We start from the raw sequence: 56,478 nt of genomic DNA, 5'->3' as shown, positions 1-56,478 counted from the left end.
TCTACTTGCTAATGTCTCTATAAATCCAAGCCAAATTCAGGGTAAAGTCCACTGCTGTTTGTAACTTACATGTGTGTTTGTGTGAGAAACATCACCACGCACGAGATATGACTGAGGGTGGTACATCCTGGAGAACTGGTTTGGTTGGAATCATTTAACAACTGCCAGATTAGTCCAGCACTATCAGGGTACAGCTTCTGGGGATGATGAGAAACTGTCCAGAAAGGCCAGTATCAACATCTTGTTTCTTGATTTTTTCAACATGTAGAAAAACTATAGCCAATTTTTTTAGGTAATGTACATTAATGTATGCTGTGACGTGCCACAATGTCTATATTTTTCCTTCCTCTTCCTCTACGACTGTTGAATTAAATGCATTTTGGTGGAACTGCAGAACCTAATTGAAGATTAAAAGTCAAAAATCGGCTCTAACACTGACAAGTAAGATTATCTACCAAATGAAACCGAACAACAGACACATCGACTCATGTTTGTTTGTGTTTTTTAATCTAGTTCTGTCATGTACATTTTTTTTTGTCCTACAACATCTTTGGAGTAATTTTCATCTTGTAATTTCTTTTACACTGTTTGTTTCTTGTGTCATTTATGGAGCTTTCGTTCTTTTACACTACATGTTTTCATCTTGTTACAACTATAATATCATTTTCAGCATGTCATGTGTTTTACAACTCTTCCATGGAACACCTTTCTCTTATTTTCATTAGGAAAGTATTTCACATATCACATTATAGTTAGGTGTGACCCTAAGTCTTGGAAAGGTAGAACTAGCTTGATCAGAATATAGAAATACATTTTATGTAGTAGTGAGTATGTAAAATGTGTTGACTGCAGTTCGTTCTAACATATTTACTGCATGGTATATCATGTGGTTGGAACAGCTGGCGTTGAGAAAGAGAAGCTCAAACATTTGTAATTAAGCAACTCCTAAGTTGAACAAGCATAAAATGGGACACGGATTCCATTGCAACACTGTCTACATCCAGTGAGGTCTGGTTGATGACTCATAATAGGACTTAAGGATGTACATAATCCTCAATGCAGTGTAGCTTGACTAATCCTACATCAACCAATTCATCACTTTGACATATTGCTTCATTAATTCAACACCGGTGTTGCATCTTCTACATGCAATGTTGGTCAAATCCTCATCTGTATTAATGTGAATGTCATTCTTGTGCCACACCCCTTCATGGTAAACATTACATCCGTGAAAAGGTAACGGATGGCAGACAGTCCCTGAAAGTTTAAGACAAGTGCTGAAGGTGCAGAAGGGCTTTTGATCTCAGCTATCCTCACACCTAAACATCTGTAAATACATAAAAAGTCACATGAACAAACCATTTCTATTGTTTCCCTGTACATTATGTGTATTTCTGCATAAAAATGCTGTGGTATCTGCAGATTGTCTTTTTGGCTGACTGCTTTTGAATCCCATGTTTTCCTACACTCCAATGAGCAACAACAATCTTGTAGATGTGCACGGTGTTGTTAACCCCACAAACGTAATAAAACTGTGCTGCTTTTACCGTAGTAATCCCACAAATGTAATAACTTCCCCACAAATGTAATAACAGTTGCCTACCACAAACATAATAATTATTACTTTTGTTGGGATTTATTACATTTGCGGGACAGTAAAAATCTTGGTTTCCAGAATTGTAATAACTTCCCACAAATGTAATAAATTAGTACATCACATACATTTAAGTAACGCATGCATGAATATTCATTCATCTTTCCTTTTCTTCCCATTTATTTTTGTTCTTTGGATACTTGACTTTCTAGAATGATCAAATGTTGCAGTTACACCGCATGGTGCTAACTCCAGATTAATAGGTGTTCAACTGCAAATACAAGTGGAGTAACACAACAGAATGGCCAAAAATGTTGTAAAGGTTTTTATTATAAAAGCTTCAGTATGAATTGGCTATTATTTATTCCCATTAAGTATAGTAGAAACCTATGTTTGAACCATGTGATTAAAATGTCTGGATATGATTATGATAACAATGGAGAGGGTAGGAGCACACTGTGGGAAAATGAAGAATTACATTTGTGGTAGGAGACTGTTATTACATTGTGGGAAAGTTATTACATTTGTGGGATTATTATGTTAAAAGTTAAAATTTTTTTTTATTACGTTTGCGGTTTATTACATTTATGGGAGTTATTATGTTTGTGGGGTTAACATGGTGTCTTAAAAATGATTGTCTTAACCATCGCTTTTATAAAGAGCAGGAAGGAAGAGGAGACTGGCTTAATCAGAGGGTGTGAAACTGTAAGTACCTTCTTTGTTCCAGTATTCATTCATTAAAGTTAATCATTTAATACCTGAAATATTTTTCGGGAGAAAAATTTTATGGTTGTTCTTTGAGTTATATATTAGTCACATATGTTAATATGTGACTTATTTTCTGTTCAGGGAAAATCTGGAAGCATTTGCTGCCAGATTCCCTCACCTAAGGCCATAAATAAACCACAACCAACCCAAATCTTCTGGTGACCCTTGTGTCTAACCACAGACCCATAGCATTCATATTTGTATATCAGCAACCCCTCAAACAATTCTCTCTTCTAAATATTTTATAGATATAATAGGCTGAAAGAGTTATTGTTACCACTGGTAATTATGTGTTCACGGTCTTGATTTTGAATTTAACTTGAAGAATGAAAATAAATTGCATTTCAGTACATGGTTATTATATATTACACTCATTATAATAACAATTGTATGCCTCTTATATGCATTACACAGAAGAACCCACACACTGTATTTGGACAAACTCAGTTAAGTCAGTACTGAAGTGCAGGCAGTCAAGATGAAAAGCTCCTCAAGTTTAATATCATTGTGGTTACTGATCATACCACGCAGTGACTTCTCATATTGATCAGCATTAGCACATAAGTACTTTAATATAAGCATATCAAATGTCAACGGTCCTATTACATTGTGAGTCTGTTCTTACTTTAACTGCCTCGAATGCTCTGACAGACTGAAAAGGCTCAAAGTAATGTAAGTTACATAACAAATGTGCAATTATTTTGGCATTGGTGATTAACCTGGCAGTGTTTACATTAAGATTCTACTCACAAAAGATAATTCATGGGAACAAAGGTAAACCTGCAGTGATGAAGTTTACCACTTGAGGTCAGCAGATATAACAGTTCTCTTCACCAGATCACATCAAAATAAACATGTTTGCATCTTTGTCCATAAAGTTACTGTAATGCCAAACCGCCATCTAGCTCCATTTTCATCTTCACTGATGTTTGGGAAAGATAAGTGACGCAAAGGACTAGTGTCATGGACATTTAGAAGCCTTCCGATCTCTTGGTGGTCTGTAATATGTTCTTCTGCTTTATTTGTGTTTCATAGTCAGTACTGGCTTTTGTTGATTATACTCCTATAAAAAGGATCTAACATCTGTGTTTGTATCATTCTTTCCAGCCTTCAGTCTGATTTAGGTGTTGGGTTATAATTGTCTTCCTTTTTTATCATTTTATTGTTTCAGGTTATTATCTCACACTGCTTTATGTTTGCGGGGCTTATGAAGACAGTTTTCAAAAAAGAGAGTTCATCATATGTGTCTCTGATTAACTCTGATAATGCTGATATTTTATGTTGACCAAAAAATGCAAGCTTGAAAAAAAAAAAGTCTCCACCCAGATAAGTTCAGATCTTCAATTGGATGATTACTGCACTGATTATTGTGTTTCAGGTGGAAACATGTTATTAAACCCTAACTAATGCAGTGTGTTGAACATGGTTGTGGAAAAGATATTACTCCGTCAAGGGTCAAATTATTGACCTGCACTTAGTAGTGTCAGGAGGTGGCTGACCCCACTAAACTTGGGTTAAAGGCTGTCCAATACATTATTAAAACCTGAAAGGAAAGGAAAGGATGATGGTGAACTATCATCTTTGAAGGAAAAAAGTTTGTCAGGCAAAAAAAAAAAAAATCTTCAAATTTTAGAAATATATATCCATTTTGGCAAAATCAAACTGTAAAAAAAAATAACTGTAGAACTCAATACTGAAACTATGAGCATTTCTATATGCATATGGCAAGGAGAATGGAGGGACTGGGACTAAAGAGCTGCGTATCCGTAAGAAAACCACTTATGAGTGAAGCTAAAGGATTCAGTTTACTAGAGAGCAGAATGATTGGACTGTGTTTCTGTGGAAAAAGGTCATGTGGTCTGATGAGACTGACCCTGTTCCAGAGTGGGAAGAATAGTGGATGAAGTGATTACCCATCATGCCTAGTGCCTACAGTACAAGCCTGAGGTGTTATAGCGTAATGCTTCAGTCAGACAGGTCTACAGGGTGGGGAAGCAAAATTTACAATATTTTGAGGCAGGGATTGAAAGACAGTGTATGACCAATTAGTTTATTGAAAGTTATGAGAATTTATTTGCTACAAGAAAATTGACATAATAGAAAATGTTTTTATTCTATGTGTCCTCCTTCTTTCTCAGTAACTGCCTTCACACGCTTCCTGAAACTTGCGCAAGTGTTCCACAAATATTCGGGTGACAACTTCTCCCATTCTTCTTTAATAGTGTCTTCCAGACTTTCTCGTAATAGTTTTGCTCATAGTCATTCTCTTCTTTACATTATAAACAGTCTTTACGGACACTCCAACTATTTTTGAAATCTCCTTTGGTGTGACGAGTGCATTCAGCAAATCACACACTCTTTGACGTTTGCTTTCCTGTTTACTCATATGGGCAAAAGTTTCTGAAAAGGTATGGATAATAGTGTTAGGTATGATTATGACAACAATATATGTTTGGTTTCAAAACAACTGATGTAGTGCCTGCTGAGAAAAAACAACTAAATGTTCATTGTAAATTTTGCTTCCCCACGCTGTATGTTCAGCAACATCATGTTTGTATAAAAAAAAGATCAGCCTTTACCTGAAACTACTGAATGACCAGGGTTGAACAACAATGGATTTTTTTTTCTTCCCCGATGACACAGGCATATTCCAAAACAAAACCAGGATTCCTCAGGCTCAAACTGTGACAGGGTGGTTCAGGGAGACATCAGTTTCACACATGGATTGGCCTCCGCAGACTCAGGCCTGAACCCCACTGAGAATGTGATGGGATGTGATGGAGAAAACCCTTCCATCATGAACACAGGATCCTGGAGAAATGCAACTCAAATGCAATAAATGTTATTATGCTTATTGCTATTAAGTTTACTGAGATTTTTGTAATAAAATCTGAAGGTGTCCCAACAAAATACACTGTTGCCCATAAAGTTGGATGAAAATGAAATGATTGTGACAATTTGAGTCGTTCTTGATAGATAAAGTGTAACTGGGGCTCAGTATGTACTCAGTGCACCTGGTCAACAGTGGTCACTGATGTGTATAAATAGGAATAAAAGGAGGAATGTGTCTGAAAACAAAGTTATTACAACTTTATGGGTGACAGTGTGTAAAAGTAAGCTGTGTTTTCAATCCTCTCTTCAATACTTATCCTAAAGTAAATATAGCTTTATATGCAGGAAACAGTTCAAAGTGTAAACTGTTTCCTACATATAAATCTTTCACAAGAACCTTATCTGGAACATCTGTGACCTTTCTGGCTTTGGAGGAGCATGAGTCATTCAATGCTTTTAATGAATTACTCAGTCATAGGGATACCTGATGTTATTCGTGAAATGGCTTTGTCACAATGGGATACTATATAATATGCTTTTACTTTTAATTTTTACTTGAGTATTATTATTATTATTGTTATTATTTTTGAAGAGCATCTGGAACCATGTAGTTTAACATCCAGAAACCAAAGAATCCAGAGCAAAAAACGGTAAAACTTCAGTAATACGCTCTTGTCTTCGTTTTCAAAGTTCTGGTTAAAACTCAACTGCGTTTCAGATGAAGTGCAACTGTTTATAGTCTTTCTTTGATGTGCACCGTAACAATAAACAGTTCTACTGGAAAGACAAGGATGAGTGGGAGTTCATGCTCATTTTGGGAAACAAAAGCTTTAATATTTGGGTGTGCCTTGGTGATTCCTTTTATGTGGCTTTTTGTGAAGGTCATTTATATCATACCTTATATTCCTGTTGTTTCTGTGGCACATAAGGACATATATAATACATAACATATGTCCTTATATACATATACAACTACTCCATATTACAGTAGGGTTCATAGTTTGAGAGACATGAGCTATAATGTTCAACCCTCGCCCTAACCACTGTGTACAAACATAAGTCACACTCATACTATTAGTGAAAAAAAATCAATGTTCATGCTAATCATTAACATGTAACAGGCTGTAATAATTCAACACACACAAAAAAAATTACTTTGCGTGTGGGATATTTTAAAATAATTAATTTTTTCTGCATTTCTCATTTCAAACCATGGTGTCATCATTAAAAAAAACCCTGATATTTAAAGAGTTAAAATAATTTTTAAAAAATTGTATTTGATATCAACAACTAGGTCAGATATAGTTGAAAAAAATCTCAATGAATGTGGAATATAATATTAATGCATAACGTCTTTTAGAGCTTGCTTTTAAAAAACACATTTTATGTGCTTAGCTTCAGGAGTGTGACTAATATTACAACTGACCCCAAGGGTCAAAGGCTGAAACCAGAAACCAGATGGATACTTGTGGTTTAAAATGATATTCCAGATAACTAAAGGTAGGACATTCATGCCAATTATAATCATACCAATGTGTACAAATATATTTATCTTATGTCAGTAAACAACTGCCCCATATTATAATAGGATTCATAGTTGGAGAGGCAGCAGTAATGTTCAATGAAAGTAACAACAGTCTTTGGTTTATATCTCTAAAAAAAAAACCTAAAGCTTTCAATATGTATAGTGGCCCTTGAGCAGTATGTTAATAAACAATATAGGAACAAAAATATTGAAGTTGTCATTATTTATGTATTCATGCTATTACTTTATTGGTGTGATCTGCTGGAGATCAGATTGGGCTGTATATGGTCCCTGAAAACCTTGACTGTTAGTAAGTTCAGTGTAATTTATCCTGTAGGCCAGATTGGACCCTTTAGCAGGCCAGTTTTTGCCCGTGGACCGTATGTTAGACACCCCTACCATAGAGTATACATCAGGAGTCTCAAACAAAACCGGCCAGCTAAAAGGTCCAATCTGGCCTGTGGATGAATTTGCGAAGTGCAAAAATTACACTGAAGATATGTATTAACAATCAAGGGTATGAAACTCATTTTAGTTCAGGTTCCACATACAGACCAATATGATCTAAAGTAAAATAAGAGCATAATAACCTATAAACAATGACAACTCCATTTTTCTAGGTTCAACTGAACCTCGAAGACCTACCAAGAAGAACAATGACCTAGGCAAATGAGAAATTGAATGAGAAATTTTTCTCTAGTTCCAAACTCCAAATATTTAACAATATTATACTTGTTACATGTACAAACAATAATTTGAGGCATAATATTGTTAAAACTGCACTTATCTTTCTTACAAATTTCAGTTTTTTCAGGTAATTCACATGTTTTTTTTTCTTTTGTTTTTTTTTGTTAAAGAATAGATTATAAATGTAAATATTGTCATAATTTAATGCTTTAAGAGAAAAAGTTGTTATTATCTATAGGTTATGATGCTATTACTTAACTGGTCGGGCCCACTTGAGATCCAGTCGAGCTGAAGAAATGAGTTTGACCCCCCTGGTATACATGTTACCCCTGGCACCTTTTAGTTTGTGTAATTCAACACTGAATGAACTCACATATGAAATGTTCTGCATCAATAACCTGTCTGACATCTGAGGTCTTCCACTTCAGATCATATATTTTGCTTCCTCTTGTGCGTCCTGGATCTTGGGCACCTCTAGCGGCTCTGTGCCGGCTGGTGGCTGGTGGGTGGGGGTATGTGTATGTGGGGGGGGGGGGGGTGTCCCTCCTCCTCCTGCAGGGGCTGGGCTTCCCTGCAGTTTGTGTGCACCGTACAACGGAGAGGGCTGGACTTAGAGGCTCCTGCCCACTAAACCACTACCCCTTCCAGATTTATACCACTATTAAACCACTTTCCGACTAATTTTGAGGGGGATCTGCAGTTGCATTTGTGTCGGTGGTGAGTCCATTTCTGCTTCATTCAATTGCACTGATTGGAATAAAGCAGCCTGCGCCTCCGGTTCTCCATGTCGGTTCATTGTGGTGTAGGCCACTGCGCTGCTTGGCTGACACTAGGTATTGCTTGTATTGCGGCGTGAAAATATTTTGCTTACAATTTAATGAAACAACCCCAGTATGTGTTGCTGTTGTGCGTGTATGTGTTTGTGCGTGTGTATAGATGTGCTGTTGTGCGGCAGACTGCAGGCCAGTGCGCATAAACCCAGGCTTGTGAACAGGTGCCATCAACACTGGGAGCCTCTCTCTATCACATGCCTGACATACTGGGCTTTTTGATAGTTGCAGGAAATATGTGAAGCGCTATTTATTCTGTGTGCTTTGAGAGTAGGGCAGACGCTATTATTGGTGCAGGGTTTGGACTGAGAGGTGATTGTTTAAGTGCATTGTTGGTGTTAAAGTCCCACTGGTGACATCATTACCACAGGACTGCATGGATCAGCTTTTCTCTGCTCATCGATGAAAAAAACAGATATCCAGCAGCAGCAGCAGGTTCTCTGTAGCTGTTTGACGGACCAGAGGGACATTCCTGCAGACTCTACTGGCATGTGGGGCCTCAGAGGAAGGGGGGCAGGCCCTATAAACAACGTCCTTGTCTATATAATTGTTTCCACCTAAAACATAGTCTGTTTTGCACTGTAACATGGATCCAAGTTTCCTACTGTGAGTTAAGTGAACTCAGCTCATTAGGATTCCTGTTGCATAGAGCAGAGCAGGATTACAGATCATCCCATGGCCCAGTTTCCCAGATTTCAGAAAGGGACACAAGTTGTAACAAATAGAGCCAACCTTTGTTCTCTGTTGGTTTATTTATTTATTTATTTTTACTCCTTTTGCCCTCAGTTCTCTCCAGTTCAGAAAAGAGACTGCAAGTAAAAGAGAAAAAGGATCTGCATTGAGCTAATAACACAAAGGCCTTACAGTACACAGCTGCACAGGCTTCGCTTCTGCAACTTAACACTATAACACTAAATAACACTATATATCCTAAAAAATAAATGTATCTTTACCAGCGGCAACATCAGTGGATGACCTTAAATCTTTTTTGTCTTCTCCTCTCAGCCTGCCTGCACAGCTCAGGTATCTTATTCCCAACTTCTTTTGTTATATCTGTGGTGGTATGCTGTTCTTGTCTCATATTTCTCGTCACTTTCTGTACTTACTGTCTGTGTGTCTATGTCTGTGGGCGTCGGTGAGTTTCTGATTATCTGTTTCTGATTATAGTTACCATAGTAGCACTGCACGTGATTACAAAATAAAACTAAACAAGAACTAAAAGGAGGTTCTGGCCCCTGTTTGTTAAAGATTTCTAATATATTTTACTTTTACTAGGTGGTAGTAGTTATGGGTGTCAGGAGGTCAACTAACACACCCCTTAGACTTCTGAAAATAAAAAAAAAAATCCAATTTATTTTATTTTAATCAATGAATCCACAGATTGTTTTGACATTTAGTCAAATAACTGTGTTGTGTGATGTGCATGAATGTTTCAAAGTCCTGTGGTGAGAAAATAAAGTGAGTCCTTCATTACTTAATAGTTAAAATGTGTTACTGTGTGGTTACAATTTTATTCTATTCATCACTTCTGTTTACTGAAATCATCTTATCAGCTAAAGCATACTAATAAATAAATAAATGCATAAACTAAATAATACAGAGGACTTGGCCTCACTGGTAGTCATGTTCTGGGTTCATTTTAAACAGTGGTTATTATAGAGTCCAAATGTCTATAATGTATCTGAGCTTAATTGATCGAAGGCAGATTCGATCCATTCACCACTCTAACTACTTTGAACATTTTCTACACACACCTAAACTTGATTGCTGTGGTGTAGCCCTTTTACACAAGAGTCTGTCTGATTAGCTTGCAGCTATTTATAGCAGGCAGCGTGCATACTCACCCAGCTCTGTATTTATATCTTTCACCAGTATGTATCCAACTGGAGGGATATCTGCAAGCATATATGCCAACAGGCTGAGGGCAGAAGGCATGGGGTCCAACGAACAGGCTGTGCATTTTGCCAACCAGGATTATGAGGCGCTGAAGCAACAGTGTTTGGAGTCGGGATGCCTGTTTGAGGACCCATGTTTCCCAGCTGAGCCTCCATCTTTAGGCTTTAAAGAACTCGCCCCTTACTCCTCCAAAACCCGAGATGTGGAATGGATGAGGCCCACGGTGAGATAACACAGAGGGAATATTAATGACAAGACTTTTTAAGAAATACATTAATTGTTTTTATTAAATAGATCATGACCTGCAATGTACAACTTAAATGTTATGCTTCACAGTAGTGGAAAAACCTTTTCAGACAACCTTCAGATTTGATCTACTGTAGTCTTACTGTAAATATCTTGAAATACGTAAGGAAAAAAGCTTTTTTATGTTTCAAAAGGTGTATTTGCATCAAACAGACATAAGCAAATGCAAACGATTTTTTTTTGTTTATTGTTAATAAAAAATTACTAAATTGTTGACAGTTTTAGCATGTCATGTCCTGGATGTGTTTCATTATCTTGCTGAAACATCTAGTTTTGACCTCAGTGGACCAGTGCACATGCAAAAGGGAACATGTATAAGAATTCAGTGACTTAAGAGTGATCCTTAATGCAGCATATCACAAATGCATGGGGTGTCCAAATACTTTTTTCCACCACTGGATATGTTGTTTAGGACAAGGATATAATATGTTGCCTGATAGTGTGACCACTTCACATCACCCTATTTTGGTCACACCTGCCGAAAACATCTACTTTCAGGAAGATCTATAACACTTCCAAGATATTTTACTGCAGAAATTCAGGTACTATATTTTCAATAAGAAATCTGGACAAAATAATTTCATTTAATGTACTTTGATAACTCTTCAATCAGGCACAGGGATCTTTGATGAAAAAACACAAAAAGACAAATCATCACTTTATATTCCCAACAAGTTACTGTAATCATGTCTTTTCTCATTCCACAATATTCTTAAACCACAAACAAATCACACACTTTTTGTCAACAGAGATTAAGTCAACCTGAGGGAAGAGTTAGTCAGATAAACCAGTTCCCATTTTTATGAAAATGTCTGACTTATTTAAGACTAATCTAAAAGCAAAATTGAGATTGAAATTTTTACCCTCTGATTAAACAGGAAATGAAATGAAATTCACATTGTTTTTTACAAAAGGTTTCTGGTTAAATATTTCTAATCAGCTGTTCAACCATTAAAAACCTAGAACTATTTTTCTATCTTTCATTATCAGCATTTATTACACTATTTTACTCTGAATATAGATTTTTTTTTTTGTGAAAATCCCATTTTTTTCTATATTTAATTCACTGCTCATGTAGATATTCATTAAAGCTCAGGACAAATTCAAAGCTTATTACATCAGACTAGAGAAAACTGAAGAAAAAGCAACTTTTTCAGTGAAATACATTATATCATTAAGTGAGCATAAAAGCGTAAAAGTGTTTACAAGCACTGGTATTTGTCAAACTGCATGGGTTTTACTGGTGAATCAGTGTTGCAGGAGATAACAGTGTTTTCACATTCAAGATGGAGCCTCTGAACATCCAAATGGGTCACATCTGATGATGCTGAAAAGCATAGAAACTGCATTTCAACTGAATTATTTAAATGTATTGATAAGATTAGTGTGCATTTTAGATCAGTAAATGCTTTTGGTGGAGGCTGGTCTTTTCTGGGTTAGCTGTTGATGACTTGTACTTTGCAGAGAATTTTCAGTAAACAAACATATCAGTTTCACTGCCTTATTTCGTGTCTGCGAACTCAGACATAATAGGACAAGTAGAGACAGGAACCTCAGAGACCCTCACAGCTGTTGGCATCATGTAGCACATTGGGACCACTCCCTCAATGTCACATATGTTTACAGTGATTCATCAAAACAGAAGAAACTTATGCATAGATGTAAGAGTTACAGTGATTTCAGAGATTTGCTGTTAGATTCAGCAGTTTTGTAAAGTTTTTACATATGTTCTCTAAGAGTATAACATTTATAAGAAATATCATAAAAATATCTAATTTCCCCTTAGGAATTGGCAGATGATCCTCAGTTCATCGTGGGCGGTGCCACCAGAACAGACATTTGTCAGGGAGCACTGGGTAAGTTTTTTTTTTTTTTTTTTTTATAAATCAAGTCATTGTAAAGTTTGAATATATCCAATGGTTGGTAGACATGGCAAAAATATAAATATAATCACAGTTCTTGTCAGTGTTATGGAAGAGTCAAAAATGTAATGATTTTTGTGGCTCAGTAAAGTCTAAACAAAATATAATTCAAAATAATTACACAAAATATAAGGTGTATATTTGCGGTCTCAATAGGATTAACACCCACAGGAAGCACTAGTCTAAATTTGTATCATTCAAAAGTAAAAACTTTCAAAAATGTATAAAAAAAAGTACACAGTGTAAAATAACACAAGTCAGAAAAAATGTCTCAGGCACAAACAGATACAAACAATAAAAATCTTTATTACTTACTGGGACAATGTTCAGTTTAGTTTAGTTTAGTTTGGTTTAGTATAGTTTATTTCAAATATGCAGCAAAACAAAATAATCCTACTTAGTCCTTATAAATGACACAGATTATAAGAAAACAAAACAAACAAACAAAAATCTGTACATATACATGAAAATAAAGTATGACTTCATTTGCAATTTCGAAAAGGAGTGGGAGGAAGTATAACTTACATGTCTTCAACATGTTTCAATTCCACAGGATGCACTGATGAAGAGTCCGTTTTTGACCCAGTGCAACACCCACCTCTAGTGTTTTCCTTGAATTTACAGTTGCCCGTAAAGTTTATATATTACATTTTATTTTCAGATACAGTCTTCTTTTTTATTGCTGTTTGTACTCTTAGGTATTTACTGAGTCCCAGTTATACTTTATCTATAAACAGTAAATCACATTGTCACAACCATTTCATGACAAGAAATAAAAATGTAGTATTTCAACTTTTTGGGCAACAGTGTATTTCACTATAGTGCCATGCTATCATTTGTTTTAACAGACTGTAATTGAGTATTTCCTCTAACTTTCAGGGGACTGCTGGCTGTTAGCGGCCATTGCTTCGCTCACCCTGAATGAGAAGCTTCTTCATCGGGTTGTTCCACACGGTCAGTCCTTCCAGGATGACTATGCAGGCATCTTTCATTTTCAGGTAGTTAAACATCTACTCTTTGCCCTTCCTATATAAAGTGCAAGCATTGTATCTTGGCAGAGCGGTTAATTATTGCTTTATGTTGCAGTTCTGGCAGTTCGGTGAGTGGGTAGACATTGTGATAGATGACAGATTGCCTGTCAAGGATGGGGAGCTCATGTTTGTCCACTCTGCTGAGGGCAATGAATTCTGGAGTGCGCTGCTGGAGAAGGCTTATGCTAAGTAGGTTTTTAAAGATCTTACCATCATGTTGAATTATTCAGTATGAGCGTATCCAACAGGAAGTTGTCCATCTGCTTCTCACAAACACATCCAGAAGTGCTGCTCTTGATGTCAATTAAAGTAAAGTGTGTTTTTTCCATGTGGTTTCAGGCTGAATGGCTCCTATGAGGCTCTGTCTGGAGGGAGCACCACTGAAGGGTTTGAAGACTTTACAGGTGGTGTTTCTGAGATGTATGAACTCCGCAGGGCTCCTAAAGATCTGTACAGGATCATCGGCAAAGCTCTGGACAGGGGCTCTCTCCTGGGTTGTTCGATCGATGTAAGTGCTGAACACAGTGGCACAAAACCAAGACATGTAGATCAACGTTGCATTAATTATATAAAGAGCATTTCAATTTATTTCTGTGTAAGACTGCTTATATTTACTGTACAGATTACCAGTGCCTTTGACATGGAGGCTGTTACGTTCAAGAAGCTTGTGAAGGGCCACGCCTACTCAGTCACAGGATTAAAAGAGGTTTGTCTGTGATGAATATATTATGTTTTGGGTTTAACATTTTTTAACCCATAAGGACCCAGTGTTACTTTTGTGGCAGGTCCCGAATGATTTTTTTCTCTATATTCAACTTTTTTTAAGTGACTTATCACCATTTATTGTAATATTATCTTCTGTATTTTGTGTTTTTTCAGTGACAATCAGGTATTTTCCTATATTTAATTTATTAATCATGTCGGTGTTCATAAAAGCTAAGAGTAAAGTTGAGGTTTACTATATCAAAAACGGAGAAAACTGAAGAAAAAGTAACTTTTTCAGTAAAATCTATCATTAAATGAACTTAAACTCAGTGTGTCCTTCCACTGTCATTGATCCAACTCCATGGGTTTTACTGGTCAATCAATATTGTCGAAGATAACGGTGTTTCCATGTTCACTACGGAGCCTCTGAACATCCAAAAGGGTCATATGTGATGACCATGAAAATATTAGACACTGTATTTTACACCAATTATTTACATGTATTGATAGGATTAGTGAATCAACAGGTATTAAACAGTTTACATTAGTTGATGGTTTTGGTCGCCGGTGGATGTTTGGGTCTTTTTGAGTTGATATATTTGTGTTTCTAAATTTTCCATCATTGTGGTGCTTTGTAGGTAGATTTTCAAGGCCAAATGGAACGTCTGATCAGAGTACGTAACCCATGGGGCCAGGTGGAGTGGACTGGTGCCTGGAGTGACAAGTAGGTGTGCCCAAGCAAAGGGAAATGTTCCTTTTATAATGCACCTTTATAACACCTATGTTCATTCATGTCTGTTTGTGCTGCGGTGTGTAGTTCCCCTGAATGGGATGAGATTGACCCTTCTGAGAGAGAAGATCTGCATCTGAAAATGGAGGATGGGGAGTTCTGGTAAGCTGTCCTAGGGTGATGTAGGACTGGTAGATAGTGGAATGCTGGTTGGTTTACTACTTTGTTTCATATTGAAATATCTCAAAATATGGAAGTGCAGTTGTGCTGAAACAATGTATTCACTGTCAAAGGGATGTGAACGCATCACAGAAACTGCATAATGAGAAGATTCATTTTTCAGAAGCTTGATCTTTCAGATGTGTGCGTGTATTGGCACTACAGTCACAGAAAAAATTATTAGACCATCAGAAGTCATCAAAAACAACGGTTATGCAATCAAGTACTAACTCCTGTGTGTATCATATGACTAAAACAGACAGAAAAGAAAACATGGAATGCTTAAAAGGACTGTTTTTGGCAGTACAATGCCATAGCTATTGATGTAAGAACTTAAGTGATTTTGGTTATTATCAAGAAAACCATGCTAAATATCAACTCTTAAATTAGACTCTTATGAGCTATTTTTATTGTTATCATTATATTTGTCCAAACAGCTTTCTCAGTGGCAAACGGCCGGTACTTATATAGAGCTTTTCCACACTTTTATGGTGCCCAAAGCACTTTACAAAGCCTCACATTCATCCATTCACGAACACACTCATACACCAGTAGGAGGCTGCTGCCATGCAAGGCAATGCCTGGGAGCAATTTAGGGTTCAGTGTCTTGTCCAAGGACATGTGGACAGTTGGAGGCAGGATTCAAACGCAGACCCTTCGGTCATTGAATGATCCGCTCTACCAACTGAGCCAGAGCCACCCTCAATCCACATGTTATTTGTTGGAGGTTCAGGTTTCAATCACTTGATAGTGATGCATGCAAAGGTATTTTCAGTTATTTCCCTCTAAACTTTCTGGGATTACACCTAAAATAGCAAAATTTAATTCTTTAGAAAATGTTTGGTTGAAAACTGTGTTCACAGCACCAAATATATCATCCCAGAAAGGTTTTATCTTAGGACACATCCAGAATATATGGGTATGGATCCCCAAGTGAGCCTCACAATTAAAATGATGGAATTTAAAGATGCCAAACTTACTTTACACTCTACCTGTTAGCATTGAACTCAAAGAATCACTGGTCTTACATGCAGGATCAGAGTCTAAAACCTAAAATGCTAAAAAGTTGCATTGAGTTTAAGTAACACTTGGCTCTAATTCTCCAGGATGTCCTTCAATGAATTCAAGAGACAGTTTTCCCGAATAGAAATCTGTAACTTGACTCCAGACGCTCTGAGTGAGGACAGTCTCAGCCACTGGAACACAATGAAGTTCTACGGCACATGGAGAAGAGGCAGCACCGCTGGAGGCTGCAGGAACCATCCTAGTGAGTCCAACATGTTCTGATATAAAAAAGAAGCCTTTCACATCCAACTGTCCAAAGTGACATAAATAATTTCATAGGTAATAGAATATTACAAACAGGGTTCTTTTAAGCTATATTACACTTTATAATGTGTACATATTAAAATTTCTACACATGGCTTGGCCTGTTAAATATGTTGTTGTCTTTTGTCATATACTTCCAGCAATGTTTGAATTCAGAGAGATCCTTAGTTTTATTCACTATGATATCCTGTGTGCTTTGGTTACTAATGTGTATGTATATGTTATGTCAAAATAGGTTCATTAGAATTAAATGACCATGACCCTCCAGAGGATTAACCGATTATGGAAAATGAATGAATGAATGATTATATGTATTGGTGGGAATCAAAAACCAGTTCCGACTTAGAACCGGTTCCAATTGATCAATTCCATCGGAATTGTACACCTCCAGCATTATCAATTCTTCTTAACGATTCTCTCATTTCCCAGCGCAACATTTTCTGGTTTTCCCTATGTCACGTCGTGGTACATATAGACTGCGATGCAACATAGGGAAAACCAGTAAACGGGACCTCCAGAGTAGCTGGACCATATGCCACTGTTGTGATTTGTCTATCACTAGGAGTGAACCACTGACCAGTCTGTATCATATCACCCTAACATGTATTAAAATCGTCATTCTTTCAGAATATTTACATTTGTTCATTAAACAGGTCAGGAAAGTATGATTGTGTTTCACTTTCTGTTTTCGTGTGTACAGTGGTGTATATGTGTGACATTGTGAATGATTTGATACGGTAAATGGCCAAACAAACTCCACTATGACCTGTCCAACTACTTTTTTCCCACTCAAAAAAACACTCAGGAATTGATAGGGGAATTGATAAGGAAGCGGATTGGTAAGCAGAATCGACAATGGCATTGATATTGATAAAATCCTATCAATTCCCATCCCTAATTATATGTCACTAAATGTAATATAAAAAAAAACTTCATTACTTTGCATATAAATGTGATTTCTGCCACCCATGCCAGATTTCCACACCAATAGTGGTTATAAAAGCAGTACTCCCATTATTCCATGCTACTTCATGGCTTCAATTACTTGCTATGTTTTTTACTGTTGTCTGCTGACACTTGGTGGCATAAATTACATACTATGTTTTTTAATGATGGTTTGAAAGCATCAACACTAATGTATCATCTGTGCAGACACATTCTGGATCAACCCTCAGTATAAGATCACATTGCTTGAGGAGGATGATGACCCTGAGGATGATGAGGTGGCTTGCAGTTTCTTGGTGGCTCTCATGCAGAAGGACCGCCGCAGATACCGACGCCAGGGTCAGGACATGCACACTATTGGATTTGCTCTATATGAGGTAAGATAGAGCTAGAAGATCCTCATTTGTGCCTCTTTCAGTTTATCTGTGTAATATGATGATATTGACATTCACCTTCATCTTTTTCTTCTTTTGTGCAGATTCCAGAGGAGGTAGGCCAAACTTATTACACTCCCACTGTTGTTGTAATGAAAGTGTTATAATAGTAGTCACTGCATTTCACACCACACACTTTCATATCTCTAATCATTAACATACAGCTGTGAGTTCAATAATATATTTTAATATGCTTGTGATCACTTTAAGGCAGTGGTTCCCAATGGTTCCCCATTTTTGACTCATGACCCCATTTTAATGTCACAAATTTTTTGGTGACCCCAAAACATTCAAAACAAAGACTTTTTTTGCTAAAATTATTATTATTATTTTTTTTTTATCATGTAATAGTTTGCTATACAATGTTGAAAATAAATGTTAATTTTAGACGACATTTAGTCTATATAATGTATATTATTATGGACGGAGGCAGAAAAGCCAGGTGTAGATTACTGCACAAAGGGAGAGTTTTATTTGCCTTTGTCAGGATGCGTACAGTCAGTCCAGCTTGGATTTACAAGACTGACAATTAATACTGAACAAACAATAACTCAAACTATGAATTATGAAAGAGCTGCAGCATCTGAAACTGACCACAGTGAACATTTGAAAGATAAACAGTACCACAGTGCTTCAGTTTCAGCTTCAGAGTTTGTCATGTCTTTTTTGTATTGTAATTGTCTCTCTCAATTCACCATATATTTTTTATTAGTAATTTTTTTTTTTTAAATTTATCAATTACTAGAAATTCCAGGTGACCCCACGTGGGGTCCTGACCCCAAGGTTGAAAAGCACTGCTTTAGGGTTTAACTTTTGCTGTGTCACTGAGTTGTAGAAGGGGTATTTCACCCAGGTGTTGTTTTCTCACTGCCTTTAGTATAGAGGCTGCCAGAATGTACACTTGAAGAAAAACTTCTTTTTGAGTCATTCATCATGTGCTCGATCTGAAACCTTCATTAACCTGCGGGAGGTGAGCACACGGCTTCGCCTTCCCCCTGGAGAATACCTCGTTGTCCCTTCCACTTTTGAACCTGGAAAAGAGGCTGACTTTGTCCTCCGAGTCTTCACTGAAAAGCAGTCAGAAACAGAGTATGTCTCTTTAATTTTTAATATCAGTTTACAATTCTTGCTTGCACGTGTTTGCACTAATCATTGAACTTAATGTAAAACTTTTGTTTCAATTATGCATTTTGTCCACAACAGAGAACTGGATGATGAAGTGTGTGCAGATTTAGAGGATGAGGTATGGACCTATGCATGAAAAAAGAAAATACAACATAATCTAATTTGGAAAAGCTATGAAATAACTCTAGTGATGGAGCAACGCTTTGATATACTTGTATTTTCTAACAGGAAGAAATAACTGAAGATGACATCGATGACTCCTTCAAGTCCATGTTTGCTCAGCTAGCAGGAGAGGTAAGTTCTGAACCGGAGGTCTAAATATGAGATGAAATGATAGCAGTATTTTTAAGAATAACAGGAAGAACCTAAGTAGGGAAACCAAGTACTTCTAACTCAGGACTGAAAGCAGCATCTCTTTTTTTGTCCTTCCGATTTCTATAGGATATGGAGATTTCTATTCGTGAGCTTAAGACCATTCTGAACAGAGTCATCTCCCGCCGTAAGTTTCCTGTATCCAGATTACTGCTGGAACATTTACATATTAGTCACAGATTTCTCATTATTGCATTACATTCCACTGCAAAGTGTACTCCACCCTTGCTCTCTTAATAGAATCTGTTTAATTAATTGTTTGTAGCTCACTCTGTCATGTCTTTGCTATTCCAGACAAAGATCTGAAGACAGATGGCTTCAGTATGGAATCATGTCGGACCATGGTCAACCTTATGGATGTATCCTTGAGAAATACAAGCTGTCAATAGAACATTGATCTCCTTAGAAATGAAAATGTGCTGGTATTACAGCGGTGGCGGACCTTGTTTAGTTTCACTCCTTGACATCATGTTTCACAGAAAGATGGCAGTGCCCGTTTAGGGTTGGTGGAGTTCCAGATCCTCTGGAACAAGATCCGAAAGTGGCTGGTGAGAATGAGTCATGTAATAACATTATGGATGATACCTTTTGTGCATCCTGTCTGTATTGTTATTTTAATGATTGTATGGATGTGTCTCAGGTCATTTTTAGAGAGTTTGACCTTGACAAATCAGGGGCCATGAGCTCATATGAGATGCGTCTTGCTGTGGAGGCTGCAGGTATTAAGGCACTATTATTTACACTTCTTCATACTGGGCACAAATTCACAGATGAGAAGTGTAACCTTCCTTCTTTTTGTTGCACTCTGTAGGTTTTAAACTGAATAACAGACTGAACCAGGTTCTGGTCGCCCGTTATGCTGACAATGAGATGATTGACTTTGACAACTTCATCTGCTGCTTGGTCAAGCTTGAAACCATGTTCAGTGAGTACAGCTGTCCTAGATGGTAATGTGTGCAGGGGTGGGAAGTAAGGCATAAATATTCTGTTACTTTGTGTAAGAAGAGTTATGTACACCGTCCAACCAAAAACAAGTTTTCACATGGAGTATTTTGTTGGACCGCCCTTAGCTTTGATTCAAGGACACATTTACTTTTTGCAGCCTTTATGCCACATAGTCCTTATACAATGTCACAACAAAGTCACAACAATGGACTGCTGCATTCAGTGTTCACCATCACATCCAAAAGATTTTCAATGAGTTAAAGTTCTGACTCTGTGGTGGCCAATCCATGTATGAAATTATGTCTCATTTGCCATGAACCACTGTTTTGCAAACCAGATGAGCCCGATGAATCCTGGCACGGTCCAGTCTTTATGCTCCCTAGCGCACTGATGGTTGTTTAAGTAATGACAAGCTACTTACAGCATCACTTTGGGTTAAATAACTTGTTTCAGCTGAAACATAATAATTTACTGTGATGATAATCCATTGAACACTCAGTTAAACTCAGGCTTAGTTAAATCCAAGTAGGGACTTTTTTTGCCCAACCTGTGTGTCTCTACTTTACTTGATCATTCAATTTTTTGACAACTTTTCATATTATTCCCTACATTTTAACACAAAGATCTGTGATTTTAGTTTTAATTCGTTTTATGAAAATGATTCATTTTTTTAAATTTTGCATCATAGTGCACCTTAACCACATCTTTGCTAATTTCAACCTAAATCTATTGAACAATAAGACATGGAAAAAACCCTTGGTGTATCCAAAATGTCACACACAGAAACACTTACTTTTATATTTGGAATACATTTCAGAAACGGCACTTTTTCTCTTCTGCATAAGCATATTTTGCCAACTGTCCATGTATACATTATACATCTCATACACAAATTTGGAACCGCAATAAATTGTTTCACCATTTTACCAGGGTCTTTCCAGCAGCTTGACAGAGATGGGTCTGGAACAGCTGAGATGACTCTTACAGAGGTGAGTTGTGTCTGAAGTGTGAATCCTAATAAACTAAATTCATCTTTCTGTGTATATTTCAACCTTAATAATCTGTCTCTTGTTCCTAGTGGCTTTACCTGACCATGTGTGGCTGAGTGGGACATTCTCTACCAGAGGAAGTATCCAGTAAAAAGGTGCAGTGCCATGCAGACCGTCATGAGCCTGGAGCCCTCAAGATCCCCAGCCTTAGTGACCTGCTGACCTTTTAACACATCCCACCTCAGTGAACACATAGTAGTAAAAGAGCTGTAAAATGGTCAACCAAAGTCCAACTAACCCAAGTGTCTCCCACTTGAATGCCAAAATCTATGCAAACCCACCCTGCGGCGCAATCACCATACTGCTATCACAGCATGATTAAGTGCATGACAGAAAGATCATTAGGGGTACTGAGCATTGTAGCGTGAGATATCATAACATATAGTTTTGCTTTTTGTACGAATGTCAACTGATATACTAATGTTTAACAAAGTGCTCTCCTTAAATTGAAACTTCATTAAATTCTATTTTGTTGAAACAGGAACAAAAAAGAAAATGAACAATCTGAGGGATCTGTTGCCACTATGTTTATCAAATGTCTTACAGTATCTCCCCATTCATGCTGTATGTTTGATACTTTTTGATTTTATAACGGAAGTATTCTTATTAGGAAATTATTTTTTAAGTTGGTAGTTTTATTATTGCACCTGCAGATGGCAGCATAGGCATGATGTCTATAAAAATGGGTTTTTTTTGACTCAAAGGTTTAACCTGTTTATATATAACATATTTGTTTCCTTAGCTGATTGGTTTTTTTTTTATTATTATTATTTTGCACTGGGATTAAAGTTTAATATAATTTTGGTAGACATCAGTAAAGAATATTCTATCACTGGTCACATAGTGACATTTGCAGGGATCACCTGGTACTGAACGCCTTATACATGACACCATGTTTAAACAGTTATTACTTATCACTGCTATTAAAATTGTGCCAGTCATGTGTTTTGTGTCGTGAATGTATGTTGTGCCTTAAATAAATATTTCCCCCTACATTCATGCTTACTTATGTGTTCACTTGGGTTCATAACAACATTAAGTTGACCCACATTCAGCCTCCAAAACTGTACCAGGAACTCCTGCTCTATGCATTTAAGCTAAAGGTTATATTTATTGTAAACACTGTTACATGGGGTGTGTTTATGGAAAGTCTGTTGGAGACAAAGTCATACAAGCCAAAGATAGCTTCATAGACTTTTTAATTTTATAGCAAACGTTAACCCTTCACGATGAACATGTAAAGACATGAGAACAATGCAATTATTAAACAAACGTATTAGCAATTGCCAACACTTTAGAGAAGTCCCCCTCCATTTTACGTAGCTGTGTAGGTATTGGGACTTTAATCCTTGTTCCTGTAGGGTTCCCGTTGTCTTCAATCAGCACAACATTGTTTGAATCAAAACGTGGAGTCATACGTTCTCCGGGCATTTTGTGTCCAACAATTAATGCTTTCTTCTTCTGTCCTTTGATGGCCAGCAAAACTCGATCACCAACTTTCCCGACGCCATTCTTTGTGTACACATGGATCACTCTTGGTGGACGGTGATATGGTGTGTTTCCAAGAGAACTGTTATCCACAACACGCACTCTTGTCATTTTCTGAATGGCTGCTGTGACAGGAGATATGCTGATGGGAGAGAAATTAAACAGTCTATCATCTTAAACTACACAAAGTCTTAACTGATGCATCACTTATTACTACGTTCCAGTCAGACATCATGACTACAGAATACACAATTCAGTAATAATGCAGACAGTATAAATAGTTATTCAAAAAGTTAATTTTTGACTATAGATATATCAGGAACTAACTTTGTAAGACCTATTCATATCCTTTACTTCATGAATTTACTACATGAATTATCATCAAAATGTACTTAAATATGAAAATTAAAAGTGGATATTGTGGAATAAAATGGTCACTGTTCATGGCTGCACTAAAATGTATGTTGCATTTTATCGCCACTACATTTGTAGACTGAGCTCATGTGAACTGCTTTATAAACTGCAACATTAATCAACAGGAATGCACAACATTCTATATACTTGTAGTAGAGAAGAACCGATGATGAAATTCTGAACTAACATTGATATTTGAAAGGCCATTTTAGCATAGGCCAAAGCTGAATGAGCACAAATGCAATAATAAAAAATTATAAAACCCTAAAGATAAAACAACAGTAAAATCTTTCAGTGCACTTGCTGATACTGATATTTTAGTGCTTCCTTTGTTTGCAGCATCGCTGTCCTGTGTCAACGTGATTGCTCTAAAATGTTGATTTTACATGAGGTCAGACAAAAAGGCATATGTGAGTGCCTTCTGGGGCTAATACAGGAGGGTAGTTTAACAGCTTATTTATACTAGTTTAAGAAGGTGGATTGTAAGATAGATTTTAAAAGTGAATAGAGAAATAAGCTAATTATTACCATAGCTATCAAATTATGAGTAAATGGTATTAGTTTATCCGAGTTAGTTTCATAACACAAGGCAACTCCACAGTCATACTTCATGTCTGTCGTTATACATCATTCTCCATTGACAGACAGAAAAAGATCTTACCTAAAGGTTCTGTGGTGCATTTCTGACGATGTCTCAACCAGGAGCCCAGCAAGGCGTCTTGATACATTAAGAAGAGCCATAACTACAACGAGTGAAAATTCACCTAGAGCAAAAGAGATAATGCAGTTAAGTTTAGCCTAGCTAGCATGTCTGTCAGTCAGTCGTCGTCTATTGCTAACAAGGCTGACATTACAGTAACGTCTTAAATGAGGTATTTTGTAAAGAAAAGCAATCTTCTATTATTAATAAAGTCTGTCCAGAAAAATACTGCACCAATTAATCATAAGTGTACAAGAAATTGTGAAAATAGCAAATGTTACCTTTCTTTCACGTTCCATACCACAATGTCAAAAGTGTGACGTCAGTAACACCCGACTAACCACGACAACCGAGCTGTCTTTCAAAATGTGCTTTAACATATTAAAACTAAAATATCCATAACTCTAAATATAGAATTTAATTGGTTTACTTGATCGTAAATGATAATTTGTAAATATCAACTCTTTGAGATCGCTATAAAAAAAGAAAGTTAGTTTGAGCCTTACGTCATGTAAATGCGCCGGAGAAAACATACACTTCTATATTATAGAAGCTACACAACGAATCTGTGAACGCAGTTGACCATGTAATGATTTTCTGTATATTCTATATCTACGTGGATTTACGTCACGCTTTAAAGCCGACTGGCTTGGCTCGTCACTCTCCTCCTGTTGGACTGGTTGGGTTAGCAACGATAGTTCAGCCGTCTGACACACAACCTTAGCAGCCTGGTCTTGTTTATCGTTGCTTACAGCTAGATTGCATGATCAACTGGTCCAGTCTGGCTTCAGTACCTGGGTCAGGGTGGATCAGCGGACTCTGATTCGATTCGGAAATTACTTGACAAGCATTAGGTAGCCGCCACCTGTTATTTGCCACACTGAGGGGCTAACTGAGCTAGCGTTACCACCAGTACAACGCTTGACGGCTAGCTCACATAAGCTAATTGTGATAGTTTCTGTCCCTGCTACGTATCATACTAAGGTAAGATGGTTTTCTGTTTTATAACACCGCTGTCTTTATCTGCGTGTTTAGTGGATGTTTTCCACAGTTGCGGGCGCTAACAGTTAGCTTCTTGCTCTTAAACTTCAAGAGAGTGCTCAGAACAATAAGCAAGTAAACACATTCCGTTGTTCCAATTTGACTGGCGTTCATGTTAACTGGTTAAGTTTGTCTCCTTATAAACAAAACCCAGATGTTATGAACCATGTATATACAACGAACCTGCGCTTCTGACATCTGGATTTCATTTATATATTGCAAAGCAACCATAAACAATGAACATGATCGCTAGTTAAATTGGATCACCGGTACCACGCCGTTAAGCTAACAGATACCAGCACAAGTTTCTATTGCTAATGGAAACAAAACAGCAGAAATGCTAGCCAAGTTTGCTATAAGTGGTTTGTGTTGCTGTAGATTTCCTATAAACAGAAACCAATAACGATTCTAGTGTCGTTTTAACATGATGTACTGATTAATTTATTATGTGTCACAGTCGAGCCATAAGCCCTAGATTAAGTTCGCAGCTGGCCCTCACTGCCAGAGGAACAAGCTGTTTGGTCTATGATCACAGAACGAATCAATAACAAGGTGTCACAACAACAATGTTTCAGACTGTGTACTGTTTGGGTCCTTTAAAGGCACATTGTTTGGTGTTGTTTACTTTGATGGAAATATACTTGTTCGCATGTTGAACGAGTAAACTAAATAAATGAATTATTAAAATCGAGCTATGGCGTTTTACCCAGACCGGTATTTTGACATACCAGTAAACTAGATCAGGACTCACAGCTATCACAAGCTATTAGGCAACACTGCATCGAGAATGTACTGAGAGCGGGTTAAGCTGTGCTACATCCGCAGACATGGGCTTTGTCATGAACCGATAACCAGTCACAGGTTGGCTTTGACAGCTAATAGTCTGAGGGTTTCCTTGTACATTGCATATGAAGGGATAAAACCTGTCTGATAGACGTAGTGTTTTGTTTTGGGTTTTTTTTTTATCCATGAACCTTAGTGAGGTTGAATCACACTGATGAATAATAATGCTTTGCCTTTCAGTCTGACATTTTGCTTCTCATATTGAGATTGCACAAGACAAGAAAGGAAAAGCCTTAAATGCTTAACAAGCACTTTTGCTTGCCCTTTAAGATAGATAGATAGATAGATAGATAGATAGATAGATAGATAGATAGATAGATAGATAGATAGATAGATATTATGAAAATCTAAAATAGTTTATTTTAAATAGATACTGTATAATATATATTAACTGAAACTTTGTTGTAAGTAAGTTGTATGAAGGTGAATAGTAATTTGCTAGTGATGCATATGTACACACAAGACTAAGCCTCTCATTGATTTAGGTACAAGCACTAAATGCTTTCTATTTTTACATTCATAAGTCTGTGGTCTGTCAGGATTCAATATATTCCGAAAGGCCTTCCTTCGTCGTGAAACAAAAAAGACTACGTCATTGTAATTACATGAAAACATATTGTATCTTGTATTGTTTTCTGTTGCAGGCAAATTTTTTGAAACACACATTGTCTTGTACTCTTCCTTTGAATCCAACAGACAATTAAATTGAAAGTATTACCCTAATTTCTTGTTCCTGTAATAGTTGGCTACTACTATTCACTATAATGATATAATGATATCCAACTACTGTCACATTTATGTCATGACACTTACAATAAATTGCTGTTCTTCTGCACATGATTATCTGTGGGCAAGAGAGGAGAGTTTGACTCAGCTTTTTTTTTTTTTGTCTTGTGTGGTCATGATTTTACATACTTTTTGTGACATGATTGTGAAACCAAACACCAAAGTACTGCCATTACTGTAATCTGTGTTGATAATCAAAGCTCAGGCACTGAGCAGCTGAATTAGCATAGTCAATGATTAATAGACTAATACACACCATGCTAATATGTGCAGTCTGTGTTATCAGTCACCCATACTCTTGGATTTAAGACAAGAAACTGTTGTGAAGCAGAATGCATATTTTCATGCAGTTAATGTAAAACACATATATGCTACTTATTAGACTGATCTGTAGTGGATGAACCAAAAGCAGATTAGTAGGTCAAGAGTTAATACTGGTATTGGGGGAAAAAAAATCAGCACTTCCAGAAACAAAGTATATCTGATATAATAGGCTAGTTTGTTAAACAACCTATGTGAACTGATTATCTGCTCTATTTCTTGTTTGAAGTAAGAGTCAGCATTTATTACTTCACATACATGTACTGTTTTATTACAGTCGGACAAACATATATGAAAGTCTACAACAGCCAAGAGTAGTCAACACCTTCTTCTTAGAATGCACACTTGTTCTTTGTAGTTCTACACTGCTTGCTAATAATCTTTTCTTTGCTAAAAGTTAAAGTAAATATTTGATGTTAAATTTTATTTACAGTAGAATGTAAAATAGTCAAACAAAACCAGTTACTAGTCCAACTCATCTGTGTATCTCCGGTTGGGTGGTGTTACGTTATTGACAGTAAATGTTATGCAGCATTTTAAATGACTGGCAGCACTGTTCTTAACCTGCTGCAGTGTTTCCTCTGTAATTTTCTAAACAGCTCTGTTGCTCATCAGATGTCAGTTCTGTTTAAAGGGGATGTTATACTGCTAAAAAATCTTTGTGATTGTTATAAAATAACTACTTCTACAGCAGCTGGGCTGAATCTAAATTCTAAATGGATTCAGGGGAAAAAGAGGCATCAGCCTCTTTCACCTGAAGAAGAAAACCTTTCACATAAAAAAACTCACAACAAAAATAGAGGCATCCACAATGTCCTAAATTGGGGTGAGGTAGCTAATAAGAGTCACTGTGGTCAGAGAGTATTAGTGTTGTGCATTTTCAGTTTCTAGTCTCTTATGGATTGAGATGGAGCGTAAGCCTTGCATCTATTTTATCCTCATGTAATGAACACTGCAGCTGCCTGCACTGATGCAGTTAGGCCTTATTGTATGACTATTTCTTTTCATTTGTCCTCTGGCAGACGTTTTGTTGCTGTAGGGTTCGTCTGAAATATAATATATTGCAGACAAATAGATACACCCATTATTTAGTCTAATTAAGCTGGTGAGCAAACAGCAGATTCACTCGAGACTGACTTTCCAATTAACAACCACCGGATTTATTCCATCCAGAATCTGTGTTCGGCTGATGGTAACATAGCAACCAGCATCAGGTGAAAAGGTAGTGTAGTATGTCTGTGCTGCTGAGTCATGCAGTGATCAGAGCTGATGAAGATCTGAGTCAACATTAGACGTAATGCTGTAGCTACAGACTCTGAAATTCAGTTTTTTTTTTTCACCTGCAAATCTCAGTACAGTTTAAGATGAGACTGACTTCAGCAAATTTCAAATTGATGGGAAATATTTGAGGCACTGTTTATTGTCAGGTCTGGAGTTGTAACTGAAATATAATATCTTTGTCATCTTCCCAGACTATTGCTAATGTATCTGATGCATTTTAACTTTAAGCACTGATGGGTGATATATTAGTACAGTGTTTTTAATTTTCACCGTATCACAGTTATTTGAAATAATTCTGATTATTTCTGTTAGTAGTGGTGGTGCTTGGGACAAAGGAGAGTCTATTCTTTCATGTTGCACCACACTTTCACCCAGGCTGTAACACTTGTATAAGAACACCTGGTGAACACAATGTCTAATTTTATCATTAATACCACACATTTACCATTGTATGACTGTGGCTCCTTTACTGGCATGATCTTGTTGCATCTCATTCTTCTGCTGTGAGTTCAGTGCACACCTGGCACTCCAGCAGTTTGTTTTGATGAGGTTTGGTACCTTGTTCCAATATTTTAGGAATGTACTTTGTCTGTTTAGATCATATCATAGCTGCAGTGTTCAACTTTTATTAACAGTGAACAGAAATCATATTTTTTTATGTTTCAACTTGTATGCCAGTAAATATCTCTTCATAAGAAGGTGTATAATTAAATGATTATTAGACCCATGCTGCAGTGGTGGCGTAAAGTTATAATAAAAATAATAATACTGTGAGCTGTTATGTGTATGACAATTGTCAACTCATGTATTCTAGACTTGATACAATATGAATTTTTCTTAAGTGCATACGATACAACACGGCAATATTAATCTAAAAATCACTATACATGAAATTAAAATCCTTCTGACTGTGGAAGTCAGAAATCCAAATAATCCCACTGGCACAGAAAAAATAATATTGTGCCAGCCAGAAACTGTAAAAAATGCTGATATAATTTTTGGGTCATACTGCACAACATTATTAGATTATTTTATTCGTACTTCTCAAATATTGACTGATGCAATGTATTTTAAAGATGGTATATACCACTTAATATGATAAGCAATAATACTTGACCTCCTCTGGTATTGATTAACGACGCAAGTGAGCTTACCGTACTGAAAGTAATGGTATCTGCTGCAGTTTAAGAAGTTGCTGTAAGAAGGTGATTTTGATGTGTTTTAAGTCCTTTTTAAGAACATTGACAGAATGTTAAACAGTGTGAACTGCTGCAGTGTTGCTGAAAGCACAGGGGGGTATGTTGTGTCCTCCTTGGGTTGAGACCGGTCCATTTGAACCCTCTGGACTCTATCGACTTATTGTTCGGCTCTGGCTGCGTCCCTCTCCAGTGAGGTCACAGCATTCCAGGGAGCAGATAAATGAGTTAGTGTTAGGGCAGATGAGCAGCATCGTGAATGCTGGTAATAGTGGGTCGAAGGGCACAAGTAAAGCAGTGCGGGACACTCGCCTGCGCTCACCAGAACACCTACGCCTCTCCTATGATGAGGCTGTCCTTCCACAAGCAGTTTGTTCTGTCTGTGAGAAATATTGAACCGTCAGTGTGTGTGATCTCTCAAAGCCTATATGCAGAGTGGAACTGTGGGATATGACAACATTCTGAATAGGTCATTTCCTATTCCAGACAATTGGACAGATCATGATACAGCACATTTTCTAAATGGTTGGGAATTTCTAAGTTTTGCTACATATTAATATATAAAAATAAGTTGGTAAATAGAGAACACTTTTCAAATATAGGCCTAAAATATGAAAAACATATTGTCTGCTATAACAGTAGAATGAAGTGTAACAGCAAAAAATTACACACCTAACATAAATATTGGTACATATGCCTAAACTAAGTACCTTAAAGGTTTAAACTATAGCAGCAAACAAATATACTTAGCAAACCAAACAGTCCTGCATCCATGTCGTGTGGAAGAATGTAGTGTCCAAATGTAGAAATATGTTGCTGTAAAGAATGCAGTTACATAAACATGTAATAAATAAAATAAAAAGTGGTGTTTTTCTGTTGACACACAATGTACATCTACATTGTATCACAATAATAATTTGATTTTTTTTTTTTTTTTTCATGTTTGGCTTTATATCATAAATATCAACTGTATTTCTCTTTCTTTTATGACTTTTAGCTGTAATTTGAAGTAGTGATATGAAATTAAGTTTTTTTTTTCCCAATGAAAAGTGTCTCTATGGTTATGAATTGGAATTACTGGACAGACACTGTTTTATATTTTATTTTTAAAGCCTGTTTCCTGAATTGCAGCATTTGTGTCTGAGTTGACAGATCTTGAAGTATTGGATAAGCCTGTACATACATGTGTTTCTGGTGTTTTTGCGTGCTGTATGCTGCTACTTGGTAACCAGACCAATTTTTTTTAGCAGCTAAAATTATGAAATCATGAAAATATTTAGATGTGTTTTGTATAAAATTGTATATTATTAAATACTATAGTTACATTTTTTCTTTTTTTTCTTTTTCTTATCTCACATCTCTTACTAAAATGCCATTATAGACTTAAGGTATTGGAAGCTATAGATGCAAAAGGAGAGTGAACACACATTTTACACTTTGATAGAAGCTTAATAAAAACATCTTGCTTAAATTCAGCTCACAGTTCAACTATGCATCACTGGTCCTTAACACTGCAGACAAGGAACAGAAAGTGTATAATAGGTTAGAACAAACAAGTTGTCACGCAAGTGGTCAAAACCATGAGCAGAACATGTGACTGATGATAAGTGATGTCAGGCTCAGTAGAAAAGGTTTCATTTTTTCTTTTACTGTTTCAGTCAATGCGTGTTTGTTAGTGCACTGTTGGATGCAACCATTTAAGATCCATCTCTGGTGTCGTTCCTTTTCAGCTTTTCAGCATGCTACAGTGAGTGATGTTACAAGCTTTGATATTAATAATGGCGTTCTCGGCGGCGCAAGGATGCTCCAATTCGGAGAGTTGTCCGACAACGCTGCCTCCGCCAACCAATGGCTCAAAGGATTACTGCTACACTGCCCGAATTCGCAGCACTGTGCTGCAGGGCTTGCCCTTCGGAGGGGTGCCTACTGTCCTTGCCCTTGACTTCATGTGCTTCTTGGTAAGTCCATTTTTTATTCAAACACAGTGGTTAGGTACTACATCTGAAGGGCACATTCATCATTCTATAGTCCTAGCCATGATGCAGTATAAATCCTACAATGTTTTCAATCGTCTCAAAATTATTCCTAACATATAATGCCAGTATTTAGGATCCCTCAAGTAGATTATGTAGCACGCGTTGAATAAGTCTGTGTTATGTACATAAAAGCACTCGAATTCTTGTTTATTTTGTGTCTTCTAGGGCCTGCTGTTTGTGTTTTCCTTCTTACGAAAAGTAGCATGGGACTACGGGCGCCTTGCTCTGGTAACTGATGCTGACAGGTAAGTTTTAAACATCTACAGTGAAATGCACAGACTAGAAGATCCAGTAACAAGCTTTTCCAGTTGATTTGTTGCATTGGACATGAAGATCAAACACACACTATCATTGTGAAATGACTTGTGGTTTGATTTTGTTGTGATAATGACATGCTTTTCCCTAATGCATGCAATAACTGCTGGTAATACTTATAGTTGTACAGTAACTATACCTTTTAGGAACAATTTTATTCCCTAATATAATGAATGTATATTTTCTGATGTTTCAATTTCAGGTTTTGGTACATTGTGATAACACTCAGTTTCATCCCCATTCCTAGCAACAGTGTTTCTCTTCTTGTAAAGGGTGAAAGAACTTCCAGCATTGTCTTTACAAAGACATTTGACACTTGATTTCTTGATATCCACAGTCACTGGACTAGAGTATAAATTATTAAAGTGTGAAATGGTCTCTAGTGTAAGACAGCATTGCCTTTTATACAGCCATCGTGGCAGACGAACAGTTATGAACTTGTCAGACTTCAATATACTTTCCCTTTAGCCAAAAAAGTGTGAGATCAGAAGAGTCCAGACACTAAACCCTGCCTTGTCAGCATTCAGATGTTAACATCTCACATGCCTCTGGCAATGGCAGGTGATCCATATTGATTTAACAGTATTAAATTTAGTCATAGCTTACATCATGTTGCCTTTTAAGGTGGACTGAAATGAAGAAGAAAGAAAACAATAAGCTATTATTAGCTTAAGGTTCCAGGGGCCTGTCTCATGTAGCAAGTTAAATACATGGACGTGTTGTCATCAAGTGGTCATGAGCGCTGTCAAGTAAAGGGATTAAGTTAGTATCGGATGACAGATCATGAACATGGCCAGGTTTACAACTACATGCTTCTTAGCAGAAGAACAAACCATAACCCTGAACAAATCTAAAGAATTAAGAAGGTTAAATGTACTAAAAGCATCAAAGATGCTGCAAGCCAGGAGAGAAAGCTGACAAAGCACTGTAGACTGTGGGAATGAGTAAGTTAATATTCTTATCAATATCACATGGCATGAGTACATCTGACTATAATTACAATTGGGTATTCTATTAAATGAATGTATTGATTAAATGTACAAGTGTAGTTTTATTCTTAAAGATTTAACATTTTACTGATAAACAGCTTTGGAGAGAATAAAAATTAATACAAAAACACAAATCTTCAGCTTACTGTCAAACTTTATAAGATCAGTAATTCCATTGCTGATTATATATCACTATATAAAGAAAAGCAAAGGGTTTAGATGTTGCGTAACTCCTTTTCTTTCAAACAACAAATTAAATAAGCAAGTGGTGCCAGGCACAACAAACCCCGCCCCTCGCACGTATTGTAGCTTATTTTGGCATTGATCCAACTGATGTCATCATGTCTACACATGTGCTGATGTCAGCATATCAATTGCTTCTATATATGTGCGAACTTTGAAGTAAATTGAAGCAAAATATATGTCTTTATAGACATTTGAAATTTCGTCCATTGTAAGTAAATGGGAGAAAAAAAAAGATTTAAAAGATTCATAAAAAATTTGACTCACATCTGTTCTGGGTCACTGGCAATCTATAAACCAAATTTGGTATGAATTCAGCTAAGAGTTTTGCTGCTAGAGTGTTAACAAACAAACAAACCGAACCAAAAACAATGCCCTTTGCCTCCCCTTCGGGAGGCAGGGTAATAAATACATTTTTAATACATGCACCAATGTCCATCGAACCTCCTTCTAGGAAAATTGATAGGTCAGTAGACAAGGCTTTTATGCATTTTTGTTTGGACCAGGTTAGGCATTCAATGCAAGTATGCATGGCGAAAACAAACCACCTTTGTGATGCTGAAAGCCCAGGGTTAAACATAAATTGCTTCACTACCCCATAATGCTGCTTCACGATACAGGTCCCAGGTCTCTTTAAAGCCACTGCCTCCATCTAAGCCCCATCGACTGAAGTTAACTGCTCTCATAAGATGACTTGTGGCTCAGTAATTTGGGATAATTTGAGACTCTTGTCTACCCTAAAAGCAGCAAGAGAGACGTCCATCAATAATGACCGATTCCATTCTTGGTCTTTAAATTGCTTCATCATGAGGTTAAACAAAAGGGCTCATCAAGTTAGGGAGAGAGGAAGATCAGATGACACTTTAGAGCTCTTCGACTGTGAACCCTTGAAATTACTTGACACAATGCTCCATCACCTACATCCCCCTGCTGTGTTTGTGTGATGTTGCAGCTTCACTATTTTTGCAGCTGCATGTGAGCAGAGAATAAGGTTCCAGCATGAAGGGAGGGGGTGGCAGCATGGGTTACTTTTGTAACAGACAGGAACTTTGTTGTCTCATGACACCTAAAAGTGCTGACTTCAGATTAGTGTCTGTTTTTTGACGTCCTTTTTTTGTCTGTGGAAACTTGACGTCTGTCCCAGTGATGTAAGTCATGAGTCTCAACTCAAGGCTGAAATGGTCATCAGAGCATAATTGCATTTATATGGCTAGATTATGTATACTACTATGAATGGAGGTCTTCATTAGTATGCCTGTGCTGTAATATGCCTCTCCAGTTTTTCTGTGAACCAGAAGCTGTACTGGCCAACAGGGTCATTTCCTCTTAACTAAGCTGAATGGCTTTGTTTTGCTTCTCTTTTCTCCAGAAGAATGGATCAGCGCTACAGTCGCCTAGATGATCGGGAATAGTATGTTTTCTCTCCATATTGTAGACTCTCTGCCTTTTCTTCTCCTTTTCCCTTTTCTGTAGTTAACGTAACTCATAACATTTGTCCACTCTGCCCAGGCCTCTATGGGTTTCATGCTGTTTTTCACTTCATGCTTAAATGTTTTTTTCCCTCTGTCTCAGGGCGTTTTCCTGTTCCAGGCACCTAATTATTCTTCCTCTCCTTGTCACTCTTATACTTCTGCTCTTGGGTGTCCCTGTCCTCTTCCACAATCCTAATCAGATCTGTGTTTGCTAATCTGTGTATTGACCTCTTTATGAAGCGTGGACTTCTTCTGTGTGAGCGCACCGCATGAGCCACACAGGCAGGATGCTTACAGGGAGAGGTAATGCTTCCATGATCTGTGGTTGTACATAGGCAGGTCTTAACATGGTGCACCTACAGTACACTCTCTGTTATAGACAAGATTAGCATTTCTAACTTATAACAAGAATGTGGGAGCGGAGGACTGTTGATGGATTACAGCCGCAGGCTCTCTCCTCATTCCATTAGATATCTCTTAGAGCTGTGGGTGATGTCATCCTTTCATGTAGTATTAAACACTGAGCCACCACAGGAGTTCCAGCAAAGCCTGTGTCCTGTCTACTGTAAACTGACATGATTCACTTTCTTACAATCAGTCTCTCTAAAACCAAATCATGCCTGGAACTGTTTTTTTCACCTGTGTGCACTGTTGTGTCTCATTCACATGTCCACAAAGTTGCTACCGCCAGCCCAACTTTGTACATTGAGTTTCCCTCTAATAATGGCAAACAAATGTTTTCGTGTCATTCTAAATTGAATATGTATTTATGTTCGATGGATAAAAGATGGCATATGCTTACTTCTAAATACTCATAAAAGCAACTTCCTTCAAATATGCAAAAAATAATATTTACTGTCATTTGTTTCCATATCTATGACATATTCAGTTGCAGCCTTCAGCTGTGTGTCCCAGACACTTTTAGGGGGCCCACTTTTTAAAAACAACAACTTGTCATAACCCAGTCCAAATAGGTGTTATCAATAAATAAGAGAATGCACTGTATCTATGAATTTGTGCATAAATGAATGTGGCCATCTTTACTGTCATTTCATCTTATCAATAAGTAGGTAAATCAGCCATTTTAAAGACATATATGCTTGATAAATCACACAGTTAATATGACATATGCTTATAAAGGCATGCACTTTAAAACTGCGGAAAAATCAGCATTTAGGCTGGGGTAATAGTCTATCTCATTGTTATGACTTCACTCCTTCAGTAAACATTAAACTTTATAGCTGAGAAGAAATTAGTGTATTTAGATAGGAGTCAGCAGGGCTTTGTTTTTTCCTCTCGTTAGTAAAACTGAATGTGCACTAATCTTTCATACTTGATTTAACAGGAAGTACAATTATCAGAGCTACGTTCAACACTATCAAAAACATGTAGATGAATTTGTCCTTCAAAATAAAATCCCCATCCCACCTGTTGTTTATGACCTAGCCTTTGGGAACTGGAACTGGGCCTTGGTATTGAAATGACACTGTGGGTGTCAGTTATTTAGTGTTGCTTGTATAATATCCACTGCTTCACAACCTCACACTGAAAATAGACTTACTGCGCAAAGTTTGACTCGTGCCTCAGACGTACCTCGCATGCAGGTTGTGTCCATAATTAAATGTGTTTACACATAAATCCACATACATCCACAGGTGAAGTAGACAGTGTGTCCCAGGCACATTAATGATACTTGAGACTTCATTATATTCAAGGGGAACTATGGCTCTGCTGGACAATCACTGTCAATCAGCCTCTTGATATCAATCAGTTTCTCTCTTTTCCTTTGTGTAAATCCTCATTGTCTGTAGAGCTTTGCTATCTAACTTTTAGTAACCTTTCCTCTGACAGTGATGACATATATAAAATGTGTAAATACGCCCTCTACTCCTAACACTGCATGGAATGTGGCTGCAGAGACTGTTCCTGTTCCGATCCCCGTCACTTGTTTTTGGGTTCCAGTGAAGGAACAGGACCAAATCTCTTCAGCCCATTTCAGGGCATCTGTGTATATGTGTGTGCATTGTTGTCAACTTTTCCATGCTGATGGTAATTCCAGTGTGATGAGACACAAAAACTAACATCCTCTTGTGGTACATGGTGATACTGGATTGTTGTGTAACATCATGTGCATACTATGTTGTGTTTTCAGTGTGGCCTCAGCGATGACATCAGAAACACCTGAACGGTATGAGCGTCTTACCTCAGTTTCGAGCTCAGTTGACATTGAGCAGAGAGACACTGTAAGTGTACCATTTGTTTTCTTATCTGAAATATTACATGTGTGCTAAATAAAAGTGTTCTGACACCATCAGCGGCTCTTCTTCTCTTCTGTCCTAGGGCTTCTGCTCATGGCTAACAGCAATCTTCCGCATTAAGTGAGTGAAAGCATTTTAGAAATGAGAAACATTTGGTAAAACTGACTTAGTAGTCCTTGAGGAATGAATAGAATGTATTTCTGGTTGCATATCAAGTCGCTCTTAAGTAAATGACCTTGTTATTATGTTAACTCTGTAGAGATGAGGAGATAAGGGAGAAGTGTGGCGAGGATGCAGTGCATTACTTGTCCTTCCAGCGCCACATCATTGGCCTTCTGGTCGTGGTCGGAGTACTGTCTGTGGGCATCATTCTGCCTGTTAACTTCTCGGGGAACCTACTTGGTAAGATAATCCACATTTTATATGAAATACAATATATGTCTAGGTTGATTTTTTTTTTTTTTTTTTTTTTTCCACTTTTGAATTTATTCCTTTTTCTCTGTTTTTGTCTCTCCTTTCCTCTGAAACAGAAATTTTCCGAAAACCTCTGACAAAATATAAACAGAAATGTATTATTGAACTCATGCTTACACATAAAACATAAAGAGGAGACCATGTAAATATTTAGTAAGTATTATGTGGATAGGGGAAAGTGCACCAAAGTGTACGTTTTTCTTTTTTCACCTGTGACAAAAGAAATGCACTGGAACTTAAATGCTATATTCCAACTTTTACTTCCTTGTTGCCTTATTCGAGTACAGTACAAAATAAATGACCTGTCATAAAAATACTTGTTCCCTTTTCTTTCTCTGTATCTTTTGTATGCTTCTCCCTTCTGAAAGAATGCTTTTCACCTGGTGTGCTTTAACTCAAATTACTGGAAAAAATGTCAACATAATTCTCAACTAGCTCCAACTATATTTCACCGTCCTTCCTGTCTTGTGTATAGTATAAGGGTAACCTGCCAAACAAGTAATTGTCTTCTTCCTTGTATTTTTTCCTCCATAGAAAACAACGCCTATAGTTTTGGGCGAACCACTATAGCAAATTTGGATGCAGAGTGAGTAATAGTCTTTCAATTTTTTTCATGTTTATCTTACTTTAAAACCTTTACAGCACTGTTACCTAACCATTTTTCACTTTTTCTTTTTCCCAGTAATACACTACTATGGCTGCACACTACTTTTGCATTCCTTTACCTGTTACTGACTGTGTACAGCATGAGACGCCACACCTCAAAGATGCACTACAAAGAGGATGACCTGGTAGGTGTTTTCAGCTCACTCAGCTACACTCATTAAGGCCTAGTTTTCTACTCACTTCCTTGTCTTTATTTTCTCACAGGTGAAACGCACTTTATTTGTGAATGGAGTTTCGAAATATGCAGAGGAGTGGGATATAAAGCAACACTTTGAGTAAGAACTATTTGTGTCTCAAACCAACTATTAACATCTCACAATGCTTAATATTGTCTCCTTATAAAAATATACACAACATGTCAGGAAGCCATGCAGTAACTCCATTAAAGTGTATGAGAGCCATGCCTTTTCCTGTTAAAAAGGAAATATCTTGTCCTGGTCCTTGTGGTTGGGATCAGACAATGGCAGGTCTATATGTGTAATTGTCCATAATAGAAGCCAGATGAGCAGGATTATGCAAGTCATGCGTCAAAATGGTGTAGGTCCTAGAAGAGGATGTCCTACTTGGCTAAATAGCATTAAGCTAAAATCATCTCTGCTTTTGCACTAAAAGATTGCTATCCTTGAATTAGAAAAACAGTGGAAAAAAAGAGCAGCATTTGCAGTCCTGGTTTTGAGTGTTTCTCGTAAAGGCAATTATGTGGTAGAGTTTAACCCAGCCACACTTTTACAGCTTTCTTCTCTTCTATGCTAGATTTTACCAGAACCTCTTATGGCTCTGATAGTGTTTTGCATCCAATCTCACCTCACCACTTGTATGTTTTACTGGTGCTTGGTAGTAACGTGTTCTCCTGCTGAAAATAGATTTGTAAGACAAAATGCAAACTATTTAATTCTTTTTTAAAGTATTTAATTTAACATAGATTAGAAAAGAGTGTCCTATCCCTAACAATATGTACTGTTACATACATTATTTTGTTCTCCGGAATATGTGAGCACTGTAAGACTACATTATTTATTTCCCATTTTTTTCTGTTCCACTTCTTTTATAGGCAAGCTTATGAAAACTGTGTCGTTCTGGAAGCTCGTATCTGTTACAATGTGGCCAGGCTGATGTATCTAAATTCAGAAAGGTAAATAAAATAACAACACCAACTATTATTGTGTGCTTGTGTCAGTGAAATAGTTCGTCTTCAGTGTGACACAACATATATTTTGTATACAGGAAGAAAACAGAGCGCAGCAAGAAATTCTTCATTGACCTGCAAACCAAGGAGCATGTTACCACCATGGTTAACCCAAAGCCCTGTGGACACCTTTGCTGTTGCATCATCAAAGGCTGTGAGCAGGTCAGAAACTCACAACTGACACTCTGATGGCATCGTAATCTGACATTGTGGATATAGACAATATTTTGAGGTAATATAGATAAATTAGCTATTCTTTTTCCCATCATAGTAAAGCAAATCCACAGGTTCAGTATTTCTTTGTATTTTGTCGTCTATATTGTTGGTTACTTCTTTCATCTCTGCTCCTTATATTAACATTATGTATATGACTGCTTGAAAGTGCAATTCCTTTTGATTTCTGCAACAGTAACAATGGCAGTTCTTTGTATAAACATAGCTTTCAACATCACATGACACATGGTAAATGGTTGGATGAGAAAACATTTTTGTGAAGCAAAATTAGCCGTAATCTTATTATGCATTAAAAGTCAGTACAATGGTGATCTTTTAATGCTTAATAAGATTATGGATGTAGTAAATGTTTTCTGACACTATAGACCTGAGTGTGTGTTATGTATTTTTAATGTCATTTACTTACTTATCAACAAAGCACAGTGGATATGACTTTGAACGTGTCAGTATGACTACATATATGTTAAATCATTATATAAATCTTTAAAATACAAATGACTTTAGTCTGATGACAAAACTAAAACATGCATATAAGAATTATCCCAAAGGGTTAAAATGATCCCAGATTAACTAAACAAAACTGAAGCCAAGAGTAACACTGCGTTTCCCATTCAGTGAGTTAAGTCTCTTTTATAGGCATTACATCCAGAAAGGCAAATTATTGGCTTCAGCGTCTGTATCAATGTTTTAAGTGTCATTCATGGACATTGAACAAATGGGCAAAGGAGTTAACCACATGTAGGAATAACTGATAATACGCACAATACACGGGCTCTGATGAGATGTCGGTGTCTATCACAGGAAGAAGCAGTGAGCTACTACACCAAGTTGGAAGCAAAACTCAAAGAAGAGTACAAAAAGGAGAGAGACAAGGTTAACAGCAAACCTTTAGGAATGGCCTTTGTCACCTTCCAAAATGAGTCCATAACTGCACTGTAAGTACATTTACCCTCAGTAAAATGCGGATCTTATCTTACATAAGATAAGATAAAACAACTCTGTACGAATCTGTCAGTTTGTTATGACAGATGTCACTGTAACACCTCTTCTTTGTTTGGATGGACATTTCCTCCCAGGATCTTGAAAGACTTCAACGCTTGCAAGTGTCAGGGCTGCCAGTGTCGCCGGGAACCCAAGAGTTCAAATTTCAGCACAAAGCTCCACACACACAACTGGACTGTCAGCTATGCTCCTCATCCACAGAATGTCTACTGGTAAGAACACACATGAGTCACAATGTCTGTCAATACAAAGGAATCGTTTCATACCTGACTGAGTCCATACGAAATGGCGACAAAAGAGAATGTGATTTTAGTCATTTCTAGATGTGAAGAAAAGAAGAGAGTATGGAAAAATTATTGTAAAGCTTCAGTTACTAGTTTCAATTTCATAATAATTTACATAAAGGGTACATGTTAGGTTATAGAAAAAAAGGAAAGGAAAAAAGCAGTTTAAAAAAGAAAAGTCGTGGTATGTGTTCTCAAATGTCAAATCTGATCTGAAATTTTACCCAGAAATGTGAACCTGAGAAACTATTGGATTTTTAAACGACATGTGTGGGAACATTTTGTATACTTTTTCATTCTATTATGCAGTTTTGTCAGACTTTATTCCACTTTCTCACTCCAAATGATGAAGCAGATTTTGAGCTTGAGTGTCAGTTTACTGGCCAGCTGTGTCCATAACTGCGGGTCATCTCCCAGTGTCAATCTAACCGCTACATAACCTGGATCCCACAGGGAGCATCTGTCAGTGGGAGGATTCTCCTGGTGGATCCGCTGCTTGATCATCAACTGTGTCCTTTTCCTCCTCCTCTTCTTCCTCACAACCCCAGCCATTATCATCTCCACCATGGACAAGTTCAACGTCACCAAACCAGTCGAGTACCTGAATGTGAGTGCCTCCATTAGTCTCATGTTATGTTGAACTGACAATCAGCAGAAATGCTTTTTCAGATATATGATTTTTTTTAAATTAACTGAATATTGATGAGAGCTGTATGTAGAGAAAATACGTTTTAATACCATTTAAGTCGAAGCCTTCAAAAATCACTTAAGCTACAGAGGCACAGGAGTTTACTGCTCAGACACTTGACACTAAATGTCCTTGTCTCTTTGTTCTGTCCTCCAGAATCCAATCATCACCCAGTTCTTCCCCACCCTCCTCCTGTGGTCCTTCTCTGCTTTACTTCCTACAATTGTCTACTACTCTGCATTCTTTGAGGCCCATTGGACACGGTACTATTTGAACTCTTCCTCTTAAAGCAGATTAAGATGTTCAACTCTGTTGTACCAGATTTTTCTAAATTAAGGTAACTTGACCATGTTGCCACTGTGTGTATATATTTTTTTAAACCTGCAGGTCAGGAGAAAACAGAACCACAATGCATAAATGCTACACTTTCTTGATCTTCATGGTTCTGTTGCTGCCCTCTCTAGGACTCAGCAGGTATTACAGGGGTTTTTGCCCCAGTCCCGCAAAACAATACAGCGTAAAGATTTACAATGATCATTCTTTACCTCATACTGCTTTTGTTTCTATTTGTAGCTTGGACGTTTTCTTCCGCTGGCTTTTTGACAAAAGATTTTTGGCAGATGCTAAAGTGAGATTTGAGTAAGTAGCAGAATTTATTCATTATATTACAACATGAATTTCATTACGGTACATTGGCCTCTTGGTCACCGCATTTTTTTTTTTTTTCGATGATTGTGCCTTTTACTCAGAAATGTTTTCCAGTTGTTGTTTTTGTTGGTAGTGAATTTTCTATTTTTCTTCAGGTGTGTATTCCTTCCTGACAATGGAGCCTTCTTTGTGAATTATGTCATTGCGTCTGCGTTTATTGGTAATGCCATGGACCTGCTGAGGATCCCTGGTCTACTCATGTATATGATCCGCCTCTGCCTGGCGAGATCAGCCGCTGAGAGGAGGAACGTCAAGAGGGTTAGTGTGCCCTCTACTTACTCAACTACAGTTACTCATGAATCTATATTAGGTATTTTAATTTAAATGCTGGGGTTGATTTATCTCTTGCATAAACATATACTGTACTGACTCACTGCACTTGAGCCAAGACTGTAAAGATACATAATAAATGGGAATTGCATTATTAGTGAGTGATACAGCCAAAATCTTCTATCACTGTAAATATAATTTCATTTTAGTTGAATTTTATGTTACTCTACAGTAATTGTTTAGTAAATTCAGTTAAGAAATGGTTTGAAACAATTATGTAAATCATTATTTCCAGTGTGTGATTTCTTTTTTTTTTTTATTTGAATCTTCCATACAAATGTTTTCTGTCTTGAATTACCAAGTTCTGTGTCACATCCTTTCTCTTACATGTTCCAACAACCTGTGTCCATGTGCAAGACAGCAAAGTACCCAATTGACAAACAGCATGAAATAGATTTTCATTTTTTTCCCCCTGTATTTGTTTCCCCACAGCATCAGGCCTATGAGTTCCAGTTTGGGGCAGCATATGCATGGATGATGTGTGTTTTCACTGTGGTTATGACCTACAGCATCACTTGCCCAATCATCGTTCCATTTGGTGAGTTCTGCCTCTTATCTTGTCACTGCTGGGATACTGTTTCACATCAAGATAGTGTGCTGATTAGATGACTCAAAGAGAAGCGGGCAGAGGGAGCAAACAGTGCCTCTGTTCATTATCCAGATGCTTATCAGCAGGCCTGATGGGATTACATCCACTGACTGTCATACTCCCCTTTCCTATTTAGGGCTAATGTACATGCTGCTGAAACACTTAGCAGACAGATACAACATGTACTACGCCTATCTGCCATCCAAACTGGACAAGAAAATCCACTCTGGAGCTGTTAACCAAGTAGTGGCCGCTCCCATCCTCTGTCTCTTCTGGCTACTTTTCTTCTCCACTGTTCGCTCGGGTAAGAAGAGAACTCCCTCTACAGGCTGCTACTGTCCTAACACATAACATACTGTACCTATTCACAGTGTATTTGTATTTTTGGTCTTACAGTCGCAGAAAAAATTATCAGACCACCCTTGTTTTTGTCAATTTCTTGGTCATTTTAATGCCTGGTACAACTAAAGGTACATTTGTTTAGACAAGTATAATGATAACAAAAATAGCTCATAAGAGTTTAATTTAAGAGCTGATTTTTTTTAGCCATTTTCTATGGTTTTCTTGATAATAACCAAAATCACTTAAGTTCTTACATCAATATCTATGGCATTGTACTGCCAAAAACAGTGCTTTTAGGCATTCTTTTCTGTCTGTTTTAGTCACATGATACACACAGGCGTTAGTACTTGATTGCATAACCATTGTTTTTGATGACTTTTGATGGTCTAATAATTTTTTCCTGCGACTGTATGTATGATAAAGTACAGGCACGTGCTAAATGGTGTACCATCACTTTGTTTTTCCACAGGTTTTTCTGCAGCAACATCCATGTTCACCTTTGTAGTTTTGATCATCACAATCATTATCTGCCTCTCTCATGTCTGTTTTGGACATTTTAAGTATCTCAGTGCTCACAATTACAAGGTAACAAACTAATACCACCTCAGTTTTTTAATATCCTAAATTTCACAAGTTTTCCAGATTGGCCATGTATTCACTTTCTCTGTGTGCTTTTGCCCCAGATTGACACCCAGGAGGTGGATGGGTCGGATGAGCGTCCAACATCTGCTGCTGCTACCACGAAGGCAGCAGTAAGTATTTAGCTCTGTTTATTATTAACACAATAGATCTGCATCCATCCAGTTGACTTTTATTAGAGCTTTAAATTTTTCCATGAGGAGAGTGAATGTATCAATACCTCTGGTACCCATGTTAGCTTCTGGTTTTATATTTTATTGGCTTCCTTCTATTCTGCTAAACAAGATTCAACAAACTGCCATTAAGCTGGAATGAAACTTCCTCTGACTTTAACAGTAAAACAATACACTGGACAAAGAGGTTCTAAGGTTTAGATGGCTGGGGTATTATCAGGGTCACGGGCTTATTAGGGGATACCTATGAAAAAACTCTGGCACCACATACTGTAGTTAAATTCAAAAATCTGTTTATATTCATTTTTGCATTTTCCCTAAGTTTATGGAAGACTTGGGCTCAAGCGGAAAGGACAAAACTTCCTAAAGAACAATGTCAACTACAAACCACTAAAACTAACTGATCTGGTCAAAATCATTTAGTTTTGATGCTCTTCTCATTTAGGTTTCACAATAATTTGGCTTTAATACTGAAAACTGCTTTAGCGTTGTACCTAAGCTTACCCCTGGAAATATAGGGGGAGTCTTTAACACCCATAACCACAACATTCTGTAATGTAATGAGAAGATATTCTAAAATATACATTAGCTACATACAAGTTCAGATACCACTCCAAGTCTTAGTATCTCTGTTAGCAATCAAAACTGAGTTAAATATCAACCATTAATCTGCATTCTCCTCTTATTGTCTTCCCTGCAGCAGATGTACATTGCTCAGGTACTTCAAGACCCAAATTCAGAAGAGAACGGTTCAGGCAGCGGCGAGGATGATGGCCAAGGGTCCTCGCAGGACGAGGAAATAATCAATGTTGAAAATGGCCTGAATGAGGACTTCCAGTCTGGTGAGGACAGTCTCATTGATAATGAAGTGCGACACTGATATTATCTGGAACAGAAGTTTAACGTAAGGAGTGCACTGAATATATGAATTCAACTAAGAACTGAAACAACAGTTCTCCAAAGCATCTCAACCTCCATCGAGGGACTTTACACTAATGTAAGCACATTGTCTACTAAGGATTAAATGGATTGTCACTCAAGGACTCCTGCATTTCCTTCACTGGGTCTCTTCAAAGCCACATCTACTGAGTACATTCAGATGGAATCTACTCTGACAATGCAAGGGCAGCAACATCGTTCTCATCCTAATATAACTGAGGTCCACGCCATGGACCCATGAAAGAAAGACACTAATGCACAAATAAAGAATTGTTTGCCTTGTTTCTTAGGGAGAAGTGATATTCTGTCTGTATTCTCTATTTCCTTAACATTATTGCACTTGAAAGAGGGGACCTGTCCTATAAGCTCGACTTTCACTACGGTACTGTAGTACGGCATGCCTTCAATATCAAGGGATGGAGGAGTTTTCCTATAATCCTTTGCCAGGATCCCTAACTGTCTGCACTAGATGCTTCAGCTGAATAAGCAGCTTTTGAGAGAGGAGTTTTCTACACCAGCAAATAGCTGTGCAGACATGATGGTCCCAAAATGGTTCTTCCAATTCCATAGAAGCCTTTCAACAAAGCAACAAAAATAATTATTGCTACTAACACTCCTGGACGCTTTAACACTGTACAGCTAGAAAACTCTGTATTTGTAAAATAACCTTTGTTGAAATGGTATTTATTTGTAGGCATGGAATTTTAAATGCTATTAAGCTTGATATAACCTTAAACTGTGGAAGAAGATATCTCGGCACACTACACTGATCTTTTTGAGTTCAGTCACTGTACCTTTGATGGGACTGCTGTTGGACTGCTGCTCCCCCACTAGGGGTCCTCCTTGTGCAGACGCTGCAGAAGGACCGGAAGCTAAGATCCTACTGGTTCTTTTGTAGTGGCCAGATATTGAGGAGGAAGGCCTCTTGGGTTTTCTTGGTCATTTTCAGATGATTCGCATTGTAACTGTTCTCTCTGTCTGTGTTTTTATATGTATTTCTTTCTCTGTGGGTTTACATCTTTATGTAGAGTTTTCACACTTGAAATTCAGTACAGGTGGCTACTCATATCTCAGTAATCGAGGTAATCCATGTCCTGGCTTTCAGTTATCTGTCTTGTTCTCCTCATGTTTTTGTAGGCACTTAATCCTGTGTTTAGTAGCCGGTCTTAAGCTCCAGTGGTCGTAGAGCATTGTTACAGTTTTCATTAGCCAGTACTCAATCCTGCGCTTTAGGTTAACTGAAATTATGCACTTTTTCTGACAACATATCAAATTTTAGACCAGGTTGCACAAGTTAGTTGAGCAGTTTTATCAGTGGATGAGGTTCAGACTCACTGTTTGTCTATACATTATGTTGCCTCATTAGTTTTTATGAAGTAATTCTTGATCCCCACAAAACTGCACATTCCATTTGCCGACCTAGTAACAACCCCAGAAAGCCTCTGCTAGAGCAATAGAAATAATGTCTACTGAACACTGCAGACCTGCTGTGCACCATAGCACCAATATTGATTGTAAAACAGGTGGATTAAATGTCTAAAGTATTATCTTTTCTGCCTCATCTACATGAAGCAGCTTCTTTTTTGTATCAGGAATAGATTCATACCAATACTTGCACCAAGTAACGAATTATGATGTGAAATGTAGAGCCAATACTGTTATGATCTTACTCAGGATTCCTCATGTTTCATTTTTCTATAATTTCCTTTTTTAGTTGATTCAACGCTGAGTTTCCCCATTAACCATAAATAAGATTGTTGGTAAAGTAAGGCAAATCATTGCAGACACAGTACCACTACGCCCAGTCACCATTGAACAGTTATTGTTGAAAATGTCATAAATGATGATGAATTGACCAGCTGCTTCGAGAACCACTGTGGGAAATGTGCACTAATCCTACAGTCACTTATATGATTGACAGAAAAGGGCATGCCCCCGTGGCTATGACGACAATGGTGAAACTCAGTCTATTATCTGTCCATGCGTATATTGGTAGCGTTTATTGGTACCATATATGGGTGTATCATTGTGGTACTAGCAAGAGAATCATTCAGCACCATTGAGTCTGGCGCTCTTCAAGTCATGATTAGGTGATTTTATTTTTTTATACCTCTTAATTTTTATACCTCTCAAGATGAGGTCTTGATATCTCTGAATGTTTCATGTCAAATAACACAGTTCTGCTCTGAGGGAAATACTTGCTAACAAATCTCAACTAACATCTACAGATTTTAAAACGCTGAATGTAGGTTAATCCCACAATTTTTGGTCATATTAAAGTGTCTAATGTAAGGATTGCTCAGTTGTGAATTCAAAGTTTTAGAATTTAACAAAACTTACTGGTGTCCAGTCCCATGTCATGGCATTTCATTTGGGTACAGATCTGTCAGGTTGCAATGATCTCCTGTAGTATTTGGTTGTTTCAAACCCTGCTATCATTGCATTTATTCAAGTACATGATGTATCATTTTCTTTTAGTTTCTCTTCATAGAATCTGTATTGACAGCAGGACTCGATAGAAAAGAATGGATTGTTTCCTGTAAACAGTCAAGCACTCTCCTATAGAAGTCCTCAGTTTGTACAATGTATTCAGAATGGATAGTCAGACTCTGCGTCTAAAGTCTGTGCACAGTTAGAATGTGTTTTGTGTGCTTTCTATGCCCTTTTTTTAGTTTTACATTGTTGCTAGATAGGAAGAGTAACACTAGCAGATTTAGCATTTGACATTTGTCATTTGATCATTCTTTCCAAAGGGCCGTCTGTATGACAGATACATGTACCTTCTGTACATATCTGTACTCTCCCCTCAGCTCTTTGAACAATAAATCTGTATTTAATCAAGTCTGACAACTACAAGAGTCTGGATTTCTATTAAACTTTTCTCCTTTTATGTTGCATGTACATATACTCCTTACTATGCAAAGCCAAGTTGTTATACACCATTAATTAACATTGGGCAAAATGTTGTTTTTTTACTTATTTTAATTTTTGCAATATTCATTGTAGTTTTTGTTAGGTTTTTTTTTTTTTTTTTTTTTAAGTTAAAGGAATTTTTTTCTCATAGAGTTTTAGTTTCAGTCTTAGTTTTGATAACCTTAATAATCCTGGCAACACAGAATTTTCAGTGATCCCAAACTTGGTAACACATATACAACGTTTTCCCCTTTTATTCCTCTCAAAAATGGAGTCATGGTCAGTAAAACTTGGCTTTTTTTTGACAAGAATTTAAACAAAACTCTTTAATATCACAGTGAAGAGAAATTTCTGCAATATAATGACATTTGAATTAAATGTGTGTGTGTGTCTATATATTGATAACATTGATAAGATTTTTAAGATGCTTAAGATTTTCTTAAACAAAGACAAGGAGATGAAATAAACATCCTCCAAAACCGGAATGACAGTCAGTTAAATTCTGATTAAGTTCTAAAAATCTGGTAAATACGTATAATCAAAAATATCAATGATCAGGATGCACGTACAGATCATTTTAAGCATAACTGTACCATGTATCAAAAGGCACAAAATTCTATGATTATACATACTAAGTGATTGTAATGTCCATTCTATTCTCATTATCGCTAAAACCTACAAGTGATTTCTTTCCAGCAACATCTGTTAAAAGAATTTGTCATGCCTAGCAACAAGCCAAACTACACTTCCCCACTGATGTACAAGTTGCACTGAGACTTTTCCCCATCATTCCAAAGCTACTTTTACTCAACGTTAGGAACTCTGCAAGGATCAGCAGTGAGAAAGTTTAACTTTTGCCATTTCTCAGTGGTCATCAAAGGATAAATGTGGCAGCCTTCAAAGCCATTAAAGCCAGAAGAGCCAATAACAGTGTAGGCCCCCATGTTGTCGAAGAGAAGCCACTCGCCGACATTGAACTCTGGCATCCAGTAGTTGTCAACTATTTTGTCCTTGCTGTCACAGGTTGGTCCCCAGATGACGGACAAGTATCTCTGCTCACTGCTTTTCACCACCTGTGACAAAAAAAAAAAAAAACAAAAAAAAAAAATTGACATAAATTCGGCAGTATTGTTTTCCGAGGAAATTAACTATATAGATTACGTAACATTTTATCTGCTTACTCTGAGAGGATACGGTGCAAACTTTGGATGGGCTTTATCAGTTTTCGTGACACTAAAGCATCCATAAGTTCCATCATTAATGTAGTACATCATCATTCTGTCAGGGTTTTTCTCACCATCTGGAAACAAAATAAACACAATTTTTTTAAAGTAGTCAAAAGTCTAAGCTAATTACAACAGATTTAATAAACATAAATAAAAAGACCTATTTTTCATAAATCTCTGAGCTTAGTTTGACATTTTTAAAGGTGATTATCTGCCACTGCGAACATTCATCTTCTTGTCACCATCAGGCAGCAGTGGAAACTTTAAAAAGAAGACAAAAAGGTGACTGCGTGGATGTGGTAAACACACCAAAATGAAATGAACTCAAAGTGTTGGTATATAAATGCAGACTAGTTGTTACCAGTCTATCCAAAACATCTATGGTAAAAACTTTCATTATTCATATTATTACTCATCAGTCTGGTTTGTCTGCTGTTTGTATATTCAGGATAACTACAGCATCAGTATTTATGAAACATGGTGTACAGGGTAGTGTGGTGGATCCGTTACCCACCACATTCTAATGTTAGTAGATTTTTGTTATTTCGTAAGCGTCATTACATTCTTAAGTTACAGTTAATTACATCGCACAGTTTAGTTTACGTATTTTATTTAAATACATGCTAAATAGGGTGCACACATATTAATTAAAATGTTTGAATGTTTTATTTACACTTGTTTCTTTGAGTTGACAGACAAAGTACCTGACTGATGGGTTTGGTTACTATTTAAGGAGCTGGAAGGGATTACTGCCACAAAGACTGACTTACTTTGACTAAGTTAATGGTTTGGTTTAATTCCTTGGTGTAATGCCTCCCTCTAGTGTTTAGTTTGGGTTAGTCCCCTTCTACTTAAACCCACCTTTGTTCATTGTATGGTTATGTTCTGTTACAGTTAGGGTTTTCAAACTTTATAAAATTATAAATTTTTCCTCATTTTGCCACCTTTGTCCTGGTCCTTATGATTGGTCCTCTACAGTTAGGGTAAGAAAAGAGGCCATGGATGAGCACATTCAATTTGGGGGTAGATCAGTCTAAAGGGGGGGAGGCTGGAATTGAACTGGTAAAATGAAAATACATTTAAAACAGACAAACAAGATTACACTGAAAGAGGTGCAAATAACAATAAAATAAACAATAAAATGTACCTGTGCATGCATGTGTGAATCATTAAATAGGCATATTATGCTTGCATTGTAGACATTATAGGGGTTTATGATCCTGCAGGCTTGAACTTTGACGTTATGACCCCAAAAATGTATGGTTCACCATTACTATTTGTTACCAAGTTATGATGTGAATATAATCATCAGAAATAAGCACATAGACAACACCAACCTCCATACCCAGAAGTCTGAAACCCTAACAAATTACACCTAAGACCTCTGTTATGAAAACTTACTTTTAATGAGGGTATGCATGGCTGCATGTAAACAGGAAACATAGTGGAAGATTTATTTTCTTTAACCATGCGAACAACCTTTTATGAATTTTGTCTTAAAATAATGGATAAAAACAGAACATTTCAGGAATGAAAACATTATGAATGACCCAGTTTGACTTGACTATTTTGTTCTGAGTGCAACTCAATTTTGTTTATTCAGCTGACCATATGTGTAAGTAAATTGTAATAAAATAAAGTGGAAAACATTCTGTTCATTGAGACGCTGTTTCGTTTACAAAGAAGTAACAATGTCATTTTTACCTCTCATTTTTACACATTACCTTTGCGTTCAGCTGGATCATACATGACAGCCTTTTTTGCAAAGATTTTCACAGCTAATGTGAAGGCTCTGCACACATAATACCGTCCTGGTTCAGCAATAATTTCCACCCCACTGTCAGCTGGAAAGAATTTGTCCAGTGACTTATTTATTACCTCTGAAATCTAGAATATTCAAACAATACAAGTTAATATTTAACAGTATTGTACATCATCTCTGTACTGCAAAAAATACAATTGCAAGTTGTTTCCATACATTGTTTAGGATGTATTTTGCATCAAATTATCATAAAATATTCCTTTTACCTCCTCAAATGAAAGTTGAAAGTCTTCATCCCCAGGGAATCCACCACCAATATCTAAAAGTCTCATGTGAAATCCCAGTGAATTCTGAAAAAAAGTTAACAATTTAGTACCATTAAAAACACTGTCACTTCACAGAGTAGTAGTACACACTGAGCAGGATGCAAAACAATATGAAATGTTTATCTATCTTTGTTCATCTTTGTTTTGTTTTATTGTTTTCACCAAATCTTGGTGAGTGTACAGAAGGATGTATAATTTTACAGCTTCACACAAGAGCTCGTCTGTGTAGTCAGAAACATACAGTTTTTCTATGGAGAAGCCCATTTTGTATGCACACATTCAAACAGGTCTTATCCCACCATGAGTGGCTGAAATACTGAGATTTAACACTAACAGAGAACTTCTCACAGGTTGTTTTAGACTCTAAAACCAAACTCTAAAATTTAGAGCATATATCACAAAGTATACTAAGTGTGGTGGTGGTCTGCAAGCGCCCCCAAGTGGTCTGTGAGAGGATGTCATAAAAAAAGTCTAATTTATTTCAGTGTTTCTCAAATCACCCTCATCTGACTTCCAAAGCGAAGTTACGAGTACAGATAATTGTTTTCTGAATTAAAAGCAAATCAAATGTATAGATCTATGTAGATCTAGATAAACATTTGTAACATTTTTTTGCATACAGTCTCCACAATGATGTTCAAAATGGACTATTTGAAAGCGACTTGTATTCAGTACAGCAATAGCGGATTTACCTACCAGGCTGCAACTGTTCTATCCAAGTTAATGTAATACACACTGACTGAAGAAGGAAAAAAGGATGTTACATGCACGTTCACTGTTCCTGTCCTTCGTCCTCTGAGGAAAACTAAATAAGCACCTCTTTAAGGCCTAACTGACCTGAACAATCACTTAACAATGAAAGAATAAATTTAACTTTAAAAACAAATCATGGCACATATGTTTTCTCTTCTTTCCTAAATGTGTCTGGTCTTCTGTTCTTCAGGTTCCTCTTGTAAGGACACAAACTCATTCCTGAACTCAAACAGGCATTTCAGGCATGTTCTCCCTTTCTCTTTTCTCTTTTTTTTTTTTTTTTATTTCTTTTCGCTGTCTCTTTTTTCTTATTTATTGAGTTTATCAATTATGTATTTTTTGCCAACGTAACCTAGAGTATGAAATTAGATATCCAATATTAAGGTTTATTCATGTCAAACCAAAACAAGTTACTTTAAAACTGGAAAAACGTATGGTGTTCCATAAAATGTACATCTCTGGGAAAAGCATGCCCCTGCATTTTGGATGTATGTTGTACATTGTTTGGAGCTGGAGATGTTGGCTGACAATATTTTAGACATTTCTGTCACTTTTTCGGGTTCTTTACTTACTGCTGTGTCAAAGACGTGCCGAGCATCTTCTATGGCCTGCTTGTACACTGAACTGTCAGTGCAGCCACTGCCCACATGGAAACTGACCCCGATGATCTCTAAACCCAGCTCTCTGCCTCGTTTCAGCAGCTTTTCAACTGTCTGCTCGTTGGCTCCAAACTTCAGACTGAGTCTTTCCAGCGAAGTGGAATCATCCACAGCAATACGCAGCACTAGTCTGCAAAGAGTTGTAACAAAAGTTAAAATGAAAAAAAAAAAAAAAAAATGACAGTATATCTATGATGTAGAAAAAAATTCCTTCACTTACTTTGCTCTGGTGTGACAGTTAGAAATTTTTAGGAGCTCCTCTTCACTGTCAAAAGTCATCATTTCCACTCCATGGGTAAAGGCGTATTTGATGTGGGATTGGATTTTTGCTGTATGTGCAAAAATTATTTTTTCAGGTGCCGCTCCGAGAGACAGCGCCTGCTCAATCTCACCCTGTAACAGACAAAGATGTGTTTTCATGTACAAGGTAAGAAGGAGCAAACAGAGACAAAGACTGCAGAAAAAAAAAAACTATGGTTTTGTTTTTTGTACCTTACTGGCACAGTCAAAACCTGTACCCAGAGTACAAAGTGTCTTGATGACTGCTGGTGTGTTGTTGCATTTCACTGCATAGAAAGGCTTCACTCGAGGGAGGTTAATGATCCATCTGTTGTGTTGTTGGATCAAACTATCCAAATTTGCCACGCAGAACGGCACTTCATTGTCCTGAGAAGTATTTATTTAGTTTATTTTAACAATGTTTATATTAAATAAATGTAAATGACATCTGTGACACTTACCTCTGAATAACACTCTTGGATTTTTTCGCCTACGAAGTCACTGACGGTTTTCCTGGGGCTTAAAATGTTAATGCTGCAGTTGTCAGGGGTCATTTCACTGGTAGATACTGATGCTGCAATGAGGAAGCAAAAATAAAACAATAAAATTAACACAAGTAGATGTAAACTGTCAAACATTAAAAATAAGATGAAATAAAAAAACGTTAAGATTGTCTTCTCTTTACCATGGTCCATGATCATCATATTTATGAGTAAAAAAAAGTACTCTGGCAGGTCCAAAGTGAAGTCGCAAACGTCAGATCCACAAATTTTGTTTACTTACACCTAGCTTTCCCCGCCTACTTTCTTTAGGAAAACGCCTGTTTTTTCTGCTTAATATCTGGTGAGATTCTTGTTCTCTACATAATTGACTTTTAAAGATAATTTGATATCACCCAAGAGTATACTTGAAATGAGCTGTTTAAATATCTTGAGCTGTAAATTTTATCAAAATTTTTTGCCATATTACCAATACTGTAAAACACACAGCACAGGTGCTGTTACCAGCACCAGACCAAGGGGAAATCTGGACCAGCAGCAAAGGTTACACAGATAAGTGTAAATGCAATATTAGACTATTCTCAGTAAGAATGTTGTGTGTCCAAGACCTATGTCACGGATGGCTTAGAGTGACACCTCTTGGAAGATTAACACACAGAGTGTAACAGGAGTTAAGAGGGGCAACCCCAACTGTGGTCTCTAAGATGGAGGACACAGTGGGTGTGGATGTGTGGTGTCAAAAAACCAGCATTTTAATCAAAGTATTCATTTTATATTCAAAAGTATTCATTTTATAATCAAAGTATTAATTTAATAATCAAAAGTATTCATTTGCATGCCATAAGTTAAAGTTAAACTTAACTTAATTTGATTCTGATTTGAATTGATAAAGCACTTTGTGACTCTGTCTGTGAAAAGTGCTCTATAAATAAAATTTACTTTACTTTACTTACTTTATAAGTTAAATTTCAGTACAATGTGACGGTTGTAACAGAGTGGTTGACTTTTTTCCTGGGAGACCCACAAAAAGAACGAAAACGTGCAGCCATTGAAGGAACACGTGAATTCATGCAAAGTTACAAAATGGGGCGGGCAGAATGAACATATGAGCTCATGGAAAGTTCCGGAAAACGTGGTGTGCAAAAGAAGTACAGGGTGAATCAGAAAAAACGCTCTTTTCATTTAAAGAAATTGTACCACTGAAATGGAAATGCTTATTTTTCTTTTGATTATACAGTCATATTGATGTGGTTATTGAGCATGTCTGGCGATTGAATCATTGATTTATGGCATAGCATAACAGAGGGAATGTCCATTGTTTATTGTGCACCGAAATATCTGCCAACACAGTTTATGCCACTGTGAATGAAATTGAAATTGTCAACCATTACAGCATGTTTACTTGCCATCAAAATGTTTTGTCTCAACGAAGTTGTCCGGCACGACCTTCAACCTGGCTACCATTCAGATTGATGCAAATCTGTGCTCGTTGTCGCATCTCTAACACAGCTCTTCTCGCCATTCGTGTTCGTTGTAGGGCTTGGATTTCAGCCGTGATGCGATTTCGGAGTTCCTGAAGAGTTTGTGGAACAGTCTGATACACACGGTTTTTAAGATACCCCCACAAGAAAAAATCAAGGCGGGTCAAGTCCAGGGATCTAGGTGGCCACTCTCTCTCCTGACCCAAACAGACAACTCGATGAGGAAATAATACCTGCAATCGCTGTGGTCTTGCCATGATGAAAACTCCCTGGGCACTGTCATGTAGGCCTATGTCCTGAGTGTGAAAGCAAAGCCCCGACTCCTGTAATTGATGTCAATTTCAAGTTTGTTCACTGTGGCATACATTGTGTTGGCAGGTATTTCAGTGCCCAATAAACAATGGACCTTCTCTCTCTTATGCAATGCAATAAATCTATGACTACATCACCAGACATGCTCAATAACCACATCAATATGACTGTATGTTCAAAAGAAAAATCAGTGTTTCCGTTTTAGCAGTACAATTTCTTTAAATGGAAAGAGCGTTTTTTCTGACTCACCCTGTACACGTGAGTAGAAATTTTTGAACATTCTGGGAAGTACCTTACATTTTCCAGGAAAAAGTTACATATTTATGTATGTTTGACCAATCCTGACTGACACCAAAGAAACCTCACCCTATCGGGGACAAGCTGAGAGGGGGGTTTCCGATGTGACAAGATTAATGTTCAAAATATGATAAAAATGGGTATGGTTTGTAGCTAAACCCAACCTACTTTTGATGGTATAAAAGTGGTCTCCCAGAGCGAAAAAGTCAGTTGTTTCTGCAGATGTCAACTCAGTGTTTATTTTGTGTATGAATAAACACTTTATGCGGCTCGAATTCTGCTCGATCTCTGAGTTTGTCTTTGGCTATGTGTGACTGTTAGTCGACGAAGCTCTGCTACATAGATGGGAGTACAGACATAAATACAACTGGGGAATACTGTCAAAGAGACCAGAGATGTCTCCCACTTACGGTCGTAAATTTTACAATTACAATGCAATTAGTATTCATGCATGACTGGTATATTTTAAACACCATATGACAAAACCACAACAGGAAAATGACAATAGTGAAGAAGAGATGAAAAAATTACAGATGCTCCTCTTAGAAGGCCCAGATAAGAGAGTTGGACAATCAGGCCAGTACAAAAAAAGTGCAGATTAAACAAATGTCAGGGCAAACAGCTGCAGTGTGGCCCACCCCTCAGCCCCCACATCAATCAGCAACCCCTCAAGCATATCCTGCGGCAGGTCCACCTGTCCATTATTGGCAAACTCTCCCAAAACAGAAACAGTTTCAGTCGAGGAAGGGGTCGTGGTAGAGAAATGGGACCCAGCAGAGGTTAAACGTTAACGGCCAACTATATGTGTAGATAAGTAGGGCCTTGGGCTAGGGAGTGCCTATATCAGCAACAATACCAGGGTCTTCCCCAGTCTTACCAATCAATGTCTATCCACCACCTCCAGCACTGAGGGTAGCTCCAGTACCACATCCAAGTGCTGTCCCGATGCAGGCATGGCAAAACAATGCATGAAGGAGCCCCAGTGACCTAACTGCCCCCTGGCCTGAGTTTTGAAGATCCCATACTGACTTGTAGAGTGAAAGACAATCTGGAGCCTATGATGGTTGATGATGTGAGCCTATGATGGTG

General features: G+C 37.2%; 4 protein-coding genes across 11 annotated transcripts; 2 read left to right on the top strand and 2 right to left on the bottom strand.

Annotated features, from left to right (window-relative positions):
* The first annotated feature begins 7,982 nt into the window (after positions 1-7,982).
* Positions 7,983-22,244, top strand: LOC115434189 (calpain-1 catalytic subunit-like). Of its 5 annotated transcripts, XM_030155975.1 has the most exons (23): positions 7,984-8,123; positions 9,242-9,259; positions 10,109-10,355; positions 12,225-12,294; positions 13,240-13,358; positions 13,447-13,580; positions 13,731-13,899; positions 14,014-14,097; positions 14,735-14,820; positions 14,914-14,988; positions 16,152-16,312; positions 17,527-17,696; positions 17,798-17,809; positions 18,631-18,842; positions 18,957-18,996; positions 19,107-19,172; positions 19,320-19,377; positions 19,545-19,609; positions 19,730-19,798; positions 19,891-19,969; positions 20,062-20,175; positions 21,126-21,184; positions 21,274-22,244. In XM_030155975.1, the coding sequence occupies exons 3-23, from the start codon at positions 10,110-10,112 to the stop codon at positions 21,298-21,300; spliced, it is 2,115 nt and encodes a 704-aa protein (XP_030011835.1). In that variant the 5' UTR covers positions 7,984-8,123; positions 9,242-9,259; position 10,109; the 3' UTR covers positions 21,301-22,244. The 5 variants fall into 5 exon arrangements, with proteins under 5 accessions (XP_030011831.1, XP_030011832.1, XP_030011835.1 ...); XM_030155971.1 differs by having other exon boundaries at positions 7,983-8,123; positions 13,731-14,097; XM_030155972.1 differs by lacking the exon at positions 9,242-9,259 and having other exon boundaries at positions 7,983-8,123; positions 13,731-14,097.
* Positions 22,245-22,424: 180 nt separating this feature from the next.
* mrpl14 (mitochondrial ribosomal protein L14) lies at positions 22,425-24,292 on the bottom strand. Its single transcript, XM_030155977.1, has 3 exons — positions 24,128-24,292; positions 23,808-23,910; positions 22,425-22,874 (listed from the first exon to the last, which is right to left on the bottom strand). Exons 2-3 carry the CDS (start codon positions 23,885-23,887, stop codon positions 22,508-22,510), a joined length of 447 nt encoding a protein of 148 aa, XP_030011837.1. The 5' UTR covers positions 23,888-23,910; positions 24,128-24,292; the 3' UTR covers positions 22,425-22,507.
* A 210-nt stretch (positions 24,293-24,502) lies between these two features.
* LOC115434188 (CSC1-like protein 2) lies at positions 24,503-47,728 on the top strand. 4 transcript variants are annotated; one of them, XM_030155966.1, is made up of 25 exons: positions 24,503-24,830; positions 31,045-31,272; positions 31,516-31,595; positions 34,267-34,308; positions 34,610-34,672; positions 36,522-36,612; positions 36,710-36,747; positions 36,887-37,029; positions 37,636-37,687; positions 37,784-37,892; positions 37,972-38,042; positions 38,819-38,899; positions 38,992-39,115; positions 39,989-40,122; positions 40,264-40,401; positions 40,927-41,080; positions 41,318-41,424; positions 41,549-41,635; positions 41,735-41,800; positions 41,965-42,127; positions 42,632-42,737; positions 42,925-43,092; positions 43,600-43,715; positions 43,814-43,882; positions 44,643-47,728. In XM_030155966.1, exons 2-25 carry the CDS (start codon positions 31,069-31,071, stop codon positions 44,820-44,822), a joined length of 2,586 nt encoding a protein of 861 aa, XP_030011826.1. In that variant the 5' UTR covers positions 24,503-24,830; positions 31,045-31,068; the 3' UTR covers positions 44,823-47,728. The 4 variants fall into 4 exon arrangements, with proteins under 4 accessions (XP_030011826.1, XP_030011827.1, XP_030011828.1 ...); XM_030155967.1 differs by lacking the exon at positions 34,267-34,308; XM_030155968.1 differs by lacking the exon at positions 34,610-34,672.
* Positions 47,729-47,920: 192 nt separating this feature from the next.
* LOC115434190 (ornithine decarboxylase-like) lies at positions 47,921-53,375 on the bottom strand. Its single transcript, XM_030155976.1, has 8 exons — positions 53,261-53,375; positions 53,013-53,186; positions 52,741-52,913; positions 52,434-52,650; positions 51,049-51,132; positions 50,745-50,907; positions 48,976-49,094; positions 47,921-48,867 (listed from the first exon to the last, which is right to left on the bottom strand). Exons 1-8 carry the CDS (start codon positions 53,351-53,353, stop codon positions 48,598-48,600), a joined length of 1,293 nt encoding a protein of 430 aa, XP_030011836.1. The 5' UTR covers positions 53,354-53,375; the 3' UTR covers positions 47,921-48,597.
* Between the last annotated feature and the right edge of the window lie 3,103 nt (positions 53,376-56,478).

Source organism: Sphaeramia orbicularis, chromosome 15, assembly GCF_902148855.1.
Source record: "Sphaeramia orbicularis chromosome 15, fSphaOr1.1, whole genome shotgun sequence".
NCBI lineage: Eukaryota > Metazoa > Chordata > Actinopteri > Kurtiformes > Apogonidae > Sphaeramia > Sphaeramia orbicularis.
The sequence above is the reverse complement of the archived record's forward strand: the minus strand, read 5'-3'. Positions and strand labels throughout refer to the sequence as shown.

Excerpts from the sequence above, each read along its gene's own strand:
- LOC115434189 (XM_030155972.1), top strand. The coding sequence starts at position 10,110 with ATGTATCCAACTGGAGGGATATCTGCAAGCATATATGCCAACAGGCTG. Across the intron at positions 19,610-19,729 it reads CCATGGTCAACCTTATGGAT|AAAGATGGCAGTGCCCGTTT; the intron begins GTATCCTTGAGA and ends CATGTTTCACAG. Across the intron at positions 19,970-20,061 it reads TCTTGCTGTGGAGGCTGCAG|GTTTTAAACTGAATAACAGA; the intron begins GTATTAAGGCAC and ends TGCACTCTGTAG.
- mrpl14 (XM_030155977.1), bottom strand. The coding sequence starts at position 23,887 with ATGGCTCTTCTTAATGTATCAAGACGCCTTGCTGGGCTCCTGGTTGAG. Across the intron at positions 22,875-23,807 it reads ATGCACCACAGAACCTTTAG|CATATCTCCTGTCACAGCAG; the intron begins GTAAGATCTTTT and ends CTCTCCCATCAG.
- LOC115434188 (XM_030155966.1), top strand. The coding sequence starts at position 31,069 with ATGTTACAAGCTTTGATATTAATAATGGCGTTCTCGGCGGCGCAAGGA. Across the intron at positions 36,748-36,886 it reads ACAGCAATCTTCCGCATTAA|AGATGAGGAGATAAGGGAGA; the intron begins GTGAGTGAAAGC and ends TTAACTCTGTAG. Across the intron at positions 40,123-40,263 it reads AATGAGTCCATAACTGCACT|GATCTTGAAAGACTTCAACG; the intron begins GTAAGTACATTT and ends ATTTCCTCCCAG.
- LOC115434190 (XM_030155976.1), bottom strand. The coding sequence starts at position 53,353 with ATGACCCCTGACAACTGCAGCATTAACATTTTAAGCCCCAGGAAAACC. Across the intron at positions 52,914-53,012 it reads GTTTTGACTGTGCCAGTAAG|GGTGAGATTGAGCAGGCGCT; the intron begins GTACAAAAAACA and ends TGTCTGTTACAG. Across the intron at positions 52,651-52,740 it reads AACTGTCACACCAGAGCAAA|ACTAGTGCTGCGTATTGCTG; the intron begins GTAAGTGAAGGA and ends AACTCTTTGCAG.